A 62,282-nucleotide genomic window follows, 5' to 3' on the forward strand; every position below is an offset into this window, starting at 1 on the left:
TCGGGTTATTATCAAACTTATACAAAATTCTATCATCTGATGTTGACAAAATAGAGAATAATACCTTTTCTATTTAGCAATATTTAGTTTTTTTGAATAAGAAAAAGATATGCATAGTTTGTTACGATATAAAGGTGCAATATATATATAAAAGATAAGTATAATTTTTTTAGGTATCTATACCTTTTATGCGTAGATATATATAACATAAGCATAATTTTTTTAGGCATCTATAACTTTTTTGAAGAAAAGACATCTACAATTTTACTTTTAATTAAAATCAAAATTTTATAAAAATTATACGCATTAGCGTAACAAAAAAACAGACACGCATAAAGTATCACTCTAAACGCTAATATGTGTGTCTGTATATTTGCGAGGTTGAAAAAAGAAAATAAAAATATTTTGTATCATTAAATGATAGCGTAAATAAAATTATTTGTGAGGTTGTTATAATTAAACGATATTTAAATTAAATATATAAGTGATAAAAAGATAATAAAATTTCTTTGAAAAAAAGGTAATAAAATTAAATGGAACCTCCTTTAAAAAATTAAATGGAACGGCTAAAAAAAATTAAATGGAAGAAAAAAACATATTGAAATATAATATTTGAAAATAAAAGAAAAGGTTCCCAACGTGAATTGAAGAGAGATGATTGTGAAATAAATTGTCGAGAAATAGTTTTTTGAAGTAGCATTCAACAACTTTTGGCCAAAACTCATTTCGTTCAATTTTATGCATTAAAAAAAGTACATTTTTTAGTAAGTACTTAATTGATATTGTACTTGGCTCAACTTCTTATTAAAAATGTAGAGAAGTTGAAGAGAAAAAAAAGGGTCAAACAGTATCTTAATCTCCCACAACGGCAGTGTAGAAGCAACTGAATTTGTGAGAAAAAAAATTAGAAAATAGTTAAAAATAAAAAAATTGGAAAATAGTCAGAAGTTTTTAAAAATATGAAAATTGGAAAATAGTTAATAAAAATCGGTGAGGTAGCACTCAACCAAGCAATACTAAAAAAAATTATATGCATTAGCGTAACAAAAAACAGACAAACGGACATAAAATATTAATTTAAACATTAATGTGTGTGTGTATTCGCGAGGTTGAAGAAAAGAAATAAAAATATTTGATATCATTAAATGACAGCGTGAATAAAAATATTTGTGAGGTTGTGATGATTAAACAATATCGAAATTAAATATATAAGTGATAAAAAGATAATAAAAATCTTTTGAAAAAAGGATAATAAAATTAAATGGAACTGTTCAAAAAAATAAAATAAAATAAAGTTAAATGAAAAGAAAATATATTGAAATATAATATTAAAAAATAAAAGAAAAGGTTCCCAGCGTTAGTTGAAAAGAGGTGCTTGTGAAATATATTGTCGAGAAGTAGTTTTTTAAAGTAACATTCAACTACTTTAGGCCAAAGCTCATTCCATTCAATTCTATGCATTAAAAAATGTTCACTTTCTAGTAAGTACTTAATTGATATTGTGTTTGACCTAACTTCTTTTTAAAAATGTAGAGAAGTAAAAAAAAAAACCGGATCAAACGGTATCTTAATCTCCCACAATGACAATGTAGAAGCAACTGAGTTTGGGAGAAAAAATTGGAAAATAGTTAAAAAAATCGGTGAGGTAGCACTCAACCAAGCAACACTAAAAAAAATTATATGCATCAGCGTAACAAAAACACAGACAGACGGATATAAAATATTACTCTAAACGTTAATGTGTGTGTATCAATATTTGCGAGGTTGAAGAAAGGAAATAATAGTATTTGGTATCATTAAATGACAGTGTGAATAAAAATATTTGTGAGGTTGTGATGATTAAACAATATTGAAATTAAAATAATTGATAGTGTGTTTGACCTAACTTCTCCTTAAAAATGTAGAGAAGTTGGAAAAAAGCCGGATCAAGCGATACCTTACTCTCCCACAACGGCAATTTAGAAGCAACTGAATTTGGGTAAAAAATTAAAAAATAGTTAAAAAATAAAAATTATAAAAGTTATTAAAAATATAAAAATTATAAAATAATTTAAAAAAATGGTGAAGGGCAAAATATGAAATGCACCCTAAAATGATGAGGTGGCATTAACCACACCCCTATCAATAGGAAATTACTAAAATACCCCTCCAAAGGACAAAATGGTAAAATCCTAAAGACTTACTTTTATAATATAGTAAGTAGATATTATATATTCTGTCCTCTTTGATTATAGGATGTACTTATCATACATGTCCACATATAAGTGAAAAAAACTAAGTATTATACACTAGACCTCAAAAACATTATATTTAATTTTTTTGTTGTAGTAGAAAATTAATTGCATTCTCCAAACTTATGCGTTTTCATTTAATTTACGAATTATTGATTATTAATTTTTTGCAATATTTACTAGAAGAATTTGGTTGATAAGCATAAAATTTGAATTATTGGAAGAGTAGTTTGAGAATGACAACATTAAATAGGGTGAAATCAGATAGAATTTGCTTAGATTATAGACAAATAAACGGGATGCCTTTTTTTTTCTTCTTATAATTGATTTCAAAGGGAGTAAAGCGCTAAAAAAAAAAAACAGGGTTGCTCACAAACTAGCAAGGTGAAGTCCTTACATGTAATGCTAGTCTTCAAAGCATTTCTTGTTCCACTAATTTTATAAAGAAATAAAATAACTTTGGTTCCAATTTCAAAAAAGTATGAATGAATGCGAATGAAAAGTACTTATCAGATTTTAGGGGCGTTTGTTTTAAGTTATATTTAAAGATTCCTGGAAATATGATAGCAGAAAAGATATATTTCTATGTTTGTTTTAAAATTTTATTTCTGGGAATAGAAGTTTCCTAGAAATGTTGTTTTGTTCCTAAGAAAATTGGGATGAAGAAAGTTTTCATGAAGGTGGGAATAAAATCATTATTTCTATGTTTTATCATCTATAAATATAACTTTATCAGTCATTCTCAGGATACTTTAAATACTAATCAAACACATTTTCTCAATAAATCCGGGAATAAAATTCTGATCCTTATATTCCTAGGAAAATTATTCCCAATATTATATTTTGTAAACTTGAAACAAACGCCATGCGACTAATCTTTATTACTTTCTTTGTCATAAATTAAGCGAATCATTTGTTCATTTTACACCAATTAATTAAGAAAAGAGAAATACTAAATAGCACGACATGTAAAACCCACGAAAACTGCACATGTAGAAAGTGGTTTACATACAATAAATATGGGACACTGCTAATAAATCTTGTGCTACATATGCTGCATCCAATGTTCATAATTCATTTGTGGGGTTGTCGTGTGTCTCATGCCAACAATCATTATTCTTAAGAAAATGTGCGTTTGATTTGCTAAAAAATGAAGGACAGGACAGAACAACTCTAGTTGTCCAGTATTTGATTTGTAAAACTGTTTCAGGTACAGGACAAACTAGAGGCAAGAGACAAGACAAAAACTCATATTTTTGTCCCTTACCAAACCACAACACAACTTTTTGTCTCACGTACAAGTTGTCTAAAATACCAAAATAGCCTTTTGTCTCCCAAAAATTGTATAAAACAAAAAATTACTCATTGTCATAAAAAATTTGTCATGTATTGTTCCGCCTTGTGTTGTGTTGTTCTGTCTTGTACTGTTCTGTCCAGCACTTACTGTTTTGCAAACCAAACACACCAGAGAGAGAAATGGTTTTACTATTCTCATAAAGGCAAAGTGAAATTTATTAAATTAGAAGTGATGAAAGTAATATTAATTAGAATTATAATTAAAAAATAATATTTACTATTGCATTGAAAAATTGAAATGAATAAGTTATTTTAGGACAATCCTTTTCTATAAAATGGTCACTTATTATGAAACGGAGGGAGTAGAGAATATGATTATCACCTTGAAACAAGTCTTACTCTGAACTACATATTTTTCAACCACACAATTGAATTCGAGACATTTCTTAAAGAAATCCGAGTATAGTTCGGCTCAATGTTAATGTAATGGGTTAGAGACCGTTAATATTGCTTGCATCGTAGTACGTTAGCTGTTCTTATGTCATGCTAATCATATATTTTGAATATGAGTTTTGACTGTGTGTTAAAGGATCTCTCATTTTCACATGTCAATCGTATTTTCCAATCATAAACTTTCAATAATCATGGTGGATATTGATTGGGAATTCTCATCACATCAGACTCGTCTTGCATAGGAGGAAATAAATGAAAGTTTCAACAAATCTTTGTCAACAAATTATTTCAGCTTTCGCGGCTAAGTACTGGGCGATTGCGTGCCTAATTAATTGAAGTGATTATTGCAAGTTGACTTTTTATGTTACAAATTGTTTACGTTGACTTGTTCTTTAGTTAGGCTACATTAGGTATGCAGCTCCCCGACAGTTAGAAGTTTTTCGCATTCATGTAGTTGGATTGGATACTACATTCTATACCCACCATATCGCAGTCTTAGTTTGCTAAGTAATATGATTGAGAGGTGATTAAAATACTTGGTTGAGAGAATGTTAAAGGTAGGATTATCATTTCATATGAAGTAGAATGAGATTTAGGGTTCTGGAATTTTAATTTTTTGATGAGAAGATTCGAACAAACATAGTTGAAATAGTTTGATGTGGTTCTTAATACAATTATAATACGACCATACACATGATTCAAATACTAACAAAACAACATTGATTATTTAAAAAAAATTGCTAATTGTTATAAAAATAAAAAATAAAAAAATGTTAACGAGTACATGTTTTAATAACATTTTATCCTTTAAGATTGAATGAGGAGCGAGACATTTTTTTTTTTCTGTGAAAAAACCGAAACTCTATTTATTATACCTTCTTAATTATTTTTAGGTGATTATACCTACTTGATAGAAGTCCTGCCTGAAAAATGGAAAATTTTGACTACTAAATAAATTAGGGCTTATGGTCTGACAACGATAACCATTTGCATTTCTCTTTTTGAACTTTTGCTCAACGTTAAGTGATTCCCAAACCTAATTAATAATTTAATATATATCACATTAACATCAGTTAATTATTGATTTTCCAATAATAGATCTGGACTACCCAGTTAAGCCAGCGCACACACGGTCTTAAAATATTACAACAGCATAATAAGTCTATGTATAGTTCAGGAATTTTTGTAGACCAATCTCCAAATAGTAAATAATATAAGAGTAGATTCGCAAGAGTGTCGGATGATATATGCTAAAATCAATATAAACAACGTGTTGAATACATTAAAAATATAAGATTAAATCACACTTGCTCATTATATAGTATACTTATTGAAGTATACTACACACTTATTGAGTTTGAATTGGTCTTTTCAGTCAAAGCAAGGCTGGATCGAAGAGAAAAAATGTTTCTGACATTATTGTAAATTATTAACGTGTTGCGTCTTTAAAGTCATATATAAATATTCGTTGTATGCTTGTTAAAAGTCAATTTCCACACTTGGCTTAGTGTAAGTTTATGAATATGGGTTTGGTCAAAGTCAATGCCTAGATCAAATATTCTAGACTTTATAAATTGGAAAATATCGAAATGTCTTGTACTAAAATGTTATTTTAGGTAGAGGGAAAACATAATGAAATGGTATTAACAAATCTGACCCAACAGCCCTTATGCATGCATGTCTGTTGTTGACTACCACGAAGGACGCATCTGAAATGTTAACGTACATATGAGATGCATAGCTGACTTGATGTGTTTACAAAGATTTGATATAATTTTTTTAGATTAATTGTTATACATTTTCTATAAATTGACAATGTAAAATATTTTAACACATACTTTAATCAAATGACATTATAATGTCAATTTGATGTGTTTTTTTTTGTTTGGAATGTCAATTTTATATGTTAGTTTAAAAAAAAACAAATATCTACAAATATTTAAACGCTGAAATTAAGTTGAATACATGTGTAAAAAATTTATGCTACCATTATATACAAGTGAAGTTCATTTTTTCTGATCACAAAAAAAAAAAAAAAAATCATTTTTTCTTAGAGTTTGTTTGCTAAAAATCAACAGCGCAAAGTCATTTTTCCTAAAAAAAAATGTAAAGTCATTTTACTCCTGAGTTCAATGTTGTGTTAGCACAAGAATATAACAATTCATATGTTTTTATATTCATTAATTGATGTGGCAACATATTATTTGATATATGTATAAAATAATTTTACATGACAATGTATAACTAATGATTTTTTTTCTTATAACCAGTTATGGTTGACTCATATTATTGAATTTTGTGCTAACACCTATTGTGTATTGAGTTGATCAAGTCATTTGAATTTTGCAATTGATAACTTAAGTCATATACCTTTCGATAATTATTATAAACAAAAATTAACATCTAACATTTATTCATTAAATGATGTATTATAAAGGTCATATACATCATCAATTGAATAAATCTAAAATATTTATTTTTCTTTATAATAATAATCAGATGTAGATAAATTCTACCGTAAATCCTTAATGAAATTTGTGTAATGGTTTCCAGATCTTGCAGAGTGTGTCTTCTAATTTTTTCGTAACTTAAAAAAGTCAAATACATGCCGCAGAAATGCTCGGCAAGGCAAACTAAATTAATACCTTTGTTTCATTCTACTTTTAGTTTTTCATGGTATTGTGATTGTGGTTGCTTGATATTTTTAACGATTCTAGACTTCAATGTGATAATATGTTGTTCTTTATGATTGGTGGAAATACCCGTTACTTTGTATGAGTGTTTATCGATAATTTATTTGCGATTGTTTATGATGGGTCCCCGGTGGCGGAGCCAGGAAATTTATGGAGTCCAGACAAAAAATTTATCGCAAATTCACATGTGACATAATATATAAACAGTCATAACTCAAAATAAAAGAGGTTCCTCGTTTTGACAACAAAAGTACAATTTAAAATAGGGTTGTTAATTGAAATTGACCATATAATATACGTGAAGCCTGAAAAATTGACCCTGTAATTAAATAACATGTATTCTGAACATGTAACTTGAGATTTTTATTATTTATAGCCCTGTAATATACGCGAAGTCCAAAAAAGCAATTAAGAGATTGATTTTTTTCATGATTTCTTAGAGGCGAGCTAAGAACAATAAATATGGTTTTACACAGAAAAAATTATAAATTTTCGACAAACGACAAATTAATTATGAACTTTTAAAGTGTCAAAAATTCAAAAAATAAAACAACGGAAATTTCGACCTATAAATCGAATTTTGAGCTCATTATTTGCAGAGACGTCTATAAAAATACATAAAAAGGATTTGTAAAGTTTTATAGCATTTCAAAGTCGTTTAAATTTATTTTGATTTTTCAACCAAAACGTGCAAAATTGAAATTTTGTTCAGCGTAAGCGTATACTCACAGGTCAAATTTAATTCCCTAATTTTGTAGGCATGACTAGAACATGATAAGAACCTTCACAATGAAATTTTGTAGTTTTTAAACGAGGTATAAATTAATTATAAATTGTTTAAGAAATTCATAATTATGAGGGAATAAAAATTCATAATTACTTTATCCCTTGTCGAAGAAATTTAATTTTTTGTGTAAAGCTATATTTTAACATGCTAAACATGTATGAAAAAAATAGTGAAAAAATTCAACCTGTAGGTCACATTTTTAGACTACGCCTATATTATAGGTGGTCAAAAATAAGAAGAAATTCAAGTTACAATGCTAGAATATATGTTTTGTATTTTACAGGTTCATTTTTCAGACAAAATGTATATTACACGGTCAATTTGAACAATTAATCCGTTAAAATAAGAGAGATGAACCCGTCAATAGTGTGCTAAATAAAATTAGGAGGTAAATGTCTTTTCCAAGCCTATTTGCGTGTGAGAATTTTCAGATTTTTTCCAAATTTTTCTTTTTGTAAGTGTGTTAATAGGCTTTTAGGTTGGATCTAATGTGCAAAAATTATCGATCGAGCCAGGCGACCGCCCGGGGTCGCTGGACGGTGGAACCGCCCCTGGGTGCCCCTCTTTTTTGGCACCTGGACTTTGTAAATTTCGATAGATGATTCACTTTTTGCACGCCTTGTGTAGGGTGGACCACTATTGTTATTATCATATATCATTTTGGTTTGTGTGAAGAAAAAAAAATGTTGTTATTTTATTTATGTAATAAAGAAGTTCCCTATTTTCCTTTTAGTCCGGTAAATATTGTGATTGTGATTTTTTTTTTAAGTAACCTAATGACTATAGCTCACACATTTTAAATATGGAGAAGTGAGGTGTCTAGAGTTTAAACCACAGTCTCTGCATATATTATGCATTATCCCTACCAACTGAGTTAAGTTTATGGGTGTGTTTGGTTTGCAAAACAGCAAGTACTGGACAGAACAGTACAAGATAGAACAGTACAACACAAGGCAGAACAGCACATGACAAATTTTTTATGGCATTAAGTAATTTTTTGTTTTATACGATTTTGAGGGACAAAATGTTATTTTGGTATTTTAGACAACTTGTACGTGAGACAAAAAGTTGTAGTGTGGTTTGGTGAGGGACAAAAATATGAGTTTTTGTCATGTCCCTTGCCTCCAGTTTGTCCTGTATCTGAAACAGTTTTACAAATCAAACACTGGACAACTAGAGTTGTTCTATCCTGTCCTTCATTTTTTAGCAAATCAAACTCACCCTATGGGAACAATGATTGTGAAAATTTAATCCTACACTTATAGTCTTCGAAGCATCATGATTGTGCGCAAAATATAAATTTTGGAATGAAAATTAAACAATAATAATATTTGAGTGATTGTCCTCGCGAGCTTAACTTAATTGGTAGGGACAATGCATAATATATGCAAGGTCCGGGGTTCGAACCCCGGCCACCACAAAAAAAAAAAAAAAACGAGTGACTAAAAATGATGGAAGTTAGAGACAAATGCACTGTGTGGTGTGCGACAATACCAAAATACTTATACGGTAAAGCCGCTGCGGATAACTGTCATGAGGGTAATTTGGTATTTTTTGCGGTGTTTTAAGAGCAAAAATGAAGTGAAAAGAGTAGCATTCTTGTTACGTAGCCTCTGATCCGATTTCGAGCCCAAGCCCTTATTTTTTGATAAAGAGTAATGGTGCAATTGTGTTGCATATTATTTTAATTTTCTAAAAAAATGTATATTTTTAATGTTTAATTTATTCTTATATATATGATATGATTGTTTTATTTTTGAAAGCATCAAATTACAAAACAAAATTTGTAAATGTGGTAATATTTATGCATTTTCTTTTACATAGACATGTCTCGGATTAAAATCTATTTTAGGTCTCATAGTGGGCTGGCACTAGGAATGATCAAAGTTAAAAGATACTACTACTTAGCACATACTCTCAAAGCTTAATCTTTTACAAATCATTGTGTCTAACCAAATATGAAAATACACCAACAGATTTCTGAGTCATCAATCCAGTTAGTTGGAACTAGGCACCTACTAGATTTGTTTTTGCGTGGTGGATGGCACCAACGACACTAGGTTGATTCAAGTCTATTCATATACCCAATCAAAAAGTTGGTCCTTCTTATCTTTGATTAAATTTCCTTTAAAAAAAAAAAGTTCTTCGATTAAACTTAACTGGACCTAAACGTATATAACCGAAATGAATTAATGACAAGTAATTAAGTACCAACAATGAACACAAATAGTATTTGTTTCTCTGGATATCGGTGACACAAACATGATCCCAGGTCTAAAAAATATCCAACTACTTCATAAAAACGATTAATCTTGGCGCAAATATTTTTTGGTTAAGGGTAGCAAATGACTGATCACTTCTGTTGACAGTAAATTTGGTCCCTCCAACAAATGAATTTGATGATTAATCTATGACTCAAATTAGATTTTTAAAGGGTTCTAAGTTGATAGATTTATTGTTCAAATTCGAACTTGCATGACAAAAAACGTGTGAAGATGTATATAGGTTACAAAACGTACAAATAGAAAGCATCAAATGTAGAATTATATAAACTAAACAACAAACAAATATAGAGAAAATAGTATTATTACGACTAAAAGTGAGTTACATACATCATTCATAAAAGTCGGTAAATTTTGTTATCTTTTAAGAACGGATGTGTATCTAGTAGACAATTTACTTAATGGAATGAACCCTCTAACGTAGAGATTAACGGTTTCCCTATTTATAGAAAAATATAAGACTACTAGCTACATCGCATGCATGCCATATGTCTAGTCATATTTGAAACTTTTTTAGCCAACTTGGATCTTGTTTTGCACACTTTCAGAAGTAGGTATTTGAGTACTCGTGAGTTTAGTTCAGTTGATAGGGATAATGCATAATATATGCAAGGTTTGAGGTTCAAACCCCGGCCACCACAAAAAAAGAAGTAGGTATTTGAATGTATATTTTCTTTTCTTCAACTTTTGTCGCGGATGATCATTTTGAGTGTAGTATACGTGACTTTCAATGGTGTACTTCTTCAAATGTATATCCAATATAGCTTAAAGCAACGCCTTACATGAATGAGGAGACAGTTTTTCTTCACCTCAAAATTGCTCACTTTTCTAAAAAATAGTCGGTTAAAAGTTATGACTTGATCACATTTTACACACAAAAAATAATCGATCTGGAGTTATACCTTGATCGAGAACAAATTTAAAGTGTCTAAAGAGAAATTGACGAATGAGGATGTAAATTTTCTTCGGTGAGCCCAACCATTCTTACATAAATATAAACTTGGGACTCTATACATTTGTCTCAATTGTATGGATCTCAATATTTTTGTTTTTCAAACTACAATGCAAGTACACCTCTTGAAAGTGTTGTATCGACATGTCAGATATATTTTGAACATCAACATGTATCAGAAACTTGGTGTTTATTTATTTTTTTATTTTTTTAAATGGACCGCGTACATGTGGTTACATCTTAGACATGTCACACAAGACTGAGTTAAGGTATGTTCTTGGTCAGACACTTCTGTCTAATCCTACACTAGTAATTTTGAATTGTGTAAAAAAAAACACTAATTTTGATATTGACCCAAAAAAGTGAGGTATATATCAATCATGTTTTACGTGATCTTAGTGCCCGCTCATGCTAAGAAGTGGCGTAAAGATAGAATTTACAAGTCTCAATAATCAACGAGAATTTCAATGAAAAAAACAATCTACGAGAATTAGCTAGAGAATTTTCAAAATTGCAAATAACAATTTATCTCAATAGCATCAAGGAACTAGTGCGATAAATAGACAAGTAATAAAGGCAGGAATAGCTCTCTAACTTGTAACACAGTTGTAGTAATACGGCGCAACCTATGAAACCATATAGTATAAAGCCTTTGCTATTACCGACGTTCTCACTACAAAGATCAAGACAATGCAACAGACTGAACTTACAAAGGCCAAAACATTAACTCATACACATCAAAAGCTTGCAATCAAATATACACAATTTTCTTTATCATGCTTTACTTGGGTATAAATGAATCGAAAAGCTTTGACAATACATTCTACAATAGAAATCGCTCACTATTGTGATTACATAAATCAGTATACAGTGTTAAGAATCAACAGACAATACATTGTACAATAGAACTCGCTCACTATTGTGATTACCTGAAAAACCAAACACTAAACTCAGCAGCTAAAATGGTATGCCTTGATGAATTGTTCCTAATAGACATTAATCGAAAGGTACAGAAGGCTAGTGATATTATCGGGGTATGTCTCTTATACAATGGTTCAAAATGATTGTCAAAAGTGCATGACAACACTTAGCATGCAGAATCCTCAATGTGATGAAGCAGCATTGTGTTACGTCAAGGTCGAGCAAGGTTGCCACAAGCTTAGATTGAATTATTTTCTCTATGCAGTATATGATGTATATTTATCTGAAAACTGTGAAATCAATCTTCTATTTTAATTAAAACATGTTATAGAGGAGTAAAAGGTGAAGGGAATCCTTTGGCGTGTTGACTCTCCAGCTCAAGAATCATCAGTGATTTCTGCCTCTGATATTTGTTTCTCTTGGCAGCTAGAGCTGCACAAGAAGCCATAAAAACTTGACAATTAGCACAGCCTTCAAATATCCAAGGTCCATAAATACAACTTTTATTCCAAAACTAAAATATCTCCAGGCATATGGTCAAATTTAAACGGCTCAAAATAAACTTTTTACATGAAGGACAGAACAAGAATTATGTCCAGAGCTATGTGCAAACCACTATAACAGTATGATTACTACTTAGTTGACCCAACCCGCTTTGAGATTTGACATTGAAGTTGATTGTTAGTATACTAAAATGTTATCAAAATAGTGAATCACTATAAAGGCATATGGTGCATGCACTAAAATATTATCTTGCCACCTTGAGCACATAATGGAACATATTTGAATTGAAGACTAGCATAATCCACATAAATTCCCAATTAAAAACAAACATCAATGCAGCACAAGAACCAAATCCTATAAGTATAAAGCATATTTAATTATTTATATGCTGCAGCGTGCATGTTTGATATCACGGTGGCTCACTGTGATTCTGAAATCCACCACGATACCAAACAATTAGTAATGAAGAAACAGCTATTGCACTGTTAAACAAATAAAGCAACAGCATAGTCAGCCGCAGAAATAAATATAAACCACATTACCAGGAATAGTAAAAACAAAATGAAAGAAAGAAAAAACAGGATCTCATTCAAATTGTACTCACCCATTATTTCATGGGGTAGACCAAAGTCATAATCGTTCCTTTTCTTTCTGATGTAGATATATACCAGCAGCAGTACCACGCAGAAAACAAAAAGACAAGAAAAGACTATTGCAATTTTACCCCGAGTCGATAATCCGCCATGCTCCCAAAACATAGGACATGATGGAAGTGATGGTACACCGCACAAACCCTTGTTGCTTGAGAGACTGAATTAAAACAAATCAAATTGAACACAAAAAAAAAGAGATTATTTCTCATTGGGTAATCATAATAATACTTTCCTTTGATAATGTGCAGCATAAAGTTTCTTTTGCATCTAGTACAACCGTAGCATGTTAGATAACAACTATAGTTAGTAGACAATTTTAGCCAGAGCATCCATGCAAAATTGGTAGGTTTGTCATGAATTATAATCCATTTAAGCGACTTTATAAGCATAGTTTCTCGTAAAACAAATAAAGGAAGCAGCATAACCACTGTTGCTGAAGTAGTTATCATTCCTTCAAATAGATTAGTGGAAATTCAAAATGGAAGAGATTTTGTAAAAAAATTTAATTTTTTTTGCAAAAGTAAAAAGGTAAGAGATTTTGTAAATCTAATCTACTTCAGCTTCGAAGAATTTGGGTAGTCATACACAAAAAATGTAGATTATAGGAAAATTGACGTACTCAATAGCTCCACCATGCACGCCAACAGAATAAAGTTGCTCTGGCACTCGTCCTTCCAATAGGTTACCATTCAATAGCCTGGCAGAGACAATCATTATAAAACAAATTTAAATAAACATGAATAAAAGAGACACAGGTGAGACTGCACTGAAGGTCGGGTGTTTTATATCATTTCAATCATAAATATATGAAGAGAAATAAGGTTGTGGGAATGAGACAACACCAGATCCAGGAAAAATATATTGGCAACAATATGATCCTAGGAATTTAATTAACAAAACCAAATGACTAGGAAAGATGATTTTTGAAATCAAATTTCAAAACTGGATTACAGTAAAAGACATGAGTGAGGACTGAGAACCTTTTTATTGTCAAATTATCATGGTACTAACTATGCATGTAAAAGAAAATCACATTAATCAATCAATACAGTGAATCTTACACAAGCTGCAAAGCTGAAGATGCCAAACTGTCAGGTATAGAGCCGGTTAACTGATTATTAGATAAATCCCTACAGAAACATTAGAGAAAAACAAAAAGAATATCAAAAAATAATTTAATTAAATTTTCCTTCTGGTATTACGAACAGAACACATGCTTCTGTGCAGATCTCAACATTGTGTGTAAAACAAAGGCCCATTTATTGAGCAACACTTCATGGTTGTTTAGGGTTATTTTCAGTATAGATGATATACATGCATTTTATAAATTGTAAATGACTTTGGAGTTTAAATTCAGGCATTTTAAACCTAGTACAGATATGTGTGAAAAAAAAAATATAGACTCTGAATATATACCGTATTCAGTATATGATGATGGATGACAAAATGTGTGACTTCTAAATGGGTGAAAATATTGGAAACTGATTACTAAATTATAAAATCCACTCAATTGAGTTCTTTAACACACTGACGTATTTGACTAACATCTAAAACAAATCTAGGAGTAACTATGTCTAATAGATAATATCTGATCTTACACTTGTATAAGGGATTTCTGACCCAGTCCTGATGGTATTTCGCCCCCCAAGGAATTAGAACTCAAGTTCCTGTAAAATTAGAGAGAAGTTACAATTATATAACTGAAACCACTTTGGACATGACCAAAATGAATCTAGAAAGATACATGCTGCACACAACAGAAATCAGATGGCATACAAGGAATGCAAAATTGGAGCAAATATGCACTAGGGAGCAGCACTTGATTATAGATAATGAATCTAGATACAAGATCGAGGGTTTACACTAGAATATGTAAGGAGCTCAATATGTACGGAGCTCTAATTACGATATGAACGGAAAATAAATTCAGAAAAGGTTAAGCATGATGCATGAAATATTGAAATCCTTGCAATGGCTGGAGTGTTCTGTTCATTCCTCAAGTAAATGCATGAGAGGTGCTACTGTACATCATGATTCTATAATACTATTTATCATCATATCAGAAGATAAGCATTGTAGCCACAGAAATGAAAGTACCATAGATGATCGTTTGAAAAAAAGATGTTCACAGTGTTCTCAATCGAGGGAATATTACAAATCTAGGTTAATTAGTATATTCTTAATTCAAGTCAGTGTTTTGTGAACAATACATATGTAAAGAAATTGGGCAGCTGAACAAACTTACAGGGTTACCAAGTCTGACAAAAGACTAATTTGGTCACTTATGTTCCCTTTCAAGCCTTGACTTCCAAGATTTCTGAAATGAAAATAGGAAAAAATATAAAATTAAACCTCTGCAGGGAGAGGAAAGTAAATAAGGACGAGGAACTTGAGCCTTCTTAAATTTTCTGTTTTTAGTTCACTAGTTTAGCTATATAATAAGCATTTGTGAAACAGGAATTGAATCCATTAGCAACAGCCAATCAAAACTTCACTCTGCAAAGAAAATGTTATAGGTTCAAACAAGATATCAAGCATGTGTGATATAAATATTAACCCATCATCTGTTCATTTAATTGCCAATCAAACCTATTCTACCATTAACCTTACTCTTGACTGAAAGCAGGAAGTGTGCAAATTAGTACAAATTATGTATTAATGGTTGACAGTTGAGAGTAAGAGTAAAATAGCAGAAAATTTGAAAGAATGAATTACATTTCAGTAATGAGGAGAGCAGTTTTATCATCACTCATACGGCAGCTAACACCCTCCCAAGCATCCCAAGTTGTAGGAGCACAAGGATCACCATTCCATCCCATTCTACCTGGAACTCGAAGCGATTCCTTCAATGCCTTCATAGCACTTACTACAAAACAATCACCCATAAGCTATAAAGACCGATACGACACTAACATTACCACCACTGATGCATAAACAGTTATAATAATTTAAAAAACTCAAAGTGATTGAATATAACCACATTCGTTGGTGTTATGTACATGTCAATCAGACATCCAAACGTGTCATACACCAGACACACCTTTAATATGAGAAATAAAGAAAATACTTGTAAGAGGAAAAACCTTGAAGAGGGTGAGTGGAAGGTTCATTAAGCACCAATGCATAATTCTCAAAACCACAAATCAAAGGAGCACCAGAAACAGTAACAAGCTTAATCCCCAAAACATTACTACTCAAATTTTTCACAGTATAATGCCAAGTAAAAGCAGCAAAACTTCCCACTTCTTTGTAAATATCAACTCTTGTTACATTGTTTCCATTGATAAACACATCAAAAACTCTCTCTCCTTCTTTTTTCACACTCGAATCAATCTCCGCGAAATGCAGCCACACCATATAGTCCATCTTCGCGTCCACACTCAATTCGTACTCCAATGTCTCCTCCTCCGTCGTCACCGCCGTTTGGTAAAGCTTCATCGGAAAATAATTCGGCTCCTTTTCAGTACCATTCACGGTATTCTCCGTTGATAAAACTCTGACTATTTCTTCAGGTTCGGTTCGGAATGTTTCATCCGGCTGCCATGACCGGCCGAATTTATCAGTATCGTTGGTGAAGCCAGCGCCCCAATGATCACCGGAGCCGCATGAAACTCTACCGTAGTTAACGAGAATGAAGTTTTCTCCGGTGGAGTTAGAATCATACGAAGCGGAATTTACAGGAATGAGTTCGATTGATGAGATGATCGGAGCATCGGTAGCGAAGCCGTAGAAGCAAAGATCAGCGGCGGAGGGAGTGTGAAGAAAAGCGAAAAGATCAGCATAAGCGCCGTCGCGTGCTGTGGATTCAGGCCAGGGAGAACGCCAGTTGAAAATGATGGTGGAGGAGAGTGCGACGTCGAAGGAAGGAGGACGAGACTTTGCGTCGTAGTTGTCGTAGACGGTGAAGGTGCGGAGGAGGTAGCGGGCGGAGGGAAGTGAAGGGAAGGAGTAGCAGTTTTTTTTGCCGGAGGAGGAGGAAGGGAAGAAGCGGAGGGTTTTTTCTGAGGGGAGGTTGAAGCGGAGTGGCTCCGAGACGGTGGTGGTGGCCCCGCCGGTGTAGTAACGGTCGGAGAGCCATGTTGTATTGAAGGGGTCTGTTATGTTTGTTGAAGTGCCGCAGTTAATGTGGTATGAGGACAAGTTACCTGAAAATATTTTGAATGGAAATAGTTAATAGTAATTAAAAAAAAAATGTTTCTTTGATAAGTTTGTCGAAATTACGATGAGTTGGTGTCGAATTTCATTTTGCAAAAGTTCATTTTGTATTTTTTGCAAGATGGTATGACTCACTTACGTATATTTCGATAAACTCATTTGATATCGAACATACAAAAGTACTCGGTAGAGTAGTAGTTACCAAAGGGAAAAGATGGGGTTGGAGTGGAGGTAGAGATGGTGGTGGTGGTGGTGATGATGATCAAGAAGGAGAAGAAGAAATGGGGTAGTTGAATCATTGTGTACTGTTGTGTGTTAGTTGAAGAAAAAAGTGAGAATGAGAGCGGTTTGGGACATAAAGGAGGGAAATGTCTGTGTATTGTATGAAGAGGCGAGATTAGCGGGAGAATTATGTTGAATTTTTGCTTAATGATTCTTTTTTGAGTCAAGTCAAACAAACATTTTCTTTTTCTACTAAACAAGAAAACTCTTTCTTCTTCATCTTTCAGTTTCACTACTTTGAAACAACAATTTTGCCTAATTAACCAATAAATAGTTAGTTAATATTGGTAGCAAGTGAATGAATAAATGAAATTATATTATAAAGTTTCGATTTTAAATGGCCGTTATTACTCAACTTTCTATACCTATAAACTTAGCTCATGCTAGTTGCTACATAGTGCAAAGTCTGTCTTAAACAGGACAGTATTTAACAATTGCCATAAAAATAAAACAGTTAGTTCCATTTATTAAAGATCAAAATGCATCTAAATATTCTTTTAAGTTTTTCATTTTTTTTTAAAGTCGTCATTTAAGTTTCAAAAGTCTCATATAAGTCCTTTTAGTTTTTGCATCGTTTCAAACAAGTCATATTGTAGATAACATAGTTGATAATTACTTCTTTGAACTCATCTTTGGTACCAAATCTGACTCCTAACACCCATTTAAAATTAGTCATATTTTTAGGCATGACAAATGGTGGATAATGTTTTTTGTTGCTATCATCTGAATCATCACCATCATCCTCTAAAAATGACTTGTTTGAAACGATTCAAAAACTAAAAGGACTTGTTTGAGACTTTTGAAATTTAAAAGATTTGTTTTGGACTTTTGAAACTTAAAAGACCATTTTAAAAAAAACGAAAGACTTAAAGGACCTTTAAATACATTTCATCTTTATTAAACTAGCCTTTTGTTTTCAACGGATTTATTGACAACCTAAAATATTAATTACTAAGAGTGTGATCTTTTATCAAATCGGTGATTTCATTTGCTATTGTGCTGAAGACATTCTGTCTACATAATGTCGAAAAGTAAGTATGATCTCTCTAGATTATGCTTGACTTTCTTTTGTTAATTTTAGTAATTAAATAATTAATTAATCATATAAGCATTTATTAGAACGGTAAGTTGCAACTACTGCTAACTACTCCACTTGAATGGAATATGACAAAACTTAAGTTATAGCTAAAAAGAAACATTGAGGACTGTAACATTATTATATAGGGCATGAGTATGTCCACACACGAAAAAAGGTGCCGATTCTTGCCAAAGTGTGGGAGCACAAATAATTAAAAAAGAGGAAATTGGATTTGCAAAGGGATGATCATCCATTATCCAAGTAGAAATCAAACCATTGTGAAAAATTTCATTGCATACTTCACTTAATCAACCATGATATGAAAGAAGGAATATTCTTGCATCAACTCATCTCATCTCAATTATAGTAAAAATCAAACTAGAATGTGCATTATTCTTTTTGAAATGTATAAAAATTATTCTATGACTTTAAAAAAAGAAAGTTAATTATGATATAAATTGAAGGCTGTTTTGAAATCGGAAAAGTTTTGAGCTCCTAGGTGAGATGTGTAAGTATAGTGGGGAAGTAGTTGCATTTGAAAATTGTTGTTAAACGTGTGTATTTGGATGACATGGTGCCCACTACTTATGCTAGCCAACTCACCAACATGCAACACCTATGTTTAGATTAATGATATATGATGAAATGAAATGGGATGGAATGGAATAAATTAAGATTTTATTGTTTGGATTGTAATTACAAGGGTGGGATGGAACTCAATAGCATGTATTCCATCCCTGATTCTCATTTTGCTTACCCTCCAATTTATGTGGAATGAGTTAGAATCCTCGATTAAATTATTTTTCAAATTACAAATATATCCCTACCTTCTCTACATTAATTATGTATGTTCCCTTGAGTCTTCACTTCCAGTTATGTTTTCGTACCATACATGCACTGCCACCATGGTTCATGATTATAAAATTCATCTTCATAAAAACACAAACAGTTCTGATAGTGATTTATTATTAACTAGCGTCATTTTTGTTTCAATGAGAATAACTTGCTGCACTTTTTAACACCTATTATTAATAGGGTTAATTAAGTTTCAATGACTCAATGGTTCGACCATTAACTCACTGACTCAGTACCCATGCTGAGTTGATGACCGAGCCGAGTTTTAAAACTATGATCTTAGTCATTTGGTTTTAATCAATGGTTTACAATGTTTTTTTATTTATTTGCCAACTTAAACTCTTAATTGTCACATTTTAATCAAATGGTCACAAATGCACCTACTACAGAACGACATGATTCCTAGACCGTAGGGAATCCGGGTCCACTTTTGATGCAGTCGAGCATTGCGGAGTGTCCAATCAAGATTAAACGGCTCAAATTTCAATCACACATTTAACTCTAATTACCTCCCTTTTACATCACATTTTTCTTTATTATAGTAATATAGGCACATATATGGTTAGGGTGATTAATACAGCATTTGTGAATTAGGAAAAAAACAGTCCAGTAACATGAAGAAATAATTGGTCATGTTGGGAGAAAGTGTTTTTTAATTTGCTATCCTTACTAAGTACAGAATAGTGAAATCAACATTAGTGAAGGCCTTGTTAAAAACTATAGATGATGAACTGATCATGCAGATCCCATTACAGATATTTGTAATGGCAATGAGGTGAAATGGAGACTGATAATATTAAGTAGAAGCTGTATGGAAATGTTTCCTTTGCTGTTAATTATATGAATCCTAGACCCCACATTATGTCTGTATTTAGTTATGTCTGCTGTTTGAAGGTGACAAGGAAAGATAGTGCTAGATAATTGGGTTGATTCAGAAAATATGAAGCAGAATACCATAGAATTTATTTTACTACAATAGGATATTCCTGTAGTTGTAAACTATTAAACTGCTTAAATTACTTTTATACAAGATGGCCTTATCAGCTATCACCCTTGATCAATTGAGAGAAGGAAGAAAAAGAGTTGTCCAGGTTCTCATTCCTAACTAAACATATAATCACATATTTCCTATAATTTGCAATAAAACATAAATAACGTATATATTTTTGCTGTGTTTTTGTATTTCACTATCGATTGGACAATCATAATCAACACGGCATTTCAATAAACCAAAGGTTCAAACCAATTATGTGTGGTATATTATCATGGAACCATGTCTTTATTAGATACCTGACACAGACACAACATCCAAATGTGCGATCCTTCCTTTTCAGATATGATGAGCATAGAAATTCCATCTGCATATGTTGTGTCAATTGCAAGTTGTAACTGTACTTTCCTCACTCATATGCCACAGGTTCAATACAAAAAATATTCCTTTGTCATACAGTGATGTTGTCTTCTGTTGCTGATAATATTTATAATCTTTTTTAAGATGGCTACTATCAAATGATAATGACTAGCTTTCATTCTCCTTACAAAAATTAATTAATTTTTGTATTGAAGTCCTTGTGAATATTACATAAATAAATAAGATAGTGTTAGATAAATAAGATTCAATAGAATGATCTTGAATAAGAATCTTAACAAGGTCGTTGTAGTATAGTGGTAAGTATTCCCGCCTGTCACGCGGGTGACCCGGGTTCAATCCCCGGCAGCGGCGTCTTTTTTCTTTCTCCGATGCGGTACATTTTCTTTAATGGGGTGTTAGGGTAGTGATTGTGGATTTGGGTCTTTGCCCTGATCTGCTTCAAATTTTACGCAAATCATGACTTTCCAAAAATTTCAGTTTAAAGCGATCATTCTCGATAAAACTAGCACTAAACTGTGTTACTCAGCAACAAGGCGCAGCATATTTTTTATTTTATTTTTACTAAAGATGCAGCATAATTTTATTTTCTCTGAAGATAAGGTTAGGTGCAGTGCGTAATTCCCCTCCAATGAATTATGTTAATTGTTTTTTATTATTTATTCGAATTACTTTGATTAACTTAATGGAACCTAACTTTGTCCCTGCAGCATATCTTCTTATGTGTGATTTAGCTTGGATTGGTTTTTCATCTGACTAGTTTCTTTCTCGATCCAAAGGTATAGCCAACTCACTTCAAATTATTTCCCTTGCATGTTGTCATTCATTAAAGCTTTTCATTTTTTTTTTTATTTATGCTTGAGTTTTCACTGAAAGAGGATATTAAGATAGACTTTGTTAAGATTTGCACATATAATGTGTATAGTTGCAAACATAGCATATTCAAGGGATCGGCATTCCCTGTAGTGGGGGAATCCTGCTTTTGATAGAAATGAATTCTCTGCAGTCTAATATTGATTGCATGAAGATCTCAGTCATCCAATTTTAATTAATGGTATGCAATGTTTTTGATTTATTTGCTCAGCTTTTAATCTGAACCGTTCTATTTCAATCAAACAGCCTCCAGTGCTCTGAATACTGCCGGATTTCTTGACAGTAGAGAATCCGGGTCCACTTTTGACGCAGTCGAGCATTATGGAGCGTTCAATCAAGATTAGACCGCCCAAATTTCAATCAGACATTTTAACTGTAATTATCTCTCAATTACATCACATAATCTATTTTCTCTTGTTTTTCCTCTTTCTGTTTCTCTCTTAATTGTGTGATGCAGTCACAAATAAGGTTAGGGTGATTAATACAGTATTTGTGAAGTAGGAAAAAAAAATCAGTAACATGAAGAAATAATTAGTCATGTTTGGCGAAATTTTTTGTTTTTTATTGCTATCCTTAGTTCCTTTCTAAGTATAGAACAGTGAAAAGAACATCAGTGGAGGCCTTGTTAAAAAGTAAAAACTATAGATGAAGAACTAGCTGCACATAATATTTGTCATCCTATTGTTCCTTTTGTATGGTGAGGAAGGTGCTATAGCTAGCTATGAGGTGATATGGGGATTGTTCATATTAAGAAACAGTATGATTTATTTTGGTAAGTTTAAGTAGAAGCTGAACTGAAGTGTTTCCTAGATCAGGATGATGGCCAGATACTGGTTTAACAATTTTATGCTCTTTAAGGTGACAAGGAAAGATACTGTCACACAATTGGATACTGTTAGATAATTGGGTTCATTCAGAAAATATGAAGCAGAGAACAATATCTAAATTATTTGATCACAATAGGCTATTCATGTAGTTGTAATTGGCTTTAAACCATTAAACTCATTAAGTTACTTGTTATAGAAGATGACCTTATCACCCTTGATCAATTGAAAGAAGGAATAAAAGAGTTTTCAGGTTCTCATTCCTAACCATACATATAATCACACATTTCCTATAATTTCCAATAGAACAATAATAACATATATGTTTTGTTTGTATTTCAATATCAATATCTTAGGATACATTGGAGTTGTATCTCAATTCGATACAAAATTGAATCCAATTGATACGAATCTTGAATCTTTATCGGTCCTATTGAATCATAACCTAAACATAGTACACAAACCCACTTTTTATAGTCGATCACTGTACTATTTATGACTTGAATCTTTAATTATTTTGAGATTTTGCTATATGGTATAAGACTATAACAAATTATATTTTTGCTATTTCACCTTTTTCTTACTTAAAGATGTCATATTTTTATTGATATCGTATATCTTCCAAATTCACAATTTGAATCTCTGTTTGATAACCATGATCAACATAGTGTTCTAATAAACCAAAGGTACATACCAATTATGTCTTATATATTCATGGAACCCCTAACTTTATTAGATACCTGACACAACATCCAAATGTAGTCCCTAGATATTTAACTACGTGTGTGATCCTTCCTTTTCAGATACGATGATGTACCAGAGTTGTATATCATGAGCGTACAAACTCCATCTGCATAAGCTGTGTCAATTGCAAGTTGCAACTGCACTTTCCTCAGTCCTATGGCTATGGCCCAGGTTCAACATTTCTCATAACTAGCCACGGTTCACTAGAATCTAGATATATAACTTCTTTTGTTAATCAATACAAAAAATATTCCTTTCTCATACAGTGATGTTGTCCTCTGTTGCTGATAATGTTTATAATCTCAACAAATTGAATATCTTTGTTTCTTGAGATGGCTATTATCAAATAATAATGAGTAGCTTTCATTCTCCTTACACTAATTAATTTGTTCATATATTACGTAAATAAAAGTATAGGCCATCTCAATGACAAGAAGACATGATATAAAAGTCTTGGCCAAAAGAATTGATTAATATTTTAACTTAGTTATCTTAATTAATGAATTTGTCAATAAATAAGATTCAATACAATGATCTTGAATTGAAATGTCAACAAGGTCGTTGTAGTATAGTGGTAAGTATTCCCGCCTGTCACCCGGGTGACCCAGGTTTGATCCCCGGCAGCGGCGTTTCTTTTTTTTACATTTTTTTCGTATTTGTTTACTTTTGAACCAAGGTTATTGTCTAAGAAATGAGCTCCTCAACAACTTAAAACAACCTTTTGGTGAACATATGGATCTTCATAGCAAATTGAAGATTGTAAAGGATTACAATATACGTGAGAATTTTGTCTGCATTAAAATTAAATTACCTTGATGATAGAGAATACTGTTAAATGACTACAACATACGTAAGAATCTGTGATAATAGATAATACTGTTAAATGACTGCCATATACGTAAGAATTTTGATAATAAAGAGAATACTGTTTAATGTGCTGAAAAGATAAGAAAAAGCCTTGAGTCTGATGGAGATGTAACTGGAATCTTTTGACCGCACGTGTAAATCTCCTTTATGAAAGATATGTTATGAGAAGGTGTGTTGAATGATCGAAATCTTGACAATAACATGACATTATCTTAGTATGACACTCTTTTTTGTTTATTGTTTTTTCTTGACAGCTGTGATCCCTATAGAGCATGAAAAGACATTGTAACTTCTTACTTTGATTTTTGTATTTCATTTGATTGAGTGAAAGACATTGTAACTACATGAGAAATAAGATCCTACTCCGGATCTTCGGAAGTTTTGAGTAATTTCATGACCATGAGTGAGGAATGTAGACAAATTATTTGTGGCCAAGTATTGATTAGATTACCTAATTTATATTTTTCTGAATGGTTAAGGTTACTCAATGCTATTGCTAACTACTAGATTTGAGGCAATAATTATTCATAAATGACCAACATAAAATTGTTGTCAATGGTCACTTCGATTCTTATGATCTTATCTGTTTTAGTACCATATAGAAAGTTTTGATAATACTAATTTTTCCTGTTTAAATTTTGCACCACGTTAAATGTATTGATATTCTACCTCTCTAAAATATTAACATTATGTTTAAGAATGTCATATTTTTCTTGATAAACAAGTGAAAAAAATGGTTGAAAAAAGAGGTGTGTATATGTCATTTATAAGAATCCGCACGAATTAGCTGTGGGTGGAATTCCAAAGTTGCATATGTATTGTTATATATGTAGTACCTGTGGGGACCTTAGGCAATTGTTAACAACAGTGACTAGAGCTGTCAATGCTTCATAACCAGCTATGAATCATGCATGCTGTCTAAGTAGTAGTAAATTTGCAGCTACCAATAAATATTTGAAATGCTAGTACTGTGTTCGTACATAAGGGAAGCTGAATTCATTACTTAACTAGCAAGCTACAGTGTGAATTGTTGCATTCAATACAAGAAACTTCCTGTTAATAAAATTACATTCACATTTGTTATCTGCTGTGCCAAAACTGCTAAAATCCTTCACAAATGTTGGATATTTTATTTGAATATTTCTAATGCTCTTATGTATGAGCATTTGGAATGAGAGATGAGAGTGAATGAATATTTGCTGAGTTTGTTCACTAAGAAACAAGCATCAAGAAGAGGAATGGAGACGCAGAGGATATACGGTTCGCTAGTTGGGTGGGTGGAAGAGTTAAAGAGCTGAATGATAGAAAGATCTGAGTGGTATATCCCCACACACTGTGTAACATTAACATAATAACATTTTGTCATACTTAAAAGAAAGAAAAAAAAACGGAATGGAGGAGATGCAGGTGCATGTGGCTCAAAGGCCACTAGTAGTAATAACCAATGTTCTTAAATTATGACCGAATCAACCGGGTTAACCATTTGAACTAGAAACCGGTCAGTTTATCGGTTGATTCGATCTTGTTTGAAGCTTAATCTAATTGAATTGAGGTTGCTTATATATATTTTTATTAATCATTTGGTTCAATCGCAGTTGAACCCGTTTGGTTGAATTATGATTTGAAGATCTCGTCGATTCAGTATTTAGAACATCACATACAACATTAAAATGACAGAATTGCAAACTATACACTCTTTCACTCTCTTTTTTAAATACTTATGACTATGTTATTGCTCATTAGTTGAAATTTATACTGTTGTCACAATTTAAAAAATGGATAGTGTATAAATCAATGGAACTAAAATAGAATTTAGCTACTACTAACTAATAGAATGAATAGTTTATATGGTTGATTATACCGCAGGCAATGGTGTTGTGAATCACGAAAACTTCACGTGCAATTCTGACTTACTTGTTTACTACAACCGACCAATTTTTTTATGAATTTCAAAATATACTACCAAACGTTGGACCACTTTGAATATAGAGCATTTCAGACATTAATGTTATTGTTACCAGCTCTGTCTCTAATGTTTTTACTCCCCACACTTTCATTTTGTCTCACTCTTTCAATTATAAACAAAGTGCACCGATAGCTCAAATGCATAAGTTAATTAAGTGATTCTCCCTTGAATTTTACTACTAATGTTGTGTAGAGACAATTGCTTAAGTTAACTACATGTCAGAGTAATAAAAGACTGAAAAAGTTACAGCATGCTTAACTCAAAAAAGAATGAACTACATTGAAGCTATAAAATTGGGAAAAAATTACTGTCATGTCACTCATACTTTACTAAAATTACATAGACTTTTTCTACATAGAAATCTGCTATTAAGCAAAGGAAAATTGCAATATGACATGAAGAAGAATTTAGTGTCAAATATTATGTAGCATCAACTCTCCTGATCAAAAGTGTGTTCGGTGTCTGACATGTGCTGATGTCAAATGCGACACATGTGATTACACTCAATTAATTCAATTTCTTAAATTTTTACCGTTGTTGATGTATCAAGGTCAGTATGGTGTTCGGTGTTCGTATCTATGTTAGTGCTTCATAGATCTAGTGAAAAAGATTGGAAAAAAAAATCTAGACAAGAAAGAATTAAAAACAATAAGATTGTCATTAGAACAAGCCGTTGAAAGAAAAGGTTGCATGAGGTAAATCAAGTGGGTGATCAACTCGTGCAATTCATGATTAATTTAATTAATCACTTAATTAGTTAACTGTGTTTTTATCACTTTTATATTTAATATTAAGTCTCATGTCCCTTCATATGGAATCTCAAGTCAAAAGCTTGAAACTTACGTCCTTGCCTACTTTTCTTAGGTTTCTATGATCTTGCAGAAGAAATTTTAAAAAATGAATAAATTCTCACTTTTGATTCATTACATTAGCAATATGCTTTCTGGCTGATGCAAAAGCCACTTTACCTTATTTTTATAGAACTTTTGGGGCAAGAGATTCTAACTAGTACTATTTATTTATTTAGATTTTCTATATTTTTCCTTATAGTATTTTTGGATATAACAAAAGACAATGTGAAGGGGCGGAAAATTTTGGCCTATGATAATGTGTTTGAGAATATTGTGATCAAAGTCTTAGCCCATGCACAAATATACTGCTTCCATATTCTTGCAGTCTGTTCCAAAGCTGTCAGAATCCTGTAACGTATTCTTATATTCGGATTGTTTTTGATATTCATTATGCAGCTTTTGCATAGAGGGTTTGAACTAATTAATCTTAACAAAATCTTACAGCTAATAGTTCCAAAGACACCCCAAATAATTCAAATAGTGTATGTAATTTTAAATCAAAGAAGATGGGATCATCATAGGACATACATTAATGTATGTAAATTGAACGATTTGTGTGATTTTGAAGAAAATTTAGATCCATGATTAAGGTTAAGTACACCAAATTATGTTCCTTGACCGAGAGGAGCACCAAGAGGACTTGCAATAATTTCTGAATTTTGTACAGCTTAACAAGCACAATTAATTTGAGAATTGCTCTATGTGTCTCTTGGACCCCTCAAAATCTATTGAAAGTTAGGACAGTTGATTTATTTTTTTTATCTTTCATCGGAACGTAACTTCTTATCGATTTATTTTAGAAATCGAGCAATCTATGGAGCGCACAAAACAATTCTAGATCAATTTTTACCATGAAATGCAAACCTTGATGATGATAACTGGGCCCAAATTATGCATACCTTTTTTCTAGAGTCAAGATAATAATAATAAGTTAGACTACACCATTAATGTCTAAAACCATTCAAATGTTGTAGTTATGAAATCTTGCGTAGGATTCAACATAACCAAACCCCTATCCATTAGTCATGTCCCTCACATTATGTGGATCCAACGAAATATAGAGAAAAACAACAAAATAAGAAGCATTATAGCAAAAAGAGAAAAGACTTTTGTCCTCACGGACAACCAAAAACTCATCCATCATGCACAATTTAAGGGCATCTTATGAATTTAGAAGTAGCAAAAAAAAAAATGGCACCATTACCACGGACCCATTTATTATGCTAGTGGTGGGTAGTGCCTATACATAGCATTAGGATTAGGATGATAGAGTGTGACAATAGCACATTGTAAGAAAGAGATGCATTGTTGAATTGGTTTGGTTTGTTTTTTTGTATGAATCCCCGTTTATTTGGGTATGGTATGGATTCCAAATGGTAAGGTGGGGTCCATTTGATGTTTGTCTGGTGGTTTTGGAGGCATTGCACGCCCTTTCATACCCCATCGGTGCCTCTTTACTAAGACCAACGTGGGTTGGGACCATTACTTCAAGTTCTATAAGAACCCATCACAAACCACAATTCTAAAATCAAGTCTTTCATACACAACTCAACTACCTTTTCATTTCCTAAGAGTTTGAACATTAGTTGACTCTAAAAAATGAAGATGGGTGCTATTGGAGGCTCTAAAAGAAGGCTATCATCATCATCTAGTAGAGGACTTGGAGGAGTCCTTAAGGAGCAAAGGGCTAGGCTATACATAATAAGAAGGTGTGTGGTCATGCTTCTATGTTGGCATGAGTAATTGAAAGTACACATGTGTTTGGTAAACACTAAAATCGCGGCGAAAAATCACAGTGGATCAGAAGCTACACATTGGAACTTCTAAAATTCGCATTGAGAGTGCTTTGAACTCGTGGTAGCAGTGTCCACCGTTCAACCAAACACATGCTAAGTAGTTAGTTAAGTTGAGATCTTTTTAAGACTTAGAAGTTCCAAGCTTGGTTCCATGAAAATAGAACAAGATTGGTTCTTTCTATTTTTTTTCTTTAGCTTCTTCCTTTGATTCATGGTGGGGTGTAAATAGCTGACGGCTTGGATATTATGGGAGAGTGTAACATTTTTTTTTTCACGGGTAGCTAGCCTTTATGTACATCCGAATATCAATGAATTATATCAATCAATGATTAACGAACGATATCAATTTTGTCTCAAAGTCCATTTTGCTCTTGATATTCTCTGCTTCAATTTCTCCTTTCATTTTTTTTGCTGAATATTCTTGAATCTTGATTAATGCTTCTGCATGTTCAGAAGCATTGAAAGAATCTTCTGACTTGGTGGGTTTTCTTAGATTTTGTGAATATTCAACACAAAGAAGAGAAACACCAATTCAGATTTTACATATCATAGAAATGGTTTATTCATGTTTTACAAGGCTAAGTTGTAATCCTTATTTCTCATTAAAAAAAAAACAGTTCTAATCCGTTAAAATTAGTCTACAAAGAAGTTTTTGTTTTGCCTTAACAGATTCCTTAATGTATTACAAATTAATAAAAATCTATATACTTTTTGTTTATTTCTTTGTAATATAAGAATGTCAGAATATTGCAAAATAGTTAAGAGAAAAAAATGTTGGCTAATAATACCTGACAAAACGGAAACAAGAGGATTTAAATAAATTATACTATTAAGGAAAGCTTAAACAGCAAAACACTGTATATTAAGATTTTTCTTGAAACACTGTTTATCAAGATTAAGTTAACTAAAACTGGTATCCATAATTAGTCACATGATGTAGGCCCGTTAATCATTTGAAGTGAAGATTTTGTTGATGACTCTAAAATTGGAATTGCCAGCACAGCAGTAACATTTTATGTGGTTTATGGAATCTACCTTTTTTACCCAAAAACAGGAAGTACCTATGAGGTGTTTGCAGCTTTAAGGTAAGAGCAAGACTATTTTACAAAGAGAAATAATATTTGTATTTATACAAGTGATTTTTGTTTTAATTTTCATGTCAATATATACATATTTTTTTTAAATATATGATTGTTTCATAAGTTGTGACAGAAATAATTGTTTAAATATCACATCTTATTTTACAAATACATTTGGTTAACAATCAAGAAATATATTTAAGAGAATAATTTATATGTATAATTTAAATGGTTTATACACGCATTCAATTAAATCATAAGATATCTACCTTTCCTATGTTTGTTTCTAAAACATCTCCATAACGTCGGCCATAGTTTTTTGATCTAGAATCACCTCATCTGCATCTTTTTGAACCCTTTTTTTACTTAAATAAGTGATTTTTCACATATATCAAGTTTTTTCTTGTGTTTTTTTTTTGTGATTTCAACGTCTGAATGCGGCGTTGTGTTGTTCATCGTCTTGTGCAGCGTTGTTTGATTTCGGATCTTGTTGTGGTGTTCGTTTCGTTCATATTGAAAGATCAGTTTCAGTCAATCAAATATTTAATCAATGATTTGGACGTCAACGTTGCTAATCCGGAAGAACGAGTATTCTGGTGATTTAGATTTTATCATTTTATTTGTAGCAATTTTGTCATGCATTTTGTTGTTGTATGCTATTAACTTGCATGTTGTGAGTTGTTAAAAAAATAGATGTTGTGAGTTTGTTCGCATATTCATCCTTTAAATTTTTAGTGATTTTGATCATGTTATTGTATCTGATATTTTCTATCAATTTGAATAAATAAATATCGCTTTCTTTTTATCAAAAAAAAATCTCCATAAAATTTATGTGGTGTGATTTTGTTGAATTTATATTTAAAAAGTTTTACATTATAAATGTATAAATTAAATGTTGTCCTTAGCAAAAAAAAAATGCAGTTTTGATTGCCCTATTTTAATAAAACCGTAATTTTGGTCTCTTATTTTTAACTATGAAATTTTTTTAATCTCCAATTTTTTTTACCAACTTATGATTTTGAACCTTTAATTTGATGGTGTTGTAATATAATAGTGACCTGAAATGAAAAGGAAACAAAGGACTAATTGCGGAAAGTTTTTTTTTTGACCAAAATTGCGGAAAGTCTTAAAGAACGGGTGTTGTTAAATTTAGTGGGGAGCAAGCTTGTAACACCACCAACACGTCATAAAATTATATAGTCAAAATCATGGATTGAAAAAATAATCAAAATGTAGGAAAAATATTGCTCAATAAGAAATATAGGATCATTTTACCCAAAAAAAAAAAAAAAAGTATATAGGATCAAAATTGTAGCTTTACTAAAATAGAGGTGCATATAAGGGTAAATATCAATGTATAGAAATAAATACTTAAATATAAGATACGGATCCTAACTCATTGTATTCCTCTTAAACTATGATAGTTAGATACTGTTGTTGGGAGACATGAATTGTGCTCTCAACTAAATATAACTAGGACAAAGACACTAGAGGATGGAAGGTTGAGATGGATCTAGTTGTTTTCAAATATTGGTGTGTGATTGGATCCTCTTGTCTTCAACCTAACAACATCAATCAAATACTTTAAATCTTATATTGGGAATATTTAATTTTTATTCAAGTTTTAAATCAAGTTATTATGAGAAAATAAGTGCTTCAAACACGCATATACCGCACTTTCAGCTCGATAAAAACAACAAAAATGAGTGAGTTAATAGTCAAATCTGTCTCTGTGTGGGCCTTACTGAATTATTGGCTCTCAGCCCACTTTCACATGTGCCACGTATCCAGCTCAATGACCCAAATTAACACACAAAAACAAATTAGTACTTAGAAAATACTAAACCTCAAAAAAAAAATACTTATATCGGGATTAGTAATTAATACTTTAATATATAAAATGTGTTGAATCTAAATTATCAAAGTTTATATATAACAGTGGGTGCTAAACATGATTAGATAGTTTTTTCTTAAAAAAAGAAAGATAATTTAGTTTTCAAAGGGACACAAAATATATTTAATCTTAAAATAAATATTGTTTTATCCTCAAACAAAAAATCTTAAAATAATGATAACTTTGTCAATAAAGTATATTAGGAGAAAAATATGTGTCTCATGTTGTGTGGTTTCTCATGTGTGATATTCAATCCTTTATTTTAGTAATATGTTTCTCATGCATTCTTTGTGATAAAAGTAGATTGAAATGTAAAGCACGGAATTATTCATGATAACTTCACGTTCTTTACGTAACTAACCAAAAGCTTGCAAGTGAATATTCCATGGTTGTTATAAAAAGAAATTTTATTTTTAGCAAAGAAAAAGAGCTTTAAAAGGTTATTTTTGATAAAATTTGGATTTAGAAATTTTTTGGTCTTTATATTTTCGTCCGCTCTCAAAATTGATTTTCCTATTTTATAATTATTTAGTTTTAATCTCTCGATCATGTCTTTTGATTCTAAAATTGTGATAGAGGATGTTTTAAACGACATTGCATATAATATAATGTTGTTGAATGATCAACACATATGAGATTACAAGAAACTTTATTAATTAAAAGCTTCATGTTCATCTTCAAAAATTATAAATTCTTATAATTTAATTAAGGGTCGTGCTAACATATGTCTATTAGGCAAATAAACAATAATAACAAATTTTCTATTTAAAAAAACTTTTCTTTACAATTTTAAAAGGTTGACTATACAAGTTCTAAAATATTTTTATTATATTTGATTATTTAACATTGCTCCTTCCACACTAGTTGGTGTTTTTCATTAATTAATAGCATGTAAATAATTATTTCAACCGAATGAGTAACAATCATTATATTATATTATATTATATGTTAGGTCATTTAAAACATATTGTATCACATTTTTTTAATTTATATATCTAACATATAGACCACAACTAAATGATTATATTGGTTTAAGAATTTGAAGTATGTTTAATCATAATGTTTCATGTTGGATGGTTTTAATGTCAAATTAAGTGAATTAGTTTAGTTTCTTTGAAGAAAAAAAATTAAAATAATAATTAAATTACAATATCATATCTATCAATATAATAAATAAAAAAATGAGGATATTATCGAACTAAGGTGAGTCAAGAATGAATAGTGTGTTTGTGGAGAAAGATACATAAGGAAGGAGAGTTGTTTGGTTTGGTCAAATTGCAGCCTTATGGTACCCACGTGCGCCTCCCTTATCTAAAACCCCACCACGTACTTTTGATTCTTTTTTAGTCACAGCATGTCCCCTCTTGTCTTGTGGTCCATTTCTATCTATTTTTGATACATCCCCTCACCTCTTTAATAATACCATAACCATAATGTTGCACACATTTTCTCAATCTATTTATTTTATTTTTTATATAAATATATCATATTTAAACTTTATCTTATAATTTTGTGAAGAAAATTATAGAGTAATTTTATGTGTTTTATACTTCTTCTGTCCAACAATAATAGTACTAGCATTATTAAAAGAAGTATAATAAATGAAAGATAGATAATTGCAATTTTACTAAATAATCACTATTGCGTCGGTCAAAGATAAATAAAGTAGACAAAAGATTGATCCATTCAAAAATTATATTCAAATTCTCTAGAATGATTCTCATTAACAACTTAAACTCATTTACTTAATTAATCATTGTTGTGTTCTTGTTAGGTTTAATAGCAATTTTTGCCCCCTAATTTTCACAAAGTTGCGATTTTGGCCCCATAAGAAAACAACTACAAAACCGCCTCATAAGTTTTGCAACTGTAGCAGTTTTGGCCCCCTCAAGACCAAATTTTGGTAAAAAAAAAAACATGTGGCACCTCACTTAGGGTGTCACGTCAGCGTAGACCGAGTCAAAATTGGCCTTGGAGGCCAAAACTGCCACAGATGCAAAGCTTAGGGGTGGTTTTGTAGTTTTTTTTTCTTAGGGGTCAAAATTACAACTTTGGGAAAATTAGGGGGTTAAAATTGCACTCGTTAACATTTCTCTTATTATAAAGGAGTTCTTCTATGATGTCGTCTAAAAAAACGGATTTAGGCAAGTCACTTTTGAGAAAAACATTTAAAATCATTTCTTTTTAAAAAGTTTTTTGAAAGAAAACTAAGAATGAATTGTCCCCGTGAGCATAACTAAGTTGGTAGAGACATGCATTATTATATACAAGGGCCGAGTTCGAACCACAGACACCCCACTTATTCACATTGAAAAAGGCGAATTCTAGCCACTACGCTACTTGACAAAAAAAAAGAATGAATTAAAATAACACTAACTATATTTTTTTCACTTAAATTCACTTTTAATTTTATTTAATATTAAATAAAAAAATCTTTGGAAACTTTCCTATTTGATAAAATAGTATATAAGGTGTCCTCGTGAGATTAACTCAGTTGATAGGGACAATTCATAATATATACAACGGTCGGGGTTCGAACCCTAGACACCCTACTTCTCCACATTTAAAATGTGTGAGCTCCACTAGGTTACTTGACAAAAAAAAAATATTTAAGGTGTTAAATTCAAAACTTTAATTTATTTTTATTTATTTAACCACATTATGCACCCTAAATTCAAAAAAAAAAATGTTGAAAATAATTGTATGAGCAATAATAAAGATAGTTAGTGTTATTTTATTTCATTCCTATTGATTTTCTTTTGAGAAATTTTAAAAATATAATATTTAAATGGATTTTTATTTCATTTTCTTAACCAGTGATTTTAAAACCGACAAATATGCAACAACATGCTATAAATACAAAATAAAATAAAAAATACGAGCATGTTTGAAACACTTCCCAAAAACTCTTTTTTAGTTTTTAAAAACTTGAAAATTAAAAAAAAAAATGCTAAACTATTTTTAAAATTACAGTTTTGGAAACTGTTTTGAATTTTTTAGTTTTGGGTACTAAAACTAAAACATATAAAAAGATAAATATTGTGAGAAGAAGACTTGTATATTTCAAAAAATGAAAACAAAAACTATTTCAAACAGGCTCTAACTTTTAGATTTTTGGTGGTGATGTGCGTAAAAAAACTTACGAGTGATCTATTAATATTAATTGGAAGATGAAGAAAAAAATTATAATTATATTACAAATTTAAAATTTAACTATTATTTGGGACATTTTGTTGAAAATTTTACAGTTATTTTTGTTAAAACACTCACTCTTAAGAGAGATGAGAAAGTTCTCCTGTGAGATGAGAATGTTTACTTTTCTACTCAATCTTATTAATTGCATGGCACATATATACAGATCATGGTAACTGTCGTTGCAATTGTTTGAAAGTAACTTTTAGCAACTATAACAAAAATAGAAATACATTTTCAACACATTTCCTTAATTGAATTTCTCCACTAATAAGACTTCACTTAAGAATGGTCGAATCTCTTTGAATTTTTCTATCTTTAAAGGATTTGTCATGAGTCAACCAATTGATCCCGTTTACCCGTAAAACATAAACTTAATTCTTCCTTTGGTAACTTGGTCACTAAGAAATTGATATTTGGTCTCAACATACTTGCTTATTCCATGAGCTATATGATTCTTTATCAAGTGATATGTTGTCCAGCTTCATTGCATCTCTTGGTCTTGGCTGCATTTCATTCAACAATGATTGCAGCGGTAAGAGATTGGTGCTCTAAAGATCATAAACAAACGAATAAATTAGCACACCAAATTAAATTAGATGCTACATTCCTTTGAGATATCTTAGAATCCTCTTGGCAAGGACTTTCAATAAATCTACTTACCAATCGAATTTTAGCTTCCAATGGTGTCTCTACAACATTGCATTTGAATGTGTTTGAACATTTTCAACACTCCATTTATATAATTTAGGTTTTTTCTAGATTACCTTTGAAAAATGGTGGGTAATTTACCCATCAACCAATGAAAATGAGAAATTTGTTGGTGGGGTCAAGATTGTTCATGGATACCACTTAAAAATGTGCTTATGTGGTTAATGTGTATTGGTTGGGGTAAATTACCCACCATTCTTCCATGGGTACCCTAGTTATCACCTATAATTTAATTGTTTCCAAACTCGCAAACAAAACCTTAAAATTTACAATTGCAATCACTAAATTAATTGTCTCAATTTTAACTACCGGAGCAAACACTTCAATTTAGTTTGGACAAACCCTTTGTAAGTTGCCACTGGACAATAATTTGATGCATATTTGGTGTCAACTTAGTCAATTTCCAAGTTTGATTTTTCAGTTACTATAACATCTCTTCCATTCACCACTTTTTCTTTGAATGGGATCATACAGTCTATAGACACATGATGTGACATGATATCCAATCAATATTATAGGTTTGCTTTTGTTTTGTAACTTTGTTCTTCTTTTAATGACTTTAGTCACAGTAGTTTGATTGTTAAAATTGATTCCCTTGGCTACTTTTTATCTGATTAAGATGTTTTAAACATCCACCAATTAAAACATCAAATTTCACCAAAAATAAAGAAAACCACTTTTTCTCTTTAAACACTAATTTTTCACCGTTCAAATTGTTTTGAAATTTATCTATTGTTTTGAAAGTTTTAACAATTTAAATTATTTTAGATTTGATTCATCATCTAACCTAACCCTAAAATATATTTTAGTAAAAAAAATGATTCTGCAAAAGTATTAAGGTACCAAAGTTGTATATAAATTGTGTTATTGATTCAAGTCATATTCAAAATCATTGTAATGTGCTACTTTTCAAGATCATAAGTTTGATTCTCTACGATGTCAATTTCGATAAGCTAGTTTAATTTCTTAAAAAAAATTCAAAGACATCGTTTTAAGAATTCTTAACAACATCCTGGAGAGTCGGTGGTAAAAACACCTAGCCTCGGCCTGGAGAGGCAGTGGTAAGAATAGCCAACCTTGTCTTAGATATGCCGTAGTTAGAATATTCAAAAGGAAAAAAATATTCAACCCCAACATGGAGATACAGTGATAGAAATACCCAACATCAATTTGGAAAGGCATCAATACCATTACTCATCATCAGTCTAAAGAGACAATGCTCAGAATACTTGGTAGCATTGGTAAGAGAAGAAAAGTGTTGATGTTAAGGTGGCATCATCACTCTTTTTAAGTTAAGGTTGAGAATTTTGGTAAAATGTTGACTTAAAAATAAGGGTAGTTTATTCTATTTAATAAATTGCCTATAAATAGAGTATTTTACATTATTGTTTGATATTTAAGGGCTACTAATAGTTCAAAGTTTTTGCATGCGAAACACAATCTAAACATCGTGGGTAGAAAGATTTTATTAGAGGAAGGATTCAAACTTTCTCTCTTTTCTTTTTGGCAATCTTCTTGTGGGTTGAGAAAAGGACACAAAAGAGTAGAAATTAAAGTTTATTATTAAAACCTATTTCTTGTAACTTCTTTTAATATCTTGTAAAGACTCGTTGACAGTGGACTGAAGAATTGTTCTCTCCACTAAATATAAATCAATTTGCTAGATTTTTTTTTGCTTGGTTGAATATTGTTGTTTGCTTGGTTCTCATTAATATTTGCTCAACATATTTACTTGTCGAATTCACAACACCGGTATATTACACAAGAAAGAAAATGTGATTTAATATTGATATGCTAAAATTCAGAAAAATAAATCTTATCCTATAGGCTGTTAGTATATGTCTAGCATGTAGTCTATGACTGTTGCAAGAATAAAATCCTTAATTCATTTACTCGCTCTTTGTATTCCCTCACATTTTGTTAGACAACGAAGATATTTTGTTTGACAAAAGTAGGAAGGTAGAAGCACATGAAGACAAGAACCTAACATAAAATTGCAAGTTTAGAAAATTTCTTAAAATAAATTAAGTGTGTTGTTGTTAAACAAGGCACAAACTATTTTTTTAGTGACTTGGTGGTCTTAAAACACCTAACAGAGTGACATTCCCTGCAGCTATTGCCTTACACAATAACTATAATTTTGTCAAAAAAAGTTAATTATTTCTGATGAACATGATTTGTAATGATTAATTTAAAGTGTAAAATTAGAATCTTGGATATTTGCTATAGATTTTCTTTTCGTTGTTAAAATATTGCAGCGTATATTTTCATTCAACCGTTTGAGATCGATGCACAGCATTAAACCAACTACATCTGAAATGTATTTTTTTTAAGGATCTAAAATGTTATTATATATGTTAAGATTTATAATTTCATAGGTCATAGCCAGCATATGATGCAATATTGCATCTGATGACAAAATTGCAATTAAAAAACCTTTGATAATTGATTGATGGAGATTGGGTCTTTCGAAAAGGACTAACTTGACACAATTTTACAAATTAAAGTTCAAATCGTAGCTTTGAGAATAGGATTATCTATTAGAGAAAACTTAAAAAATAAAAAAATTCCCATTAACACATTTATATTCTTGGTCTCCTAATTTTTTTTTTTTTTTTTTTTTATGTTAACCATATGGAGTTCGATCGAGAGGTAAGTAAAGTTCGATCTAAAATTGTTCCAGCCATGAATCCAACTCAGGTTGAACAATTTGTCCTTTAATAAAACTTATTAATCACTTGAGATCAATTACTTTGTTTAAACCGCCTAATTTTACAACATTATTTATTTACTACATTCAAATGAATAACAAACAGCCATATACTTTGATAAATCTGATTCAAAATCAGGTATATATCATTCAATTTCGTTTAAATTGTTAGATAGTTCGGGAGAGCGTCAAGAACAACAATGTGTTAATGCCACATAACCATAAAGAGTGATGTCCGACACCACATCATTAAGTATATAAGTTGCATATAATGTAGGAGAGAGTCAAACCACTCACATTTGAACCCAAGAATAATGAATATAATTATTTGGCAGTGAAAATGCATTCGTGGAAATTGAAAACACTCAAACAAGTAGATATAGCTGCAGTGACTAAGGGAAGAAAAGGAATTTTGCACCATAAATTTGAAAGCAAGTCCTATGATTGCATTGACTTAATTCTTCCAGAAGGAACAAGCCAAATGTGCAGAAACAATGTGAGCTTTGCAGTTCGTCACTGTCAGAGCCAGATTACTGAAGTTGTTTATGTCCCCCCATTTGTATATCTAGAGAACAACAATGCCAGCATCAATCTTTGGCCAAAAGGCACATGCTCTTTTTCAGCACTATAAAAGAACCGGTCCATTTTTTGTTGCCGCATTAACGATTGAATTTGAATCATGAGATATAATTCATTGTGATTTGGACTGTCTCCTCATAGATGACCCACAATTTGCTCACACATGAGAAAGTGTATGTTCCCCCCACCCCCCATTTTACAATGAAACATTGCAAACTGATAATAAAGTAGAATCCAAAATTATTATAAAGTAAAAAAACAGAAAATGAGTCCAACCTCAGATATTAGTTAAGGAAACAAAAGCGAAAAAAGTTTCATTGAAAAGAGTATTTTGTGCACAAATTTCAAAATAAATTATTATATACGTTTTCTTAACTAGTGTTTTAAGAACATTTGTTAGCATTATTTTTTTTCAAGAGTAAAAAAAAGACAAGATTGTTTTGGCATAAACTAGATAAATTGTTATGGTCTCTACTAATATAGTGGGGCACCCTTCACTCCCAGTAGATAGTAACACTATCATCCTACCCTTGAAAATGAAAACATGTTTTTGGGTCATTAAATTAGCTGTCTCTCTCGAAGACAAGTTTCAATTTCAAGACCTGCAAGGCTGGAGAACACTCTTAACGTTCATGAATCTGTCAAGATCACATGATTTTAACAAACTCTAAGGTAGACAATGCATTAATGTCTATGGGACCAACACATGTATCTTCTAGTAAAACATACACAATGTACTATACGTTACTTTCAAAGTTGGTAACACAACATATGTCTTAATTATATATGTGGACAAGTCATATATGTCCACATTCCAATATTTGAGTACCTGGATGAAACATATTATGACTCTACAACTTCATCATACAAAAATAAAGCATTGATTAAAGTTTGGTTGATCAAATGTATCAAACCTACTTCACAAAAGTTGTAACAATTTACATAACCCTTTGATTTCAACATTGCTATTTATCAAAAGATGCAGTTGCAGAAGGCATTACCACCCCAGCAGGCGATATAGCTCCTGTGAGCTGAATTCCTATAAGGAAAAAAAATGCATCACAGATAGTAAAAATTTTGTGTGACAAAACTAAAATGAGTTTAACATAATGGAAGATCATTGAGAGCATAGGAAAGTACCTGTTGACTTAATCGAATGTCGGAAGATTCTGAGTCAAGCTGTACATTGCCAGTGTGGTCAAGATTTTGGCACTCTTCCTTGTCTTTCTTCAACTGCTCTGGTCCTAGATGAGCATATGCCGAAAGACTAGGCTGGTTCTTTTGTTCGTCATTTTCCCTGTGTCTTTTCGGAGACTGGCTTTGAATGAAATCTTCGAACCAAGAAAATGTTTCGGGAAGTTGCTGTGAATCCAATAGATTCAGCGGCAGGTCAATGTTATCCATCTCTTCACAGTCATCCTCACTATTAAGTAGCCATTCTTCTAACCAAGGAAGATTTTCAAGAATCTGGTGTAGAAGACAAACAAAAGAACAAAATTATCAACTTAGATTATTTTCATATTTCCACAAACCAAAACTATTAAAATTAATCTCATAAGAATCTTGAATCATTCCCATTCTGAATTGGTGTTAGAAAATAATGAATTAAGAATTAGAACCCTAGTCTTAAGCTAAGTTATTCCTCCTAATTCATTTTACACAAGAAAACTAGATTTTTGGTGTCACAGAAAGAAACCACAGATAAGAAAGCAAAAGAATGTCTAAAAAGAATGGTTGCATCTTTTATTTTTCATCATGTGATAGACCCTCTTCCAAAAACAAAGCAAAACATACCATAAGAAAATATTAGTGGCAGACTATGAAGCACGGACACTCTTCGAATTAGGCGTGTTTAGTGTCGGACATGCGTCGGTGTCCGACACCGACACAACACCTATGATTACACTAAATTATGTCATTTTCTCAAATTATTATCCGTGTCTGTGTTGTGTTCGGTGTCCGTGTCCGTGTCTGTGTCGTGTTCGGTGTCCGTGCTTCATAGATGGCAGATGATAAATGGAAAAAACACTATAAATTTGAGAAGAAAATGAAGTTAAAAGTTTTACCTGAGGAATATGGTGAGTTTCTTGTGCCTGGTCTACAAAATTGGGAGTGATAAGAGGAGGTTCAGTGGTCACAAAGTTGGGAGTGATAAGAGCAACATTCGCAATAGTTGCTTCCGCGGTTTCACGAACATCTTGATCATCTTTTTCTCCCAACTTAGCCTGTTGCTGCTGGTAAAATACTATGGATATTACATGCCCCCCTTCCTTTTCATCCTCTTCTGTTCCAAGATGATACTGATGCATAACCCAGTTAGTTTTTGCACCTTTTCCTCCATTCTCTGGAAACATATAAAGAACCATAATCTTTTTGCAGCCTTTCTGAACTCCATTCAAGAGGATAGGTTTAGTCTTTCCAGTCTTGTGCCAGCGGACATAAGAAAACTCTTTACCACCACATATTCTTCGCCGTTTTCGACTTCCAGTACTATAAGCTTTGACTGTTCTATGGAAAAAGTGTGAAGCAATTCCATCTTGTGAAACACCTACATTGTTTAATCATATAGCTTATTATATTGATCAAAATAATAATAATCAAGCATTCAAATTTGAATAAAGCTTAGATTATCCACCTGGTAAATGCTGAGGATGAGTATAACAAATGCCCCCATTCACATCAAGAGTAGTGATAAATGCATCGATGAAAGGGTGAGGTTTTGAACTTCCTTCACCAACTTTTGCAAGCAAGTGCCATATTATCTCTTGATCAGATGGATCAAATTTAACACCTCTAGGAAGTCCAGGCCACTCTTGTGTTACCTAACAACAGAAATTATTCAAATATCAGAATATATATAAGTGTGATACTTTAGGACTTAAATTAAATAAAAATGCTAATAAATTTTTTATAAAACGCTTCTGTGACTCCAGATATAAGCTAAGAACAAAGATCAAAATTGGAAATTTGATAACATAGGTTTTGGTTCAAAGACGAATCAATTACCTCTAACTCATTCACAATGATTTAGTCTGTCCTTTTTCTTCGTCACTCTTTACCTCTACCTATTGCCCTATCATTCATTTGGTCTACTGTTCTTACTAGCTAGTATTTCTACAGGTCTTCTCCGTAGCCCAGATCACATGGTAACAAATTGTCTATCGTGTATTACATCTATATCTATCGGGAAAAATGTTGATAAGCCCGTTTAGAATAAGAACTGTTGGCAATTAAGCAAGGCATGCAGTTATGTCGATATGGTTGCACTATTATAAAAAAATTATAATGTTAGGGCTTGTACTTATTTTACTTAGAAGTTAGGCTAGGAACACAGATTTTTATTTATATAGGCATGGATAGCAGTTGTTATTATCAGTGAATAGTTTTCTGACATCAAAGTTTTTAATTGCTCCACAACTCCGACTTGGGTCAAGACATCTAGATTTTTTATGTCTTCACGACCACAATGGAACCGCAATTGAGCCCCACATAAGCTGCATGTGGTTGCAAACCTCTACAAAATGGAGGATCTCAACGCAACTGCAATTTAAAACCATGGTCTTTAAGACTTCACCATAACGATAATAGCAGTCACATGCTACCTAATTGACTATAATTGTTCATCATCAATGACCACAATACAATCGTGAAGCAGTCATAGTTTAAAACTTTGATCTCCTTAACCGTATCACGATTGCAATTGTAGCCACACAGCGGCACATACCTACTGGACTGCAATGTGCCCAATATGAGGAATCACAACACAATCATGATGGAAATGCAATTTAAAACCTCGATCTTGGTGATTTCATCCTAACCACAACCGCACTTGTATCATACCTTATTGACTTTAATTTTCTCACAGACCAGGATCACAACTGTGACATAACCACGATTTAAATTTTGATCTTTCTGGTCACATTGCAGCCACAATTGAATATGTGTCGTACTTAATTGGCTACATTTTTCTCATGATCAAGGATCACAAATCCTGAGAAACTCGATTTTAAATCTTGACCTCTATGGTTGCATCACGACCGTAATTGCAATTGCATCATACCTAATTGACTACAATTTGCTCAGGATCAAGGATCACAACGCGATCACGATTTAAAACCTTGGTCAACATGATAAACTAAAGTGATATAACTCATCCTACAACCATCTCCATCGAATTCTATACTAGGGGAAAACAACTCCAAAATCAATTTGAAATTACAAAGGATGATCAACATAGTTCAACATTAATGAAGTAAATAATTCTTAAAGTGCATTATAATCCACTGTTAAACACATATGATGAAGAATATGGAAGGAAAAAAAAACTTTCAATGGTGACCTTCCATTTAATTTTTTACAATAAATAACCATGAGCATAGCAAGCTGAAATCCAAAAAATCAAGATATATTCATGAAAGAAGCAAATCTCATTTCAGATAATGAATTTTTTTTACAGGACATCAGTTGTATTCTTCATATATGAAGTTTTAGTGGGAAAAATAAACCATTCTTGATACTGAAACAAGATAAAGAAAGTGACTTAACCAGTCATGAGGGAGACAAAGAGAGAGATGTTAGTAGTGCAATTCAAATGAGTTTGTATGAGAGAGAGAGAGAAAGGAAGAGAGAGATGACCATATGCTTATACTTCTTTTGACGCTGCTTCTCTTTTTTCTCCCTCTCAAACTTTCAATTATTCAAAGAAAAAGTGTTACGTCACTGTCTTTTCGAACAAGTTTTAATCTAAATATTAATATTAATGAAAATAATATTTAATATGTGGATAATTAAATACATTGTTATGATATATTTGAGGTGCTACCTTAGCAGTAAAAGTTTTACCCTGTAATTTTAAGGTGTTGAGTTCGAATCACTAAAAGAGCGCCATAATAGGGCCATTACTTGTAATTTAATTAATAAAAATTCACCCCTTCCCCAATTTTTCTTTAAAATACACAATTAGAATTTAAAAATAAAACTAAAAATTCAATGTTTTTCAAAAATTAAAGAATTCAATGAAAAATACTATTTTGATTGAATACCATTAGTTATATTTCTTGTCTTGAATATGAATTGGGGTAGAAACCAACTTGATAGCACAAGAAAATAAGTTACTTATTTATCTCTATAAATATTATTTAAAATATCAAAATTCAAATATAATAAAGTATGTATGAATAAAAAATAATTTGATATTAAATCAAAAAAATAAAAATGATAAAATGATTGAAATTAAAATATTTTAAAATAACAATATTATTAAAACTCCAAAAAGAGAGAGTGTTATTTTAACCTTTTTAACAAATTAAATATGATTGTATTGCTAGGGTTGTTTTTCATTTATATATATCGTATCTTTTTTTATTTTAACTAACCTATCTAATAAAATTATTTATTTACTCGTGATTTTTTTTAAATAAATTTGAAATTGTTTATTTAGTAATTTCAATGAATTTTAAAGAAAAAGAGATATAAAATTATTTTATTGCTCAATTAGTTTTTTTTCTAGCACTTTTTGTTAATTTATCTAATTCAAAGATACGAAAAAATTAAATTCAAAAATACATATATGCAATTTTTTGACAAAGTTAATCTTGTTATTTGAATATGATACATATCTTACAACGTTATAGTTAAAAACAAAATTGCTACATATTTAAATGTGAAAAAAAAAATAGTAAATAACATTGCCAAGTTTCTTATTTTGTTTGCACCAAATATTCGACATGATAAACGTTTATCATATCACTATCTTATCGTATTCTTATCCAACACTTTATCCTATCGTGATTCTATTATATCATGTGCATCAAACAAACTCTAAGATAATCTCCAATAAAAGAGTCTCTATATTTAAAGACCCAATACCTATGAATTATTCACATTGAAGAACAAAGATTTTGGATACTTATTGAGCATAAGGTCTCTCTTAAGCACTTCAAAAAAAAAAAAAAAGTCTTGCTTAAGCACCTCAGTTTTAAGTGGGGTTCACAATATTTTTCATTAAATTAATCATTACAATGTATGCATGTTTTATTGATGAGACTTATTTAGAACTTTTGTTAGAGATGTTGGATTAAAGTGATTGAATGCTTATTAAGTATTGTTAGTAAACAAAATTATAAATGAGTCATGTGTATATGTGTGACTCATTTAAGTACTAAAAAATGAGTACCTCTATTATGGATGCTCTAAATATTTATTACAATTAATAAAAAAAAAATTACAATTTTGAAAAATAAATTAAGAAATAATTAATTGAGACAACCTTGTTTAAAATTGTTATTAAAAACAAGGGAAATGATTATTTTTCGAATGGTTAGTGCAGGAAAGCGAAGAATAATATTGCATAGCCAGTGTTTTATTTCCAACCGCTCCCATGTATTCTGCCCTTTCATTTTATCTTTTCGTTCTTTTTTTTAAAGAGTTCTTCTTGTGTTTCTTGCCCAAACTATTCGTGCAAAATAGCATAACTCTAAAAACAAATATGTGAAATCAAGTCGAAGGGGAAATTAAATGGAAGGTTGGAACGTAGATAAAAGGATGTTGTGTTGGATGTTTGGTAAGATTAAACGAGATAAAATTACAGATGACAACGTTGGAAAGAGAGTTTGAGTAGACATGTAGGTAATAGGTTATAATATGAGTATAAATCAATGGCATAAACATGATAAAACTAACCAAGAGATGAACGATATTAGCGGTGACCGGCGGTGGCAATGAACAATGAGTTTGGTGTGGTTAACGGCTAGGGTTTCTTTTTTAGTAGAAATGTAAGAGTCTGACTGAAGAGATGAGATGTCAGATAAAAATGAGAGAAAATGAATGGATAAAAAAGTATTTTATGTTGACTTTAATTTTAGGCCTAACCATAAGTTTGTGTGAGGTAGGATACTATTAGTAATATAAGGAGTGTGGTTATCATCGGATCTCAAAATGAAAAACCATGAGTCAAACTAAACTAGATCGGTTTCAATTGGTTTGGATCGGTTTCAAACCGAACCAAACAATGTCGGATATTTTTTCGGTTTGGTCCAGTTTGGACTATCGGTTTCGTTGGTTTAATCCGAACCGCTTACACCCCTAGGTCATATCATCTAGGAAAACCATAAAAAAAAAAAATGAAAATAACTATTAAGAAAGATTTAAAGATTGATAAATTGGATATAAATATGGTATGATAAAATACTATGACATCATTCATTTCATATAATTGACTTTCTTAAGTGAGATAAGACTTAATTGTTGTTGTATATTTTTTGTATGTTTGAGGCAGTTTGTAACCTCCTCTAATTGTAAATATGGTGTTTTTTTTACGCTATGTGATGTTTTTCATTCTCTGGTATCATCATCAATGCTTTTTTGTATGGTTTTTAATTAAATTTACCATGATTTTCTTAAAATCATAATTTTTCGAAAGTTTGTTATATTCAAAAAAAAGTATATTTAGTTAAGAATTGTACAAAAAGATCCGAAGTAAAGACTTAAGTTTTTTTTCCTATTATTTATATCTAGTATTGATATCTTAGATTTGGCCTATTGTTTCCTTGTTAGACAATACTCTTAGAGTTGGTTGGTGACTGAACAACCAATAAAAAAAATTAGGATTTCAAACGCAACCATGTCGGATCACTTTTCCTACGACGTGCGGTAGAGGATTATGACTGACATTAACATTCGAAAAGAAATTAGGACTGTTATCTTGAGGAGAGATATCACTTGTCATGTCCTACAATCATAAAGTAATTCAGTTGGAGGATAAGAATTTCAGTTTGGATTAAGTATTAGGAAAACAAACCAACAATGTCACGGTTGAAAGTGTTACCTTTTTTGCTACAAGGACAACTTCAGTCGCCAACTAACTATAAGAGGTGTATAGATGTTATTTGAGTATCATGATGATATTTGGTTCGAAAGAAAAGAACCCGGTCCATGTATTCACATCTTCGGCTGTAAAAAACGTAGTCCATCTACCCAGAGGCAGAGCCCCTCACAGTCCACTTGCAAAAATTAAAAATTTAAAAATCATAGGTTTATTTTGCGAAATTTTTAACGATTTTAAGGCGATTTTAGTTTTTGGCAGTTCCAAACCCCCAAAAGTGGTGTGTGGATGTTTGTCACGCTTATACCTGACTGATTGGTGGAAATTCACCAGTCTTCTAGTTTGTAGAGGGTTTCAAACCTTCCTTATATTATCTTGTCAACTAAAACATTCCCTCAATTAATACTTGTATTGTAAAATAAAATAAAATAAAACAGTTCATAATTCATAGTTTATTACAACGGAAATTTATGTTTATATAGTCTATTTTAATGGCGCACTCAAGCTTTTTTGTCGGGCTCCACCACTGCCTCTGCTACGTCTTTTCTCCTTTCCGTTGCCATTCTGATCATCTTGAAGGAGACTGCAAATTCCAATCAAAGCAAGTTCCTTGAGTTATCAAAGAATGATAATTACAGTTCCTTGGTGCAGTGCTTTGAGATGTACTTATCAAATGATATTTATCAAATTCCGATCAAATCGTCTGAGATGTACTTATCAAGTGTAAAGATGGAAATCAATTGATGCCAACATCAGCTTTTGGCCCAAAAGGCACATACTTTTGAACACTAAATAAGCATTCTATGTTGCCACAATAAGGATTGAACTTGAATAATAGATCATGAGACATAAGGTTGTTCTATTGGCCTCCCAAGTTGTCAGCCCCTAAAAAAAGAGAATTTTGCAATTGTCTGAGTTTTCTGCAGGGACATGATTACAAAACTACACATGTTGCTCTTATAATTAACTAATCTGCCACACTTTACTAATCAAAAATAGGTTCCTTACTTCCTTTATATCATTGTTAAATTGTTTTGGGTGAGAGTCAAGATTAATTTTTCTAATATAAATAAACCGATATCTCCTATATCTTCTACTCACAGTTGCAAATTAGATTTTTGATCCTCAAATTGGATAAGTTGTTATGTTTTCTAGTTATATTTACATAAAAGCTAGCATCAGTTTATAACATTTTTAGGGTAAAGAGTTGAAGGGGCCACTGATCTTAGTCATACCCACAGACATGTCCATAAAAGGAGGCCGGGATTAGACGACTGGAAAAACAAGAAAACACGGCCGACCGGGCCAAGACCAAGGCCTATAGATAGTAATTAGTTACAACAAATGACTTGTGTTGTTTCTCAAAACATTTATAAAGAATGATTGAAAAAGGTTGACTAGTGGGGTACCCTTTACTCCCAATAGATAGTAACACTCTCATGCTTCCCTGGAAAACAAGAGCAAGTTCTTGGGTCGCTCAATTAGCTGTCTATCTGCTAAGACAATTTTCAATTTCATGATCTGCAAGGCTGGAACACTCTTTAACATTCATGAATCCATCAACACCATATATCACATGATTTTAACAAACTCTAAGGTAGACAATGCATTTGTCTTTGGGACCAATATATGCACAATGTATCTGTTACTTTCAAAGAGAGCAGCATGGGTCCTTTATATGTGGACAGGTCAAGTCCACATTTCAATATTTGAGTACCTAGATGAAACATACTACTATACAACTTCATTGTACAAAAAGAAAACATTGATTACAGCTTGGTTGGTTAAAAAGTTTCAAACCACTACTTCACTAAAGTTGTAACAATTTAATTTGCCCCTCTGATTTCAAAATTGCAATTTATCAGAAACTGCAGTTGCAAAAGGTATTACTTCTCATCATAAGTGAAGAAAATGTTAGTTGATTGTCTTGCAACCACCCCACGCAATGTAGCTATCCTGTGAGCTGAATTCCTAATAAAAAAAAACAAGCAATGCATCACAAATAGAGAAAATTTGGTGTGTGACAATTAAAATGAATTTAATGTATTGGAAGGTCATTGAGAAAATAGGAATACCAGTTGACTTAATCGAATATCGGAAGGTTGTGAGTCAAGCTCTACATTTGCAGTGTCAAGGTTGAGATTTTTTTCAGTCTCAACGTCAAGATTAAGGCATTCTTCAATATCATTCTTCTTTGTAGTGTTAAGTTCAAGATTTTGACACTCTTCAATATCTTTCTTCAATTGCTCTGCTCCTAAATGAGCATATACGGAAAGACTAGGTCGTTCCATTTGCTCTCCGCTTTCCCCATCCCTTTTCGGAGACTGGCTCTGAAAGAAATCTGCGAACAAGGAAAGTCCTTCCGCAAGTTGCTGTGAATCCAATAAATTCTGCGACAGGTCAAAGTTATCGACGCCTACATTAGTTTGAGTTTCTACCGTCGACGAGTCAGTTTTTGCAAGCTCTTCCCAATCATCCTGACTTTCAAGTTGCTGTGAATCCAATAAATTATGCGACAGGTCAAAGTTATCAACGCCTACATTAGTTTGAGTTTCTATCATCGACGAGTCAGTTTTTGCAAGCTCTTCACAATCATCCTGACTTTCAAGTAGCCATTCTAACCGAGAAAGATTTGGTAGAATCTGTTATAGAAGACAAACAAAAGATCAAAATTGTCAACATAGGTTATGTTCATATTTCCACAAACTACGATCACGAACCAAAAGTATCAAAATTAATCACATGAGTTTTGAATCACTTCCATTCAAAACTGGTCTTAAAAACGAAGGCATTAAGAATTAGAACATTAGTCCTAAGCTAAACTATATAGTATAGATAACCAAGAGTGATTGGAAGGTGTAAGAATTTATTTAAGTGAAGGCAACAGCAAACATGCATCTGTTGGGAGAAAAACACCACACCAAATAAATATCTACTTTAAAATTTGTGGCACCACAGCACGCCTTCTAATAAAATCAGCCTAATTCATTAACGCGGGCAAATCAGATTTTTGGTGTCACAGAAAGAAACCTACAAATGAATATCGTGTCACATTAACACCGATCAACATTATGAGTTTAACATCTTAACAAAAGACATTTCAAAGATTCAATCCACATTAAATGTTTAAAACGTTTTTGGAGTCAGAAAAGAAGGAAAACGCCACACACAATCGTATACAATCAAGGTTACATTTTCATTATGTGATACACCCTAATTCAAAAACAAAGCAAAACATACAATACGAAAATGTTAGTGGAGTTGACTTTACCTGAGGACTATGATGAGATTCTTGTTCTTGGTCTACATCTGAACAATGCTTCTCATTGCGAGGAGGTTCAGGCGTCACAGAATTGGGAGTGACTGGATCCACTTTTACAACAGTTGCTTCCGTGGTTTCAGGAACATTTTGGTCATCTTTTTCGCCCAATTTGGCTTGCTGCTGCTGGTAAAATACTTTAGAAATAACATATTCTCCATCCTTTTCATCCTCTTGTCTTCCAAGATGATATTGATGCATAACCCAGTTAGTTTTCTCAGCTTTTCCTCCACTCTCCAGAGTCATATAAAGAACCATAATCTTTTTACAGCCTTTCTGAAGCCCGTTCAAGAGGATAGGTTTAGTCCTTCCGGTCTTGTGCCAGCGGACATCACCAAAATCTTGACCACATATTTTTCTACGCTTTCGGCTTCCAGTATTATAAGCTTTGATAGCTCTGTGGAAAAAGTGTGAAGCAATTCCATCTTGTGAAACACCTACGTTTTATAATCATATAGCTTATTATGTTAATCAAAATAATAATCAACCATTGAAGTTTGAATAAAGCTTATATAGTCCACCTGGTAAACGCTTAGGATGAGTATAACAAATACCATCATCCATTTGAAGAGTAGAGATAAATTCATCGATGAAAGGATGGGGTTCTAGATTTCCTTCACCAACTTTTGCAAGCAAGTGCCATATTATCTCTTGATCAGATGGATCAAATTTTACACCTTTAGGTAATCCAGGCCACTCTTGTGTTACCTAACAACATAAAACTTTCAAATATCAGAACATCTACAGGTGACATCCTGAGGACTTAAAAAATGACAAAACATAGTTTCATTGTTCATTTAAGCTGTTAACTTAAATGCTAATAAAATTTTAGGACGGGTGTCTGTGACTTCAGATATAAGACAAGTATCACTATTATGAAAACAGGGGGGAAACAATACTCAAGCACCAATATCATTGTACATGCAAGGTGAATGCAAGTATGCAACCAACCCACCGATTGATATCTTGTATATAGTGGAGAAAGATCAGAAGGTACAATAAGAAACTACCCATGGAATAGGTTCCTGTGTGACTGATTCCTTCCTTCCAGAAATTAAATACCATATTTCTGTATAAAAACCATGCTAAGTGTGCTCTAGATCCCCCAAGAAATTGAACGATACAAATGACCTAATGTGAATTTAGACGAAATTAATGCACAAAGAATATATGGATTGCCTACTGCATTTCTGGTTCCTCTTTTTCCAATACATAATTTTTTTTTATGATTTGCATTGTGTATTACATCAACCAACAATCAAATACTTTCTCATTTCAGAGGGTTGGCTACATGGATCAATTAAATATATAACATCCCATCATGTATTTTGATTTAAAGATCAAACGATTACCTCTAAATAATTCTTAACGATTTGGTCTATACTTTTTCTACGTCACCCTCTATCTCTAACTATTAATCTATCACTTATTTGGTCTACTCTCCTTACCAGTATTTCTACTGGTCTTCCCCAAAGGCCAAATCACATAGGACAAAATTCTCTATCGTGCATTACATCAATTGGGAAAAATGTTGATAAGCCCATTTAGAAGGAAAAAAGTGTTTCTAGAGGCAATTTACTATCAAAGACATTATCCTAATTGTTTGTGCAATCTCTTGAATCCAACATTTGGTCCAAACTGTTGAATGTCGTCGACAAGAAGGGACTCGAGTGGATGGCTTCGAGAAGTGAGTGGAACTGATGTGTAAGTTTATGGAAGAGTTTCTTCGATTCAGTTATGACTTGACTGTGATCATTGTCTTAGGACCATGGGGCAGACTAAGAAATCTGAATGAACTTTGATGAAGTGAAGTGGAAGATTTATAGCTTGGATGATACGTGTGCTGTGTTAAGGGAATGGATGAAGCAGAAGGCTACAGAGACAGGTGCAGAAATATCAATAGATTCAGGAATTTTGCTGGCACGTTGTGAAAATCTCAATAAATTCAACTTATGATGGAGATGAATAAATTGGAGCGCGAAAAAAGGCAGTACACAGGGTTCAGTTGCACAATTTGGATAGGAGATATACAATTAGTTGTTTTGCTCGGGCATAATTTTTTTTTTAAATTCAATATAATATACCAAAGATGAAAGTGCCTCTAACATGTCTGGATGTGGTTGTGGGTCTGTCTTGGTTGGAGACTTTGTGAGAGGTTATGAGAGGTTAAAGTCAATTGCAAAAACTTGCATGTTGTTTGAGCAAATTGGAAACACGGTGAGATTATAAGGGGATCTATCATTATGTAAATCATAGGTATGCCTTAAATCCTTAATTAAAGAGGATTCAGCGGAGTACATAGGAATGGTCTTAGTAGAGAGTATAGACAACAGAATCAAAACAGCTATCAAAGAATATGTGCAGGGCTGCATTTGGGAGACTTAGCAGAATTGTCCTGATCAGAATCACGGGACAAGGAGCTGACATGTTTTTCAGATACCAAAAGACCTCACATTTCCTTTCATTATAATAGCTTCAGTTAAGGTATAATTGACATTTTTTCTTCTTTTTTCATATACAATCACACTCATGCAATATCACTGATAGAACTTAGCAAAGAAGTGAGAAACCATTAAATACCACTGATATATAATTATGATGAAAATTAATAATGAAAACTATAATAAGCAAATGAAGACAAGTAGGATACTGGACATGAAGGAGGTTGAGGTTGAACATTTTCCATGAAATAAACCTTACACACACAAATGCAATATCTAGACAGAACAAAAGTTCTGTTCCACTGAAATACAATTGAAAGCAAAAAGTTAAATTAAAAAGATTTACATACATCACTGTTGTCGATAACATGTTGACAATTTGGGCAAGCTCTGGTAGGATTGCTTTCCCATATAACTTTTTCGGTTGCTTCAGATGCACGCTTTATTTTTGTTGCAATTCTCCTTTTGTCCACCAACCATGATGGTCTACATATACAAGAAAAGATGCATAACTATATATATAAACGTTGACAGACAAATTAACTATGTTCAGGATGACAGTAAGAGTTCCACTATTACAAGGATAGCACAATTCAACTCAAATAAAAAGCCACAATTGGTAAAATTAATCAAAGGGGGAAAACAATCTTATCTTAGTGTTTACAATTGGAACAAAGGAACCAAGGACGACACGAATAAGACACAATTGACATGTAGAAGTAAAACATGTTTGGATTGACTTTTAGAAATCTCATAATCAGAAGGAATTACCATAGCGAGTTTTTTGTCAAAAATTGTTTTTATGTTTAACTTGCAAAAACTAGACATGAGATTATCAACACCAAGTTGTGAAGCGATTGTGTCCGCGACATTTAGGTTTTTGATATTTCTGCTAGAGTTACAAAAAAAAAGAAGATTGTAAACACGATCAGGATAACTACATCGCAATCACGACCTAGGTCAAGACATCTAGATTTTAATGTCGCATCATGGATCGCAATTGCAGCCACATCATACCTAATTGACTGCAATTTGCTCGGTATAATTATAACCCTAATGTGATCGTCGTATAAAACCTTGATCAACATCAACCGAAAGCCGTGTCTATTGAATGCAAAGCAAAAACAACCCAAAATTAAATTTAAAATTAAAAAGGATGATTGCCATTGTTGGATGTTAAATAAATAATTATATCCACTATTAAAAGAAAATAACAATGAACATAGCAAGAATGATCATAACATTGAAAAGAAAAAACAGAAATTCAAAAAAGAAACTATTTTTTCATAAAAGAAGCAAAACCCATTTGAAATGAAGAAAAAGATTCACGAGAGAGAGAGAGAGAGAGAGAGAAACATACCCAGACGCAGCCATAAGGGAGAGAACACCGAGTGAGTGAGAGAGAGACTCTCAAACTTCCGATGATACAATGAACAAAGTGTTGCTGTCTCTGTCTCTGTCTCTTGACAAATTATGTTTTAATAATTTCCTTCCCTCTACTTTTCTCATTCAAAAATCAAAATCTAATTTTTATTTTATATTCTTTAATAAATTCCATCAAATTTACGATAGTTTCCAAAGAATTTAAGTTTAATTTTTAGATGGAATAATTTTTTATTGGATTAAACTTATTTTAGTTATCTGATAGTCCAACTTTAAATCACCAAGGAACCAATGAGGTGACAAAACAAATATACAATCTAAATCAATTAAATTGATTTTTTATAGGTTCGAGTAAAAATCGACCAACCAAACCAATAAAACTTGTTTTTTGTTTTTTTATCAAGTAAAACTCGTTTCTATTTATCCAGATATTACATCATTCAAAACATATCACTTGAACTAAATCATGATATTTTATTATTTCTTTCATTTTACACTGACGAATAGACAGACACTATTGTCGTCTATCCGATTTTCTACTGCACTTAATTGGATAAAAAAGATATATATATTGATGTATATTGTAATCAAATATTTTTTGTTGATAAGATTAAAAGTTATAGTTTCAAATTGTTTCTATCCCAATGGAGTAGCTTTTATTACAATGGAATTTAATATATTTTTAATTAATAGTTTAAATAATATTATAAAAAAAATAAAATAGTTTAAATGAAGGGAAAATTTAGAATAGTGAGAAACTCTATCTCATGCAGTTGGTCTTACTACTATAGTCTTGCAATCCATTTGTTTAATTTCTAACTTTGATAATAATATATAATTATTCATTTTTGACCTTATATTGAAATAAAATATAGCGGACCCCAATAATATTGAGGCTTCATGCCATAGCTCAGCTTCGATGGACAATAGATCGGCCCTGTTTATAGTGTTTCATCCACATGATTTTCGTTGGTGGACTACACCCACTCTTGTTGCACATTTTTACAATAAAATATATCTTCAACTATGAATCAACTAATCAGATCTTCATTAGCTTTAAATAATTTTGTCAATTAGATAAGTAATTCTTGAATCCATAGGAATTCCTTCAAATCATCACTTTGTTGACCTTGCACCTGTTTTAATTCTTGGAACCAAACCCTATGGACTTCACTAATTCTTGTTAACCACGAACCAAGAATGAAAGATCTTTAAGCAAAATTAAAGATCTTTAAGCGAAAAACAACTGAATACCCTTTAAATGTGAAAAATTAAACCCTAATCTTTTTTATTGGTTACCAATCAAATTCCTAGTTGCAACCCTTAAAAATACACAAATGACGTACAAAAGAAAATCCATTTTATCTGTGAAACCATCAACAATTGTTTAATCCTAAAATAATGAAGCAATGTAAGTTTTTATAAAAGAACACGAGAGAAGAAAGTTATGAGAGAAGATGTTAGTGTTTCAAGTTGTGAGAAATGAGGTAGAATGGTTTATATATTTACATAGGAAAGAGAAAATATGAGTGATACAACTGAGAAAAACATATTTCACCTAATTCAAATAAAGTAACTAATCATGTATGCATAAAACATGATTACTATTATACACACATAAGTTGAAACCAAAACATAACGTCATGTATTGTTACTGTATTTAAAGTTTTAAACGATGAGCATTAATACTTTTTTTTAATCATTTTTTTTAGATGTACTTAGGTAACACAAATACGTTTTGTGGCACTAGCTACATATTTAACATATGTATCAGTAACCACTTAGAGTGTGTCATTAACTACTAAAATGAAAGACATTAATAGTTGGTTTGGAAGTTATAAAATATACAATTGTTTTTTTTATCATTTAAAAATTGAGTAATGTCTTGCATCGTAGTTATTAATGACCACCACCAATTGTTCAGCCGAATCTTCTTCCGGTCTTCAACAGATTACCAAGGATTCTGTTTAGCATATATAGTTTGACCCAAACACTTGATTTATTGAACACTGTTTGATTGTCCAACTGATCCCACCATTTTTTGTCAATGCCTTCTAGATTTAATTAGGCTATATTATAACTGTAAGATCCATTTTTATGGAAATCACATCCGATGGCAAGTGGAATTCTATGATCATGATATAGTCGTATGTTTCATGGCTACTTTGTTTTGTAAGAATTCAATATAAATTATAATATATGCAGACTTTGAATATTTTAAAAAAAAAAAAAACAAATATATTAAACAACTTAAGAAACCATTAGAAACAAATATGAAATTTATTCTCAATTTAAACTTACAACTAATTAATATTTGATCATACTTAACTCACCATTTGATGCACGATTGTCATGTACTTTCTGTATCGTGTTTTGTTTTCGTCTTTTGTTTTCCGTGCTTGTCAATGTGAATCTAAACAATGCAGACTTCACAATTAGTCATTGAAAAGAAACATAGTAGGTGGTAAGAAAACAAAGAGGCGAAAAAGAAACACAAATGAACTTTTTAGTAAACATGCTAAAGATAGACAAATATTTGGATAAGTAGGAGACGAAATAAGGTAAGATTGAGAGAGAAAAAAATCTTATTTCATCTCCTACTTATATAAATATATCAATCACTGAAATACCACTTTAATTTGACAATAGAGAGAAAGTACACACACCGTATATTACAAAGGGGGAAACATCAATCTCATTGATATCTAAAGAGAAGAAAATGTTGTCATGGCTAAATAGATAAATTCACTCTTATGCACAATAGTATCAGTATGCAATGTGTTTTGCATGTTTTGAAATGAAAGAAAAGAAACCAAAGTGACATACTTGTAATAGCCGTAAGAAAATAAAGGGAAGATATAATAGTCATTTCATTACTAATCTATTGTAATGTGTTGCATTCTTCACAATTATTACCCGAAAAGAAATGCAAGAATCAATATCCTTCAAACATAGAACTTTTCAAACTTCAATATCCTTTAAGCATAAAAAATTAACTTCTCGTTAATTTGTCTTTCTACAAATCAAACGATAAAAGCATGTTAGAATCACAACCTGTTGTACTCCTTTTTATTTTAATTGGGAATAAAATCAAACATTTCTAATATATTTTCTTGACAACAAAAATATCTATAGTAAAAAAGGGAATTAAAATAAAAATAAAAGTACTTAATCTAAACAAAAATCATCCATCAAACTCAAAATATGAAATCAACGGATATATTTTTTTCTTGGTTACAATGAAGGATAATTTTTTATACCTTTTGAGGAGAAGGAAAAAAACATGTTGTTGTATGACTTCAACTTGAATCACACGAGTTTTGTTATCGTTTTTTTTATGATAGAAAGGATTCAAATTAATCTAAAAAAACAAAAACATATATGAATTTTCTGCACATTTTGCTTGTGAACAGATAAAAAAGTAATTGTGAAGAGAAGTAATATAGACAAATTTTATAGTAGGAGAGTTAAAACACAACAAAACATAACTCAACTTCTTCAAATATATGCAAAAATCACTTGAATGATATCCGAAATTAATAGATATAAACAAAAATCAAGAAGTGTAGAGGTATACATTTTCAGACAAATAAGGAAAAGGTAAAAATTTGTTGCTTACCTCTAATTTTTTAGATTGATTGATTTAATTGAATATGCGAAAAGTTTAAAATTTGGAAGAACACTTGATGACAGTCAATCATTCGCTATTTTTAGAGTCTTTTTATAATATTACTGAGTTCACAAGCAAGTTTAAGCAGCAATAAAAGCAAGAAAAAAATTGAAGAAACTGAAAAGAGGGCATCGTGTCACGATTACTGAAAAATGTGTCACGATTTGGAGCATCGGATGAGGTTCATTCGACATTGGTTAAAACGTGTTACGATGGCTATTTCGTGACACGATTTTAGGGACATGTGGCACAAGGAAAGAAATGAAAGGAAAGAAAATAATGTCACAACATGGAAGGTGCAAAAAGAAGAAACAAATGGGCTTGATGTTATCATAGGTCATTGTACTTAAAAAAAAAAAGAGGAAATGTATGGCTTGAGCAAAAAGAAAAGAAAACCGTAACATGCTGTTTGGATTTTGGAAAATTAGGTTACATAAGACTATATAAGGAGGCTGCACAACAGGTTTTATTCATTCACGTTTTGTGCATCACTTTTTGGAAAGAAAAGGAGCCACACGCAATACGAGACGATTGGAGAAGAGGCAAAGCTTCAAATTCAACGCATGGACAGAGGAAACAAGACATATCAAGTTTAAGAGATTATCAATATCAAACCATTGTAATTTCTCTTTTATTTATATTTTTTAATTCTTTTTATCATGTTTAGCTAATTCTTTAAATTAGGTAGATGAATCTTGATGAAACCCTAATTAAAACATATTGCTGTGAAATTCTATTTATTGTGAATGACAATCTAGTTTTTATTCAATTCAATTGTTCTTAATGCTTTTTATATCCTGATCAAATATAAACATGATTTAGTGATTTAGTGAGAACGAATGACTACTGACCATATCTTTCGACCGAATTCAATCGTTTATAGTGATATTAGGATAACGTAATTAAAACCTTCAAAAATTATTAGATCACCTATTAGGGGTTATAGTTTGAGAAGAGGGTCCTAACTCAAGGGATTGATTAAAACTATTTTGTTAACTATAGTGGAACTAGAAATTCTTATTCATTCATAAGAATAGGTGCAGCATACTGATTAGAGGAACTCAGAGGATTCGAAAGATCTAGTCTCATCTCTCTCTCCTTATCTTTTCCAAAACTATATTTATTTTATGTTTATTTAATTTTATGCAATCAAATCAAATCTACAAACAAAATAATTTATACATCCTAAATATTTACTTTATTGTTAAATTGAGATTAACACAGTCCTCGTGGATACGAACTTATTTTATTACTTCAATGCATTTTTAGTATATTTGCTAAAAGTTTATCAACACTCATAAATAAGAATATAGTGTGTAGAAAGAAAAAATGAAAGATAAGAAGAATGTTGTGAAAGAAGAAGATTATGCTGATAGAGGAGAAAAAGAAGGAAGAAAGAGAGATTTGAAAAAAGAGGATTGGGATGAGATTAAGGAGAAATTTGAATTTGAATTTCATATATATATATATATATATATATATATATATATATATATGAGGGGGATATTTTGACTCCAAGAGTAAGTGTAATAACTTACTCCAAATCTTGACCTTTAATTGTAATATTGATTAATGGCTTAGATTAATTTATATGGTAGGTTTTAATTTCATTTTCTATTGTAATCACCACAAAATAACAAAACAATAAATGTTATTCAATAGATTGATTTTTTTTTTCTCTCCCATTGGTTTTTTTTTTCACGTTAAAAGAATTTGTGAGAGTTAATGGTAAAATAAACATCAAAGTTTTTTTTTTTTTGGGTCAAGAACATCAAAGTTTTTTATTTGACCACAATTTTTTTTTTCTTCTCCCTTCTTTTTTTTAAGGAAACAATAGTAAAATTTAAAGAATTGTTTATTTATTCTTCTCCCTTTGCTATTTTTTATACGACATATTTTATTTGCTTTCTTCAATATAATCCTGATATTTTCTTATATTTTTTGTAAACACAAATTTTTGTATTAATCTGTCACGAAAAAAAATGATAGAGGAAGTAACCCTGATCTTTTTTTTTTTATATTCAATTCATTTACAATAATTGCATAAAAAATAAATAAATTGGTGTATTTTCTTATATAAATAACGACAAATTAAAATAATCATCTTCATTTTAATTAGTTTTTGTTGTCAAGGACATACATAGATGATGATGTTATTTGAGAAAGAGCTCATGATTGTAAAAAAATTGTACACATAGGAAAAACATACATGTAGAAAAAGAAGGATTGTAACGACAAATTAAAATGCTTATTTTACAATTGATCCTCAAAAACTCTTTTAACGTGAAAACAAAAAACAAACAATGGGAGAAGAAAAAAAAAATCAATGAATTAAATGATATTTATTATTTTGTTATTTTGTAGTGATAAGTGTTGACTACAATAGAAAATGGAATTAAAGTCTACCATAGCAATTAATCTAAACCATTAATCAAAATTGTAATTAAAGGTCAAGATTTAGAGTACGTTATTATACTTACTCTTGGAGTCAAAATATCTCTCCTATATATATATATATATATATATATGTGTGTGTAGAATCCATTGACACTAAATGTAAGTGTTTATACTTACACCAAATCTCAACTGTTGTAATAATTTGATCTAACAACTCATATAAAGTCAATAATAAATGAAAATGAAGTACATTAAAATGCTAGTAGGAGATTACCACTGTATCAAATACTCCTTCATTGATTGATTTGGCAAAAAAAAAAATACTCCTTGATTTGTTATTAATTATTTCATCCGTAGAATTGAAGTAGTTAGCACATTGTTCTCGGTGAGAAATCAATTATATCTCCATGGTTGTTCTCACAAGCTCGTTTTTTTGTACAATTATTTCTTTTTTAACACTGGTTTGTGTACAATTGGTTGTTCTCACAAACTTGTTTAATGATTTTGTCATTTGATTTTATGACATGATTGTCTCCAATTTTCAATTTTTTTATTTATTTATTTTTATGTTTTGTTGTGACAAACACAAAGTAACCACTCAATTTTTTTATGGGGTTGAGATGTCTTCCTTTTTTTTTTTAACAAAGAACAAAAACATTTATACAAAATTAATGGGGAAGAAAACATGCAATTGCATAGATCGATAATGGACATGAAAATAGCACAAAGAAGTACAACTTCATATTCTGAGAAGAAATAGAAAATAGTTAATAAAATAATTAAAAACAAATCAAGGAGTATCTTATATAGTTATAATCTCCTACTAGCATTTTAAAATGTGCTTGCTTTTCATTTATTATTGACTTCATGAGTCTTTAGATCAAATTATTATAACAATTGAGATTTGGTGTAAGTCTAAACACTTATATTTGGTGTCAATGTATCATGCCTTATATATATAAGTCAACAAATGTTTTACCTTTTATTCTAATTGATTTTAAACTCAATTTAAAATTTTATTTTAGTCAAGCTACTTCTTCATTGTGTCTATAATCATTCTACAGAGAATATTACACTAATAAAATGTACTAAGGTAAGAATTTGGTAACTATCAAAGTTAACTAAACGTTAAATAAATATTTGGTCAACAAAGGTTTGACATTTACTCTAATTGATTTTAAACTCAATTTAAATCTTTATTTTAGCCATGTTACTTGTTCATTAAATCTATGATCATTCTACATAGAGTATTACACTAATCAAATGTAATAAAGTAAGAACTGTGTAACTAAAAACATTAAGGTTGAAATTAACAAGTGTGTATTTTTTCATTTTGACTAAAAAAATCCACTTGAAATTTAGTAAATTGCACTAAATTTTTATTATTCAATAAAATGTTTCCTAAATATACAAAAACTAGCTTGGAAACCCGTGCCAAGCACGGGCTAGAATTCCGACTATTATTATTATTTTTATATAAAATCTAATTAAACGACAAATTCATTATTTTATACACAATATATCAATAAAATGCATCGTTATCGTATTTTCAATTGCATATTATATACAAATATCAACGTGTATATAGTTATTTGGATTTTTGCATCGTTAAACAGGAATGATTTAACGGATGTATCGTCGAAATGTTAGTATTTAATGCCGAAATATTTTACACGGATGACTAAAATTAATAATGGAGACATGAGTCTTGTTTTTTTTTTTTGGTTGTTCTGCATATAACTGGGGGTATTAGAGTCTCGAGATCTACCACTGCATATACAATTAATTGTCCCTACCCAACAAATTGTCTCTACCAGATGCCCTTATATCTAGTTTCTTTCAAATTTCATGATTTCTATAGCGGATACCCTTATATATACAAAGTTAATATCGTGCATACACTTGATTCATCTTAACATCCAACACGAATTTGTAATTATTCAATTGCGTAACAAATAAGTATAACAAACAACGACAAATACACCAACTATCTATCACATTTTTTAACTGAGTATATTATAAAATAACCCATCAACAAAAACACACAAAAAAAAAACTTGAAAAAGGGACTACAAAATTGTCATGTGCATGCACATAGACATAGGCGCTCCAAAAAACAAAGAAAAAAAAAGACGGATATATAGCTGATTGTATAAAAAAAATGAAGCAGAACATATAGTTGATAATATGGTCACTAAAAGAGTACGACTTACATTATGAAAAATGAGAAAGATCAGAAGGATACTAACATTATAAATAAAATTAAATTGAATATGAGAATATTGGAGTTGCTCTATCAGATAATAGAAAAACTGAAGTCTCAGTAGATAAACACCTTAATTTATCAGACATTGTTAATTTCGCAGCCGAAGAGAAGACATTGCATCTATTGCAATTGGTCAATTATATTTCAATGTCATAGAAATTCCATTAACGTCAGCTTGTGTACATCTGAATGATATCATATCACCTGAAGCACTAAACCAGCACCTGAAGGTACATGAGACCAAAAATATTGTGAAAAAGGGATAAAAAAATATTACTCCATGTAACATATTAGTCTCTATAACAAATCAATCACTCAACCTGTTCTTTGCACAACAATAAATGTCATTGAATTTTATACAATGAAATAAGAAGTGTGATCTCAATT

The 62,282-nt window shown here is 31.2% G+C and overlaps 4 protein-coding genes, 1 long non-coding RNA gene and 1 other non-coding gene across 7 annotated transcripts; 3 read left to right on the plus strand and 3 right to left on the minus strand.

Annotated features, from left to right (window-relative positions):
• Positions 1-11,333: 11,333 nt before the first annotated feature.
• Positions 11,334-17,399, minus strand: LOC25484898 (receptor-like protein 4). The gene is made up of 9 exons (XM_013613961.3): positions 17,130-17,399; positions 15,856-16,917; positions 15,488-15,638; positions 15,018-15,089; positions 14,371-14,439; positions 13,834-13,902; positions 13,392-13,469; positions 12,724-12,929; positions 11,334-12,047 (listed from the first exon to the last, which is right to left on the minus strand). The coding sequence occupies exons 1-9, from the start codon at positions 17,224-17,226 to the stop codon at positions 11,941-11,943; spliced, it is 1,911 nt and encodes a 636-aa protein (XP_013469415.1). The 5' UTR covers positions 17,227-17,399; the 3' UTR covers positions 11,334-11,940.
• A 2,852-nt stretch (positions 17,400-20,251) lies between these two features.
• LOC112422198 (uncharacterized) lies at positions 20,252-23,327 on the plus strand. Of its 2 annotated transcripts, XR_003012508.2 has the most exons (4): positions 20,252-21,114; positions 21,222-21,290; positions 21,631-21,759; positions 23,012-23,327. It is a non-coding gene; the product is annotated as an uncharacterized lncRNA (long non-coding RNA). The 2 variants fall into 2 exon arrangements; XR_005643850.1 differs by having other exon boundaries at positions 20,259-21,290.
• On the plus strand, positions 20,794-20,865 carry TRNAD-GUC (transfer RNA aspartic acid (anticodon GUC)). The gene has a single exon. It is a non-coding gene; the product is annotated as a tRNA-Asp (tRNA).
• Positions 23,328-28,093: 4,766 nt separating the features above from the next.
• On the plus strand, positions 28,094-28,525 carry LOC11419615 (uncharacterized). The gene has a single exon (XM_024785064.2). The coding sequence runs from the start codon at positions 28,236-28,238 to the stop codon at positions 28,377-28,379; it is 144 nt and encodes a 47-aa protein (XP_024640832.1). The 5' UTR covers positions 28,094-28,235; the 3' UTR covers positions 28,380-28,525.
• Positions 28,526-39,378: 10,853 nt separating this feature from the next.
• Positions 39,379-42,256, minus strand: LOC11408501 (SUPPRESSOR OF GAMMA RESPONSE 1). The gene is made up of 6 exons (XM_039831190.1): positions 42,240-42,256; positions 42,110-42,137; positions 41,233-41,419; positions 40,664-41,145; positions 39,738-40,091; positions 39,379-39,636 (listed from the first exon to the last, which is right to left on the minus strand). Exons 1-6 carry the CDS (start codon positions 42,254-42,256, stop codon positions 39,595-39,597), a joined length of 1,110 nt encoding a protein of 369 aa, XP_039687124.1. The 3' UTR covers positions 39,379-39,594.
• A 5,791-nt stretch (positions 42,257-48,047) lies between these two features.
• LOC11406966 (SUPPRESSOR OF GAMMA RESPONSE 1) lies at positions 48,048-53,668 on the minus strand. The gene is made up of 6 exons (XM_003591780.4): positions 53,540-53,668; positions 52,530-52,665; positions 50,260-50,446; positions 49,691-50,175; positions 48,495-49,061; positions 48,048-48,390 (listed from the first exon to the last, which is right to left on the minus strand). The coding sequence occupies exons 1-6, from the start codon at positions 53,551-53,553 to the stop codon at positions 48,334-48,336; spliced, it is 1,446 nt and encodes a 481-aa protein (XP_003591828.2). The 5' UTR covers positions 53,554-53,668; the 3' UTR covers positions 48,048-48,333.
• Between the last annotated feature and the right edge of the window lie 8,614 nt (positions 53,669-62,282).

Source organism: Medicago truncatula, chromosome 1 (assembly GCF_003473485.1).
Source record: "Medicago truncatula cultivar Jemalong A17 chromosome 1, MtrunA17r5.0-ANR, whole genome shotgun sequence".
Lineage (NCBI taxonomy): Eukaryota > Viridiplantae > Streptophyta > Magnoliopsida > Fabales > Fabaceae > Medicago > Medicago truncatula.

Bases quoted from the DNA above. Each gene is read 5' to 3' on its own strand.
- LOC25484898 (XM_013613961.3), bottom strand. From the start codon at position 17,226: ATGATTCAACTACCCCATTTCTTCTTCTCCTTCTTGATCATCATCACC. The intron at 15,639-15,855 runs GTTTTTCCTCTT...ATTGTTTTGTAG, and splicing joins TTCCACTCACCCTCTTCAAG to TAAGTGCTATGAAGGCATTG. The intron at 13,903-14,370 runs GTAAGATCAGAT...ATGTTTCTGTAG, and splicing joins CAGAAATCCCTTATACAAGT to GGATTTATCTAATAATCAGT.
- LOC11419615 (XM_024785064.2), top strand. From the start codon at position 28,236: ATGAAGATGGGTGCTATTGGAGGCTCTAAAAGAAGGCTATCATCATCA.
- LOC11408501 (XM_039831190.1), bottom strand. The intron at 40,092-40,663 runs GTAAAACTTTTA...AGTTGATAATTT, and splicing joins AAACTCACCATATTCCTCAG to TGTTCTTTTGTTTGTCTTCT. The intron at 39,637-39,737 runs GTACTTTCCTAT...TTTTCCTTATAG, and splicing joins ACATTCGATTAAGTCAACAG to GAATTCAGCTCACAGGAGCT.
- LOC11406966 (XM_003591780.4), bottom strand. The intron at 50,447-52,529 runs GTATGTAAATCT...TTATGTTGTTAG, and splicing joins ATGTTATCGACAACAGTGAT to GTAACACAAGAGTGGCCTGG. The intron at 48,391-48,494 runs GTATTCCTATTT...TTTTTTTATTAG, and splicing joins ATATTCGATTAAGTCAACTG to GAATTCAGCTCACAGGATAG.